Consider the following 72,089-nt stretch of genomic DNA (forward strand, 5'->3'; position numbering starts at 1 on the left):
GGGGATGAGGGGTGCCATACATAGCAGGATTGGGGGATGAGGAGGCCATACATACCAGGATTGGGGGATGAGGGGTGCCATACATACCAGGATGGGGAAATTTATCAGTAGCTTCTGCATTTCCCACCCCAGGCTTATACTCGAGTCAATACGCTTTCCCAGTTTTCTGTGGTAAAATTAGGGGCCTCGTCTTATACTTGGGTTTGCTTATTTAAAATATATGGTATTTTAAAATCAGTGAGTACGTGGTACACATAATACTGCAGGACTGTGGGGTGCATTATACTATATGGGGGCTGCATTTTACCCTATGGGGTGTGTAATATACTGTATGGAGGACTATGGGGAGTGCATTATATTCTATGGAGGACCATGGGAAGTTCATTATACTATATGGAGGATTATGGGGGCGCATTATACTATATGGAGGATTATGGGGGCGCATTATACTATATGGTGGATTATTGGTGGCGTATTATACTATATGGGGGTTTATCAGTGGCGTATTATACTATATGGAAGGCTATGTGGGGCAATTATAATATTTTGAAGGCTATGTGGGGAGCCATTATACTGTATGAAAGCAATTATACGGCGTGAAGGTTTGTGTGGGGTCCATCATACTGTTTGGAGTGTGGACCATTATACTGTATGGAGGGCTGTGTGGGAGTCACAGTTGGGGGATCATACTGTGTTAGGATCACCATACTTTGCCTTGGGAGTTGAAGTGGGGTACAATAGGGTCATTATACTGTGAATGTGGAGACTAATGTGGAGGAATGCACCATGGGGGCATCATAGCGTGTTTGGGGGGCACTTTTGTTGGCATCATACTTTATGGGGCAATGAAAGTACTTTCTAAAGTACTATGTAAAGGCTGGAAAGTTGTGAGATCTGCTCTTCTGTGACACATACAAATATATTTTTTTTTTTGGAGGGGGGGCCCAATTAGAGCTTCTGCTATTGGGCCCCATGATTTCTATGTACGCCCCTGCACCAGACTGCTACTAATATGATTTGTGAAAGAATGCACACAAAATGAATTATTTGCAGTGCACTTCTAATCTTTGTGGGGTGGCAGTTTTAATAATTTGGCCATTACCTGGCCATCATTAGGATGTCATTTGTAGGATTTGAATATTTTAATGTGGGATTGGAATTTTAGGGTTTGCTCTGGCATCTGAATATTTGGGACTGGGGTACGGTATAAGGTCTGAATGTTGGGGTTTGTTCTGGAGTCTGTATTATGAGCTTTAAATGATGGGATCTGGGGTCTGAATTATGGAGTAATAATTATAGAATAATGGAAAAAAGTTAAAATCAAGCTCTAGGATAAAATTCTAAATGCTTTATTCAAAAACACTAAAATAGCATGGCACTAGGCTTGTAACAGCAAAATGAGAGAGAAAAAGCAATGCGTTTCAACCGCAATTGTGTTTTTTTTCCTGAAACGCATCCCTTTTCCCTTCTCATCTTGCTGTTACAAGTCTAGTGCCATGCAATTTTAGTGTTTTGAATAAAGCATTTGGAATTTGACTCTGGAACTGGAAATTAACTTTTTTCTATTAAAAGTATATGTTCAATCAGGACGGAGTTCCATGCACCTGGAGGATTAAAGTTGGTGAGCTGACCTTTCCTAATTCCATTATTTATAATAATTATATGGTCTGAATTATGGAATTTAGTAGTGGTGTTTATTATAGGGTCTGAATTATGTGGTCTGGTGTCAGTTATGCAGTCTATACAATTGATGTTGGGCCTGAATTTTGTGGTCTGGTCTAATGTTCAGAATATCGCAGACCCTGAATATCAAGGACTGCTCTGAAGTCCATATTATACAGTTTGATTTTGTCTGTGGTCTAAACGGTGGAGTCTGATCTCGAATCTGTATGATAGGGTGTGAATTATGGGTTCTGGGGCCTGGTCTAGAATTTGATATAAGGGCTTATCATTGGAGTCTGAATTATGGAGTCTGGTCTGGGATCTGAACATTGGGGAATGGGGTTTTGGTCTGAGATCTAAATATTGGGGACTGCTCTGGAGTCTACCATGAGGTTTGATTTATGGGGTCTGAGGTTTGAATAATAAGATTTGGCCTGGGGTTTGGTCTAGATTTTAGACATTTTATTATGGTGTCTGGTTTCTAAATTTTTTTGTCCGATTCTGAATTATAGGGATGGGTCTGAATTACCGTATGTGGACTGGTTTAAGATATTGTCCAAGGTCTGACTGAAGTCTGATCCAGTGTCTGAATATTAGATTTGGTGTGGGATTTTGAAACATCAGATCAGAATTTTAGGGTTTGGTCTGTGGTTCCTGTCCAATCATCTGGATAACATATCTGAAGAACTAGAGGTATTTTTTTTGCTGTACTTTGACTATAATTATTTTTGTAAATTGCAGATTGTAAATACAAGAGCTTTACAAAAAGAAAAAAGAACTTTTCTAGTGATTGTTTCCTTACAGCTCTTCATGTGCAGCTGTTGCTCATGCCTACCAAACCTCCCCCATAACAAGTCAAACCCCATTAAAACACTTATTGTAAAAGCTAAAATGTCTCTAGAAAAAAAATGTTCAAATGATGACAACTATGCGTATGGCAGATTTGTTCTATGTTTTTAATGTGAATTTCCTACCATAATAACAGTATAATAATGTAAAGGATAATGCAAGTGACTAGAGACTCCTCTATGATGTATTGGGATTGCTCAGTTGAGAAAACACTAGGCATAGTGGCTCAGTGGTTAGCACTGATGCTTTGCAGTGCTGGGATCCTGGGTTCAAATCTCACCAAGGAAACACCTGCAAGGAGTTTGTATGTTCTCCCTGTGTCTCACTGGTTTACCGCGACAAAGAGGGGCCAGAAGACCGCTGTGTCTGATTTCACTTACTCCTGCACTGATTAGAAGCACTTCACCATCATATTAAACAGGGAAGGTTTCTGCTAGCAGTGCAGGGGTTAATCTGTTCAGTTGAGAGCTTCTGGAGGTTTCCTGCTTTGATTGTCCCAGCTATTCAGGGTTGACCACTCCCCTCTGCTACACATGCTCACCTTTGGCAATCAGGGATTGCCAATGTTAGTTGTGTTAGTTTCATACTGTCTGGTTCTGGAGTTGGAGGTGTTGGTTATTTAAGGAGGCATTTTGGAGTGTTGTTCTGAAGACTTGCTTGGTGATTTATCTGTGTGCATATCCTCATCCTCTCCTATTTGTTTTTTCCTTCTCTTTATTTCCTGGTGTTCCACTCTGTTGTTTGTGACTGCATATTTGTATTATTGATATTTTCATTTATCCCTGTATATTTTCTCTTGTTAGTCTAGTTTGTGTATTCTTATAAACTACAGCTCCCCACTTCCCTGGGTGGGGGAGGGAACAAATAAGGGCTGATTTAGCAGGAAGGCACGTGGCCCCGACGTCTTCACCATCAGAAATAATCCGGGGAGCAAGGACAGCTAGGGCACCCCTAGCTTTAGGGATAGGGAAGGAACCACTAGCCCCAAGATATCAAACAACAGTGTTGTGACACTGTGTTTGCATGGGTTTACTCCCACACAAGACATACTGATAAGGAATTGAACCTCAATGGAAAAGGCAATGGTGATGTCTGTAAAGCACCGTGGAGCATGATGGTGCTATATAATGGAGTAAAATAAACTAAAATTGTACTCTTATTATCTTGTACATTTATGAATATGCCTTAAAAATATTTTAGATATTGATCTCACTAATGCAACCTGCTTCTGTCTCAAGATTGGGGCCTCGATGCTCATTGCTTTTAGTAAAGAGGGGGTCGGAATTCCCATTAATTTGTATGGGAATTCTAACCACTTTTGCACTCACAGCCCTGTTCTAGAGATAGGTGAAGGTCGTGTTGGTGGGATCCGCATCTACTATTTATTTATGCCATTTCTTATGGCTATACCATATATGTATGAGATGGGGATACACTTTTAAGAAGGTTGCATGAGTTTACAAGGACACGTCAGCTATTATTTCCCCAAGAAATAGCATTATGCTTGTACATGAACTGTGTCTAGTATTGCAACTAATGAAGATACCAGATGCAGGTGATGAACAAGAATAGCGTCGCTTCTGGGGAAGAATAGCTAGGCTGACCCTTTTTACTAAACTTATACAATCCCTTTACATTTTATGGGGCAGGTTCGTGACTCCATACATTATTCTCACAGACTTACTAAACTTCTTGCAAAGTTTGTGAACAGCACGACTTTCACACCGCTAAACCTTCTGAATTTCAGAAAATACTAGGAAGCTGCCTAGATATGATGTACTGTTCTAATTATTATACATGCGACTGTGGAGATCCTAAAATTTCCAATAGCTTCCCTGCAGATGTGTCAGTAATCAATATTATTTATTACCGTCTGAATGCATGAAATCATCAAATGATAAAAGGTAATTGTATATTAGTAATTTACAGTATAAGCCCCCTAAGGTGTTCGAGTCTTGTTTTTGTTCCAAGGGATATACATTGTTTACTGGCTTTTTTTCTGTATGTTTTACCTAGAGTTTGACAATCCTAGTACATTGGTTAATAGGTTATTTTTATGTTTGGTCATGGAACTTGCCCTATAACAACCATTAAGTGTTGCACTTTATCCCTAATTGAGAAGTAACTTCTCAAGAAGAAGTTAATGCGTCTACATATCAGTAAACGTTTAACACACGGTTACTTGGTCACCATGAGCCTTTACACCTACAAAGTGTAATGCACTGCGCTCTTATATAGGGCTGCAGCCAAGTTTTTTAATGCACCATTCGCTGACTTTGGAAATGCCGTTTGCACCCAAGCTTCAATGTCCTTAGCTGTTTATGTGGAGATTGGGAACTGTGTGAATAACCATGGCATTTCAGGAAATCTTAGAGAGGTTGGGTGGAATGGGACGATATCAGATCATACATGTCCTTCTGCTGTCCTTGCCAGTTTTCATGTTAGCTAGCCACAACCTCATGCAGAACTTTACTGCTGCTATTCCAAAGCATCGATGTAAACTTAACGAATCCTGGGAAGAAGGAAATTTTACCGGATTTTGGCTACATGCTCATATACCATTGGCTTCTAATGGAAAATTCTCCAGCTGCTTAAGATATACGAGTCCCCAATTCAGTTTGCTTAATTATAGTTCCACAACCAATACTAGCAACTTGGAGACTGAGACGTGTGCCAATGGCTACATGTATGACAACAGCGAATATTCTTCAACTATCATAAACAAGGTGAGAACTTCTTAATTAATTCTTAACATCATCGTCCTGTCCTGTTCTTCCTTTTGCTCAATTGATGGTTGAACAGTTTCACCTTAAAATATTCAAGAGTTAATGTCTTTTTAAGAAGGGGCAAAAAAACGAGACCTCAATAGAAAAAAAAAAGCTAAAATCCAACATGCCAGATTCTATCTACCCCCCCACATTTTGCACTTGCAATAGATGAGTCCCGTGCACCACTCTGTTGTCCGTGCATACTTGGTGCAACACTCCACTAGGTAGTAGCAATACAATCCAAGATCTGGGGCACCAGATATCCTCCTTTTGGTAATTTTATTAGTACAGAAAAATCACAACGTTTCTGCCATGCAGGGCATTTATCAAGCCATATCTCTCTTTTTTATGGTTTGATAAAGACCCTGAGCAGCCGAAACATTGTGATTTTTCTGTACTAATAAAGTTTCCGAAAGGAGAACATCCGGTGCCCTGCTTTCTGGATTTCCCTAACCTCCAACATCTTCCAAATTAATTTCTACATACCTTTATTTTCCAAATCACAATTGTTTTGTTTAGGAAGGTAATCATGTGTTTTTGGGCATGCACCTTTTTTTTTCCTTACTCCCTTTAGTATGGGATCAGTTGCAGAGTTTACAGAGCAATTCCGCTGTCTGTGTCTAGAGGTGAATGACCTCCACTGTGAGGTTCAGCAGCGGTTACAGGCCGCCAATGTGGGGGTCTCTGCAGGTAGGCCCGTCCAGCCTGAATCCAAGGTTGCCCTCCTGGACAGGTTTTCAGAAGGTAGGGACAAGTTTTTTTGTGTTTAAGGAGGCATGCAAATTGTACTTCAAACTTCATCCCTACTCCTCCGGTAATGAGGAGCAACGGGTTGGTATTGTGATCTCTCTATTTCAGGACGATTCTCAGCCATGGGCGTTTTCGTTACCGCAGGATTCGGTTTGTCTCCAATCTGTGGAGGTTTTTTTTGGAGCTCTTGCCCTCATCTATGATGACCCTGACCGAGTCGCCTTGGCTGAGTCTAAGCTATGTCGCCTTCAGCAGGGGATTCAGTCAGTGGAAACATACAGTTCGGAATTCCGTAGATGGGCAGCGCATTCCAAATGGAATGACTCAGCCCTTAAAAGTCAATTTTGTGAGGGGCTAATGGAAAGGTTGAAAGATGCCTTGGCTGTATATGATACCCCTCAGTCCTTGGAGGCTGCCATGTCTTTGGCCATACGTCTGGATAGGCGCCTTCGGCATAGACGGGTGCGACCGCCTTCTCCGGGGCCTTCTTGTCAGTGTTGTGTACCTTTGCAAAGGGAGCGGTCTGGGGGTGAACCAGTACTGGGGGAGGTGGAGGAACCTATGCAGTTAGGGGGTGTCTCTACATCATACATCTCCCCGGAGATTCGCAAGAAAAAAGGTGTATGGTTTTTTTTTCGTGGGAAAAAGGGACACTTTGTTGGGACCTGTCCTTCAATTCCTTAACAAAAAGAGACTCAATTAACTCTTGGTAGTCTGGAATTGGATAAACAAGGGGTGCATTTGTGGCCAAACTGTAGTTCCCGCTTTGTCCTGACTGCAGAGGTGGTGCTAGAGAGCAAAATCGAAAAAATTTCTGTGTTTGTTGGCAGTGGAGCCGGAGTCAGCATGGTTGATGCTGAGTTTGTGAAAACTCATGGTCTCGCTTGCTGTGCTTTAGCTGAACCTATTCCCATCTTTGCCATTGACTCGGCGCCACTTGCACAGAAAGCATTTACTCAGATTGTACATAATGTAAAACTGAGGGTGGGGTCGGTTCATTGTGAAATAATCCCTTGTTATGTTTTGGAGAATCTCCCTACTCCCATTGTTTGAGGCATCCCCTGGCTTGTTAAACATAATCCATTGGTGGATTGGCAAACCGGGGAGATTATTGAATGGGGAGATTACTGCCATGAGAACTGTCTGAATGTTTCCATTGCTGCTATCTCTACGGAGTTTCTGCCTGCTTTTCTGTCTGGTTTTGAGGACGTTTTTTCTGAGAAGGGGTGTCAGGATTTGCCTCCTCATCGTGCTTATGACTGTCCTATTAACCTAGAGCTAAACTACCCAAGTCCAGACTGTATAATCTTTCTGGCCCTGAGAGACAAGCCATGAAGGATTTCATTGCGGAAAATCTGGAGAAGGGACATATCAGACCCATCTTCGCTCGTGGCGGCAGGGTTCTTCTTTGTGAAGAAAAAAGATGGCGGTCTACGTCCCTGTTTAGATTTCCGGTAATTAAATCAAATTACCATCCGTGATCCATACCCTCTTCCTCTGATTCCTGATTTGTTCAGCCAGGTTGTGGGAGTTAAGGTATTCTCCAAGTTGGATTTAAGGGGAGCCTACAATCTGGTTAGAATAAGAGAAGGGGAATGGAAGACAGTGTTTAATAACCCGGAAGGTCATTTCGAGAGTCTGGTTATGCCTTTTGGTTTGACCAATGCACCTGGGGTATTCCAGCATTTCATAAATGATATTTTTCATCATTTGGTGGGGAGGTTTGTGGTGGTCTATCTGGACGATATTTTGGTTTATTCACCTGATTTTGAGACCCATCGGGGGCATGTTAAGCAGGTGCTCCAGATATTAAGGGATAACAAATGTGTCTTTTCTGTTCAGGAAGTGCAGTTTTTGGGGTACTTGTTGTCATCTTGAAGTTTTCGGATAGATACGGAGAAGATCCGTGCAGTCCTTGACTGGGAACGTCCTGAGAACCTGAAGGCCCTACAACGTTTTCTAGGCTTTACTAATTTTTACAGGAAATTCGTCCAAATTGACTCTGTTGTAGTGAAACCCCTTACTGACATAACTAAGAAGGGGTCTGATTTTTCCAAAGGTCGGATGTTTCCCTCCAGGCTTTTTCTTCCTTAAAGATTCATTTTGCCACTGCACCTATACTCAGTCAACCCTATGTTTCTCAACCCTTTATTGTGGAGATCGATGTTTCGAATGTTGGGGTTGGGGCTGTGTTGTCTCAGAGTTCGTCCCCTGGTAAATGGTGTCCATGCGCCTTCTTTTCTAAAAAAATTGTCTTCAGCTGAGAGAAATGATGACGTGGCCAATAGGGAACTTTGGGCGATCAAATTGGCGTTCGAGGAATGGCAACACTGGTTGGAGGGGGCTGTCCGTCCTATTACTGTTATTACTGACCATAAGAACCTGTCATATCTCCAGTCAGCTAAACGTCTCAACCCTAGGCAAGCCAGATGGTCCCTGTTTTTTACTAGGTTCAATTTTGTTATCACTTTTCGTCCAGGGGTCAAAAACGGCTGATGCTTTGTCCCGGAGCTTCCCTGGGGGTGGTGACCATGAGAACCCTGCCCCGATATTACTGAAAGGGGTAGTTATTTCGGCTCTTTTTCCTGAACTAGAGGGTGAGGTGCTGGAGGCTCAGGGGGACGCCCCTGCCTCCTGCCCTTCAGGAAAATTATTTGTACCACCTGATCTGTGCCGTAAAGTAATCAAGGAACAATATAACTCTGTGCTTGCTGGGCATCCAGGTGGTAAGGCAACCGCAGACCTCCTCTCTCGTCGTTTTTTGTGGCCGAGGTTGCATCGGGATGTAATTGCACCCGTAGCTGCATGTAGTATTTGCGCGTGTTCTAAGGTTTCACACACCCGTCCATCTGGTACTCCTCTTCCGCTACCTATCCCTAGCAGGCCATGGACACACTTGTCCATGGATTTTATAACTGACCTACCGGTTTCTGCAGGCAAAACGGTGGTTTTGGTAGTAGTAGATAGGTTCAATAAAATGGTTCACTTCGTTGCTTTACCTGCACTTCCCAATGCTAAGACATTTGCTCAGGTGTTCATAAATGAGATTGTGAAGCTACATGGGGTTCCCTCTGATGTGGTGTCAGATCGGGGGACCCAGTTTGTTTCCAAGTTCTGGAAGGCATTCTGTTCTCGACTGGGGGTGCAGCTGTCCTTTTCCTCTGCCTTCCACCCTCAGTCAAATGGTCAGATCGAGCGGGTCAATCAGAACTTGGAGACATACCTCAGATGTTTTGTCTCAGAAAATCAGGAGGATTGGGCATCCTACTTACCACTGGCAGAATTTGCCATCAATAATCATCGTCAAGAATCCACTGGCAGGTCACCGTTTTTCGGTGCATACGGTTATCATCCACAGTTTGGTACTTTCAGTGGGGGAGGAGCTTCAGGAGTTCCTGAAGAGGAACGGTTTGCTTCGTCGCTCACCTTGGTGTGGCAGGGTGTTCTGTGTAATTTGAATATCATGGGTGACAGGTATAAACGTATGGCTGACAGAAAACGCTAGCCAGGTCCAGACCTGAATGTGAATGACTTTGTGTGGTTGTCTACCAAGAATATAAGATTGAAATTTCCTTCTTGGAAGCTGGGACCTAGGTTGATTGGTCCCTACAAAATTACCGCCGTCATTAACCCAGCAGTGTTTCGTCTTGAACTTCCTCGGGCCCTTAAGGTTCACAATGTGTTTCACAGGTCCTTACTCAAAAGGTACATAGATCTCCTTGAGCCCTCACCTCTACCACTGCCCCCAGTAATGGTTGATGGTAATTTGGAGTTCGAGATTTTGAGGATAGTAGATTCTCGCCTCCAACGCCGTTCTCTGTAATACTTGGTGCACTGGAAAGGCTATGGTCCGGAGGAAAGGACGTGGGTTTCAGCGTCAGAGGTGAACGCTCCCAGATTGGTTCACTCTTTTCACACCTTTTTTCCTGAGAAACCCGGTCCTAAGTGTCGGGAGGCCACTCCTAGAGGGGGGGTACTGTCACGGGTGTGTCAGAGGTGACAGACAGTCGCCCTGCAGTGGTTTACAGAAAGTCTCCATGTGTGGCAATGCAGACAGCTACCTAGATAGGAGGCTGTGTCTAGAACCCAGCGACTACCTCCCTTTAGTCTGGGTGTATATATACCTGGTGTGTCTAGGTGAGCGTCGTCGGTTATACTCATTCCTACTTGGAACTTGGCTGAAGTAGCATCACGTCCTCTTTGGAGTCTTGAGGCCGTGTGTCCTGTTGGAGTTTCTTCTAAAGCTAAGTTGTAATTTCCCTGTGTTGTCTTCCCCTTTTGTCTTTAGAGTGTTAGCGGAGGTTGACCAGTGCTCATCTCCTTCCACCCCCAGCTATAGCCTTACGCCAGGGATAGTAGGATGAGGCACGTGATCGGCGACAGCTGCAGAGGCTGTATAGGGACATTAGGGGGAGACAGAGTGATGCTAGTCCAGATTAGGAGGTCACCTCTTCCCCCTTTCCCTAGTGCCTGGGCTCCTTTTCCCTTTTCCCTCTGTGTTTCCCTCACACCTGGCGTAACAACTAGAGATACCAGGGGTGCTGAGGTAAGATAAGGCCGCTCACATTGTTGCCCACCATCTTTCTGAATGACAATATATGGTATAGGTATCTGGTATGGTATAGGTATAGGCAGTACAGCTTCCTTTTGCACATGCTCACAGGTACCTGGCCGAACAGTCTAGGAAAGGTTTCTGTCATTGCATCAGGATGGCAGACATTTTACTTTTACCTTGACAAATCTATTGGGACTTAGTGATTAAAATTATTTAGAATAGTAATAATATTATAGTATTATTAATATTTATGCTTTTTTTTGTACTCCCAGAAAACTTTTTAAAGGAGTTGTCCCAGACTAACATTTTGATGAGATACCCTTATGACATGTCATCAATGTGAGATTGATGGTGGTTCAACACCTGTTTCCACCAAATATCAGCTGATATCTGCTTCAAAAATGGCCAGATATAAGCAATGTACAGAGCTGAACACTTTAATATTCGGCAGCAGACAATGAACAATGTATGAAGCTGTGGTGTTCTACTCTGAACATTGCTAATATCCAGCAGCTGCCCGAGCAAATATCAACTGATCTATGGGGGTGTCAGGCAATTCCTTTATGGGGGAGTATGACATGTACTGTATATAACAAGAGCTGGAAGCAATATCTTATGTCATTAAATTCTTCTATTTCTTACAGTGGGATTTGGTCTGTAATCAGAGGAGAATGAGGCAGCTTGCTCAGTCCATTTACATGGCGGGAGTGTTGGCTGGATCCATTGTATTTGGTGGTTTATCAGACAAGTAAGATTCACTTTACTAATTTTTTGATTTCCCATTGTCTGATCCTACATTTCAATTCAGCAATATATCTTCAAATATGTTCTTTACAATGGAAGACAATTCATAAAAGTAACCTTTAATGTTGAGTTATGATTCCCAGGATGTTGTCCCACACAATTCCTCCGGTATTCATCAATAACATTCCCTGGATTTGTGTTTAGTTCTATCCATCTTGGCTCCTCTCAGGGCTGACGTCTCTTACAGCCCCAGCAGACTCGTCAAAACTGACCGTTTTCCAAAAATGCAATTCTTTTTAAACCACTAATTTCTTAATAATAGTTGGTCTTTCACTAGATTTCACAATAGAAACTGCATAAATTATTAAATAGACCATTTAAGCCCGATGAGGCTGGTGTACTTATTTTGTAAATAAAGAGTGTGATAGCTCATGAGTCCAAATGTATTCAGTTTCCGCCCACCCAGCTTGAATGACAGCTGCAGCTTGTTCTGAGCAGTGTGAGATCTCAGCAGCAAGATGGAGGAGGGACACTGAGGAGCTATCAATCAGAGTAGATGGACAGTGTTTGAGTTCAAACCTTTATGATGAATTATACAGCCATTCATTTATGTTACTAGTGAATAAAGAGAAATTGAAAGTGATTAGAGCATTTCTGGGGAAAAAAATAACAACAATTTTCAAAAAGAAATTGCAAAAAAAAAAAAAAAAGATATTACACAAAATAAAATGTTACAATTCTTTAGGACTTTTTTTCTGTAAAGTGGATGATTGTAAGACTGGAGAGGCAATTTAACTTCACTTTGGAGCCGTTCTCAACATTGCGATTACTTATTCATAATGCGTCTACAATATCCACAGAACTATCAGGAAATAAAAAAGTTCAATCTAAATAAAAGATATTTTAGGTGATGTTTTCCTAATCACCTGCAGCAAAGGAAGTAGACAACAGATCTGTGAATGAAAACAGATGACATTTTATTTTAGTACAGCCAACTTTTCCACATAAGTGAATGGATCACTTAAAAATAGAAAAATTAGTTTTATTTGGTATTAAATCAGTTCTTGACCTTCACAGAGATGGTAATTTTTGATTTTCATTTATCAGTTTGAAAGAGAGTTGAAACCGCCAACCTCTTACCAACAAAAAATTCTGACATTACATGAAGCCCATTGTTATTTTTTTGGACTCCTGGACTGCTAAATCCTTTATTAGTTATTATTGACTACCATTGACCCTGTTGCAGTGCAAATACCAAGTGGTTACCAAAGTTAGCTCTTTGCTATGCAACACTGTCAAATGTGTAGTTGCCACTACCAGATGCTGCAGATCTGCCCCTATTAGAAAGCTCTGCAGTACCTGTCAACTGCTACCTGAGGATAGGTCATTAATAGAAAAGTAGCGGAACAACCATATAATATTACTTAGGTGTTCTGCGATGCAGCAGATTTCAAATGGATGTGTGACTCATGAACTTTGGCACACATGAGAGACGCGAGTGACTGATTTCTGTGTGAGAGGGACTGTGACATGGTAAGTGAGAAAGGTAAGCCACAATAATGGGGAAAGTACCAGACAAGCTACTGCAGGATATTGCTGCCATTGACAGTTAATCATCAGGGATTGAGTTACTGAGTGATCAAGGGAAAGTCTTAGAGTGATGGAGGTGCAGCTGATGAAAGTGCCAGCAAACTGTTGCAAGCATTAGTAAATTTTCAGAATTGTCACAAGTTTAGACCTAAAGTCTCTGTGTTGCCACTACACTGTATAATATATAAAGTGGTGTACCATCCTACATATCTTCTTATAAAAATATTCTGCTCTGCCCACACAAAACCTATCCAAAACAACCCCTTTACAAGCACTCAAGACTTTCTCCCCTGGTTAGACAAATTTTTGTTATACAAGTATCTAAACTACTACGACTACTACGACTACTACTACTACTACTACTACTACTACTATCTGTGATGTTGGTCAGCAGTAGGTAATGAGCAGCCCTGTTAGCACCTATAAGTCATAAACTTGGGTTCGCATGTTGTGGCGAGGTTTCTTTTATGATGTGGCTCAAAACCTGTGACAACATGTAAGTTTGTGCGATTTACAAACAGAGTGCAGCTATAAGCTGTTTTACTTATAATGGCCATGCGATAAAACGCCAGATCTCCTTGAAGCCACACAGCTACAGTATCACCAATGGAATAGATTTTAGTACTGTCAAACTGAAACAAGTGAGCCCTGCTTTAGAGACTCTTTTAGTCCCCATGTACATGAGTGTGGTATGAGTCTGTAGTTTGGAGTTGTAGAGATCTATACTATAACATATATAGAAATTTGAGGCATATAGAGTATCTGAAGGACTTAAAAAGACATCAATTTACCTTTTTTGTGCAAGATACCACAGAACACTTTCAGTGGTCTTGTGGAATTTGTGCCTTGATGGGTCATTGCTTTTGCATAGGAGGGAGGGCTATATAATATTAGTTATCTAATTTTAATGTTATGTTTATGGTTCACTGGTGCTGTCATGTGGCTGCAAATGAGAAATAACACTATTATTGGTCATTATATGATTTGTATCCTACATTTTTCACCCTCTGTAGGATATGTTTCTAATTTTCAGTTGAGCTAGTGGGTGAAAACTATGATGTGGGTGCTATGATGTCTCCTATTTAGTGATGGGCATATTCATTTCATTTACGGGACTCCGGTCCATTGGCCAGATCAGTTGTCTCTGGCTGTTGGATAGGAGCATTTCCAATCTCTTATTTTCTGAGATTCCTGGCGCTGCTTTTGACTAGGTAATCTGGCACTATGTCATCATTGCAGCGATTTCCTCCCAGCCTAGCTAATCAAAGTTGTATCAAAGATCTAAGATTATCAAAAAATCCAGTAGGTACTGTACATTTTAATAGCAAATTACAAAATCATATGCAAATGGCAAGAAAAACAACACATTAGCCACTCTAATATAACGGCACAAAAAGAACAAGCGAGTTCATTGGCTAAAAGTAGTAAATTATATTCAATTGCATGCAAAATAAATACATATAAGTGTGAAGTATATAGAATGAGACAAACAACACATTGGCAACCAGATAACAATATCATAGGGTGACATGGGCATAATTTTCACATATAGTATACTAAGTAATTATGAAACCAGACTCTCATTGTAGAAATAACTAGATCCAAATTTAAAGGGAAAAATACCCCCTATATTAAATAAAGACCATTATAGTAATGCTTCACAAAAAAAGCCAATTTCATATGCAAAATACTAAGCAGTCCATCTGACCCATCATAAAGTATACCAGATCTAGTGACCAAACATAAAACAGACCCCAACGCGCGTTTCGCATATTTGTGATGTTGCTTCCTCAGGGGCATGGTGCATAATGCTAAACTGCAGGACCTTAAGTATCACACCATCACAGGTCACATGACCTCAGTTCCTCTAATAATGCCCCATTAAAATGCGGCTACTTGACTGCAATTCCACTAATGAAGTCCGGGGGTTGGAACATATGCACCTCACCGCGCGCTCCAACCACTCCAGCCCCAGCCATCAAGGTTGTCTGTGCACAGCTTGGAAGCCAAGATCACAGAAGGTAAGAAATTCACAAAGCACCCATCCAGTGGCCAGAGACTACTGACCTGGATGGTTGACCAGATTCCAGAAAATTGATACATAAATTCCTTTTCCTATATACAAAGCATAAAGAGGTGGATTTCTGCTCTTTTTTTCTCCGACGCACACATACATAAGCAGCAGCAGCACGGAGGACATTATCCAGCAGTAATGAGCTGTGTAGCTGTGAATCCAGCAAACAAAATTTGCTGAAAGCTGCAATTGCTCCTTCCTTCTACACTCTTGATAGAGTTTCATAAAAGGTTGTAAATTAACACCTCCCTGTGCTGGTAGTCTGATTTGCTTTAACCAAGAAAGATCTGAGCTGTTTTTTCAGACTGAATGATGACGTTCAGTGCTCAAAAGGGAACAAGAGGGTAATAAGTGGAAAGTAGACAAATTAGAAAATTTCTTATGTTCACTTGGACTAGTGATTTATGCAAAGTTTGTTGAAATGACAGTGACAATTTAAGAATTTTATAGTCTTATACATATAAGGATATGATCATCCAAATGTACATATTCTAAAATATTATCCTCATTTGTTATCCAAGGTTTGGACGCAGACCACTGAATATTTGGTCAAACCTTCAGATGTTTGTGACTGGAATTGGTGCAGCTTTTGCTCCTAACTACATTGTGTACTGTGTCTTTCGCTTCCTGACTGGTGCATCTCTCTCTGGGATTGTTCTCAATTCCTACTCTCTAAGCAAGTATAAAATCCAACAATCCCTGATTAAAATTAAATTTACACAAAAAATGAAGATTAAAACATATATGAACTTGTGATTCAATTAATTTTGAATCGGTGAATAAATAGCAATGTGTGATCTGGGCGTCAGATAAAGTATTTTTTTCAATCTAATGTTTGCTATCACACTCAAGTAGCATTTAAAGTATCTATAACCTTAGATTTTTGTAGATTATGTCTCAAAGTGATTTCTGGGTCATTATAATTGGATAGGACATCTTTTGTGATTCCAAAAATGATATTATGCTGATAATATCCTGATGCAATATCTAAAGATTACTTTTAAGGGTGTTGAATATCTTAGGAAATTCAAGATATGAATTAGCTTTTATTAATATTATTTAAAATGATCTTCTCTTAACTATAAGCTCTTTCCTAGTTGTGGAATGGATTCCCACCGAATGTCGGGCTTTTACCAGTACAGCCTCTGGGTACTGTTATACAATTGGCCAGCTGGTGCTGGTGGGTCTGGCCTTTCTGATTGAAGACTGGCGTATGCTGCAGCTGGCTGCATCCCTTCCTTTCTTTATTTCCTTTTTATATTCTTGGTAATGTATATATATTTTTTTAGTTACCTATAAACCCATACACACCTATTCTTTCAGACCCTCCTTGATCCCCCTATATGTTGTGTGTACTCCCAAAATACTGTAAGTAGCCATTTTCAATTTAGCATTAGGTTTTAAAGGGGTAGTCCCATGAACAAAGTTTAATTTAATCATTAGATCTTGGAATAGCAATAAATTCCACTATTGGATGTGTTAAAAAATGTTCCTTTGCTGAGATAATCTTATGAATGTGTCTCTGCTATGTACTGTGTAATAGCTGTGTCTGACCATGCAGAACTGCTCCAGTTTATGGTCGGCACATCTCACAGCTTCTGGCCAAGGAGGTAAGCATAAATCACTTATAAGTGAGTATACAGACTAAACCACAGGGGCTCACAGTTACTGCTTTCTGAAGTAACACATTTTTCTGGCTGAGGTAAAACTTTTCTCTGCCTCGAGATAACATTCTCTGACTTATGTTACACAATTCTCTGGCTGAGGTAACATTTTTCCCTGCCTGAGGTAAAACATTTATCTGGCTGAGGTAACAGATTTCTATGGCTTAATTAACACATCTCCCTGCCTGAGGTAACACATCTTTCTAGCTGAGGTAACACATTTCTCTGGCTGAGGTAACACATCTCTCTGCCTGATGTAACACATCTCTCTGCCTGATGTAACACATCTCTCTGGCTGAGGTAACACATCTCTCTGGCTGAGGTAACACATCTCTCTGCCTGATGTAACACATCTCCCTGCCTGATGTAACACATCTCCCTGCCTGATGTAACACATCTCTCAGCCTGATGTAACACATCTCTCAGCCTGATGTAACACATCTCCCTGCCTGATGTAACACATCTTTCTGCCTGATGTAACACATCTCTCTGGCTGAGGTAACACATCTCTCTGGCTGAGGTAACACATCTCTCTGCCTGATGTAACACATCTCCCTGCCTGATGTAACACATCTCTCTGCCTGATGTAACACATCTCTCTGCCTGATGTAACACATCTTTCTGCCTGATGTAACACATCTCGCTGCCTGATGCAACACATCTCTCTGCCTGATGTAACACATCTCCCTGCCTGATGTAACACATCTCGCTGCCTGATGCAACACATCTCTCTGCCTGATGTAACACATCTCTCTGCCTGATGTAACACATCTCTCAGCCTGATGTAACACATCTCCCTGCCTGATGTAACACATCTCTCTGGCTGAGGTAACACATCTCTCTGCCTGATGTAACACATCTCTCTGCCTGATGTAACACATCTCCCTGCCTGATGTAACACATCTCTCTGCCTGATGTAACACATCTCCCTGCCTGATGTAACACATCTCTCTGCCTGATGTAACACATCTCCCTGCCTGATGTAACACATCTCCCTGCCTGATGTAACACATCTCTCTGCCTAAGGTAACACATCTCTCTGGCTGATGTAACACATCTCTCTGCCTGATGTAACACATCTCTCAGCCTGATGTAACACATCTCTCAGCCTGAGGTAACACATCTCTCAGCCTGAGGTAACACATCTCTCAGCCTGATCTAACACATCTTTCTGCCTGATGTAACACATCTCGCTGCCTGATGCAACACATCTCTCTGCCTGATGTAACACATCTCTCTGCCTGATGTAACACATCTCTCTGCCTGATGTAACACATCTCTCAGCCTGATGTAACACATCTCCCTGCCTGAGGTAACACATCTCTCTGGCTGAGGTAACACATCTCTCTGCCTGATGTAACACATCTCTCTGCCTGATGTAACACATCTCCCTGCCTGATGTAACACATCTCTATGCCTGATGTAACACATCTCTCTGCCTGATGTAACACATCTCCCTGCCTGATGTAACACATCTCCCTGCCTGATGTAACACATCTCTCTGCCTGATGTAACACATCTCCCTGCCTGATGTAACACATCTCTCTGGCTGAGGTAACACATCTCTCTGCCTGATGTAACACATCTCTCTGCCTGATGTAACACATCTCTCTGCCTGATGTAACACATCTCCCTGCCTGATGTAACACATCTCTCTGGCTGAGGTAACACATCTCTCTGGCTGAGGTAACACATCTCTCTGCCTGATGTAACACATCTCTCTGCCTAAGGTAACACATCTCTCTGCCTGATGTAACACATCTCTCTGCCTGATGTAACACATCTCCCTGCCTGATGTAACACATCTCTCAGCCTGATGTAACACATCTCTCTGGCTGAGGTAACACATCTCTCTGGCTGAGGTAACACATCTCTCTGCCTGATGTAACACATCTTTCTGCCTGATGTAACACATCTCTCTGCCTGATGCAACACATCTCTCAGCCTGATGTAACACATCTCCCTGCCTGATGTAACACATCTCCCTGCCTGATGTAACACATCTCCCTGCCTGATGTAACACATCTCTCTGGCTGAGGTAACACATGTCTCTGCCTGATGTAACACATCTCTCTGCCTGATGTAACACATCTCTCTGCCTAAGGTAACACATCTCTCTGCCTGATGTAACACATCTCTCTGCCTGATGTAACACATCTCCCTGCCTGATGTAACACATCTCTCAGCCTGATGTAACACATCTCTCAGCCTGATGTAACACATCTCCCTGCCTGATGTAACACATCTCTCTGCCTGATGTAACACATCTCCCTGCCTGATGTAACACATCTCTCTGCCTGATGTAACACATCTCTCTGCCTAAGGTAACACATCTCTCTGCCTGATGTAACACATCTCTCTGCTTGATGTAACACATCTCTCTGCCTGATGTAACACATCTCTCGGCCTAAGGTAACACATCTCTCTGCCTGATGTAACACATCTCTCTGCCTGATGTAACACATCTCTCTGCCTGATGTAACACATCTCCCTGCCTGATGTAACACATCTCTCTGGCTGAGGTAACACATCTCTCTGCCTGATGTAACACATCTCTCTGCCTGATGTAACACATCTCTCTGCCTGATGTAACACATCTCTCTGCCTAAGGTAACACATCTCTCTGCCTGATGTAACACATCTCTCTGCCTGATGTAACACATCTCTCTGCCTGATGTAACACATCTCCCTGCCTGATGTAACACATCTCTCTGGCTGAGGTAACACATCTCTCTGGCTGAGGTAACACATCTCTCTGCCTGATGTAACACATCTCTCTGCCTAAGGTAACACATCTCTCTGCCTGATGTAACACATCTCTCTGCCTGATGTAACACATCTCCCTGCCTGATGTAACACATCTCTCAGCCTGATGTAACACATCTCTCTGGCTGAGGTAACACATCTCTCTGGCTGAGGTAACACATCTCTCTGCCTGATGTAACACATCTTTCTGCCTGATGTAACACATCTCTCTGCCTGATGTAACACATCTCTCAGCCTGATGTAACACATCTCCCTGCCTGATGTAACACATCTCCCTGCCTGATGTAACACATCTCCCTGCCTGATGTAACACATCTCTCTGGCTGAGGTAACACATGTCTCTGCCTGATGTAACACATCTCTCTGCCTAAGGTAACACATCTCTCTGCCTGATGTAACACATCTCTCTGCCTGATGTAACACATCTCCCTGCCTGATGTAACACATCTCTCAGCCTGATGTAACACATCTCTCAGCCTGATGTAACACATCTCTCAGCCTGATGTAACACATCTCCCTGCCTGATGTAACACATCTCTCTGCCTGATGTAACACATCTCTCTGCCTGATGTAACACATCTCCCTGCCTGATGTAACACATCTCTCTGCCTGATGTAACACATCTCTCTGCCTAAGGCAACACATCTCTCAGCCTGATGTAACACATCTCTCAGCCTGATGTAACACATCTCCCTGCCTGATGTAACACATCTCTCTGCCTGATGTAACACTTCTCTCTGCCTAAGGTAACACATCTCTCTGCCTAAGGTAACACATCTCTCTGCCTGATGTAACACATCTCTCTGCCTGATGTAACACATCTCTCTGCCTAAGGTAACACATCTCTCTGCCTGATGTAACACATCTCGCTGCCTGATGTAACACATCTCGCTGCCTGATGTAACACATCTCCCTGCCTGATGTAACACATCTCTCTGGCTGAGGTAACACATCTCTCTGGCTGAGGTAACACATCTCTCTGGCTGATGTAACACATCTCTCTGCCTGATGTAACACATCTCCCTGCCTGATGTAACACATCTCCCTGCCTGATGTAACACATCTCCCTGCCTGATGTAACACATCTCCCTGCCTGATGTAACACATCTCGCTGCCTGATGTAACACATCTCGCTGCCTGATGTAACACATCTCGCTGCCTGATGTAACACATCTCTCTGCCTGATGTAACACATCTCCCTGCCTGATGTAACACATCTCTCTGGCTGAGGTAACACATCTCTCTGGCTGAGGTAACACATCTCTCAGCCTGATGTAACACATCTCTCTGCCTAAGGTAACACATCTCTCTGCCTGATGTAACACATCTCTCTGCATGATGTAACACATCTCCCTGCCTGATGTAACACATCTCTCAGCCTGATGTAACACATCTCTCTGGCTGAGGTAACACATCTCTCTGGCTGAGGTAACACATCTCTCTGCCTGATGTAACACATCTTTCTGCCTGATGTAACACATCTCTCTGCCTGATGCAACACATCTCTCAGCCTGATGTAACACATCTCCCTGCCTGATGTAACACATCTCCCTGCCTGATGTAACACATCTCCCTGCCTGATGTAACACATCTCTCTGGCTGAGGTAACACATGTCTCTGCCTGATGTAACACATCTCTCTGCCTAAGGTAACACATCTCTCTGCCTAAGGTAACACATCTCTCTGCCTGATGTAACACATCTCTCTGCCTGATGTAACACATCTCCCTGCCTGATGTAACACATCTCTCAGCCTGATGTAACACATCTCTCAGCCTGATGTAACACATCTCCCTGCCTGATGTAACACATCTCTCTGCCTGATGTAACACATCTCCCTGCCTGATGTAACACATCTCTCTGCCTGATGTAACACATCTCTCTGCCTAAGGTAACACATCTCTCTGCCTGATGTAACACATCTCTCTGCCTGATGTAACACATCTCCCTGCCTGATGTAACACATCTCTCAGCCTGATGTAACACATCTCTCAGCCTGATGTAACACATCTCTCAGCCTGATGTAACACATCTCCCTGCCTGATGTAACACATCTCTCTGCCTGATGTAACACATCTCTCTGCCTGATGTAACACATCTCCCTGCCTGATGTAACACATCTCTCTGCCTGATGTAACACATCTCTCTGCCTAAGGCAACACATCTCTCAGCCTGATGTAACACATCTCTCAGCCTGATGTAACACATCTCCCTGCCTGATGTAACACTTCTCTCTGCCTAAGGTAACACATCTCTCTGCCTAAGGTAACACATCTCTCTGCCTGATGTAACACATCTCTCTGCCTGATGTAACACATCTCTCTGCCTAAGGTAACACATCTCTCTGCCTGATGTAACACATCTCGCTGCCTGATGTAACACATCTCGCTGCCTGATGTAACACATCTCCCTGCCTGATGTAACACATCTCTCTGGCTGAGGTAACACATCTCTCTGGCTGAGGTAACACATCTCTCTGGCTGATGTAACACATCTCTCTGCCTGATGTAACACATCTCCCTGCCTGATGTAACACATCTCCCTGCCTGATGTAACACATCTCCCTGCCTGATGTAACACATCTCCCTGCCTGATGTAACACATCTCCCTGCCTGATGTAACACATCTCGCTGCCTGATGTAACACATCTCGCTGCCTGATGTAACACATCTCGCTGCCTGATGTAACACATCTCTCTGCCTGATGTAACACATCTCCCTGCCTGATGTAACACATCTCTCTGGCTGAGGTAACACATCTCTCTGGCTGAGGTAACACATCTCTCTGCCTGATGTAACACATCTTTCTGCCTGATGTAACACATCTCGCTGCCTGATGCAACACATCTCTCAGCCTGATGTAACACATCTCCCTGCCTGATGTAACACATCTCCCTGCCTGATGTAACACATCTCCCTGCCTGATGTAACACATCTCTCTGGCTGAGGTAACACATCTCCCTGCCTGATGTAACACATCTCTCTGCCTGATGTAACACATCTCTCTGCCTAAGGTAACACATCTCTCTGCCTGATGTAACACATCTCGCTGCCTGATGTAACACATCTCGCTGCCTGATGTAACACATCTCCCTGCCTGATGTAACACATCTCTCTGCCTGATGTAACACATCTCTCTGCCTAAGGCAACACATCTCTCAGCCTGATGTAACACATCTCTCAGCCTGATGTAACACATCTCCCTGCCTGATGTAACACATCTCTCTGCCTGATGTAACACTTCTCTCTGCCTAAGGTAACACATCTCTCTGCCTAAGGTAACACATCTCTCTGCCTGATGTAACACATCTCTCTGCCTGATGTAACACATCTCTCTGCCTAAGGTAACACATCTCTCTGCCTGATGTAACACATCTCGCTGCCTGATGTAACACATCTCGCTGCCTGATGTAACACATCTCTCAGCCTGATGTAACACATCTCCCTGCCTGATGTAACACATCTCTCTGCCTGATGTAACACATCTCTCTGCCTGATGTAACACATCTCTCTGCCTGATGTAACACATCTCCCTGCCTGATGTAACACATCTCTCTGCCTGATGTAACACATCTCTCTGCCTGATGTAACACATCTCTCAGCCTGATGTAACACATCTCTCTGGCTGAGGTAACACATCTCTCTGCCTAAGGTAACACATCTCTCTGCCTGATGTAACACATCTTTCTGCCTGATGTAACACATCTCTCTGCCTGATGTAACACATCTTTCTGCCTGATGTAACACATCTCTCTGCCTGATGTAACACATCTCCCTGCCTGATGTAACACATCTCCCTGCCTGATGTAACACATTTCTCTGGCTGAGGTAACACATCTCTCTGGCTGAGGTAACACATATCTCTGGCTGAGGTAACACATCTCTCTGCCTGATGTAACACATCTCTCTGCCTAAGGTAACACATCTCTCTGCCTGATGTAACACATCTCTCTGCCTGATGTAACACATCTCCCTGCCTGATGTAACACATCTCCCTGCCTGATGTAACACATCTCTCAGCCTGATGTAACACATCTCTAAGCCTGATGTAACACATCTCCCTGCCTGATGTAACACATCTCTCTGCCTGATGTAACACATCTCCCTGCCTGATGTAACACATCTCTCTGACTGATGTAACACATCTCTCTGCCTAAGGTAACACATCTCTCTGCCTGATGTAACACATCTCTCTGCCTGATGTAACACATCTCCCTGCCTGATGTAACACATCTCTCAGCCTGATGTAACACATCTCTCAGCCTGATGTAACACATCTCTCAGCCTGATGTAACACATCTCCCTGCCTGATGTAACACATCTCTCTGCCTGATGTAACACATCTCTCTGCCTGATGTAACACATCTCCCTGCCTGATGTAACACATCTCTCTGCCTGATGTAACACATCTCTCTGCCTAAGGCAACACATCTCTCAGCCTGATGTAACACATCTCTCAGCCTGATGTAACACATCTCCCTGCCTGATGTAACACATCTCTCTGCCTGATGTAACACATCTCTCTGCCTGATGTAACACATCTCCCTGCCTGATGTAACACATCTCCCTGCCTGATGTAACACATCTCTCTGCCTGATGTAACACTTCTCTCTGCCTAAGGTAACACATCTCTCTGCCTAAGGTAACACATCTCTCTGCCTGATGTAACACATCTCTCTGCCTGATGTAACACATCTCTCTGCCTGATGTAACACATCTCTCTGCCTAAGGTAACACATCTCGCTGCCTGATGTAACACATCTCGCTGCCTGATGTAACACATCTCTCTGCCTGATGTAACACATCTCTCTGCCTGATGTAACACATCTCCCTGCCTGATGTAACACATCTCTCTGCCTGATGTAACACATCTCTCTGCCTAAGGCAACACATCTCTCAGCCTGATGTAACACATCTCTCTGCCTGATGTAACACATCTCCCTGCCTGATGTAACACATCTCTCTGGCTGAGGTAACACATCTCTCTGGCTGAGGTAACACATCTCTCTGCCTGATGTAACACATCTCTCTGCCTAAGGTAACACATCTCTCTGCCTGATGTAACACATCTCTCTGCCTGATGTAACACATCTCCCTGCCTGATGTAACACATCTCTCTGCCTGATGTAACACATCTCTCTGGCTGAGGTAACACATCTCTCTGGCTGAGGTAACACATCTCTCTGCCTGATGTAACACATCTTTCTGCCTGATGTAACACATCTCTCTGCCTGATGCAACACATCTCTCAGCCTGATGTAACACATCTCCCTGCCTGATGTAACACATCTCCCTGCCTGATGTAACACATCTCTCTGCCTGATGCAACACATCTCTCAGCCTGATGTAACACATCTCTCTGCCTGATGTAACACATCTCCCTGCCTGATGTAACACATCTCCCTGCCTGATGTAACACATCTCTCTGGCTGAGGTAACACATGTCTCTGCCTGATGTAACACATCTCTCTGCCTGATGTAACACATCTCTCTGCCTGATGTAACACATCTCTCAGCCTGATGTAACACATCTCCCTGCCTGATGTAACACATCTCTCAGCCTGATGTAACACATCTCCCTGCCTGATGTAACACATCTCTCTGCCTGATGTAACACATCTCCCTGCCTGATGTAACACATCTCTCTGCCTGATGTAACACATCTCTCTGCCTGATGTAACACATCTCTCTGCCTGATGTAACACATCTCTCTGCCTGATGTAACACATCTCCCTGCCTGATGTAAGACATCTCCCTGCCTGATGTAACACATCTCTCTGCCTGATGTAACACTTCTCTCTGCCTAAGGTAACACATCTCTCTGCCTAAGGTAACACATCTCTCTGCCTGATGTAACACATCTCTCTGCCTGATGTAACACATCTCTCTGCCTAAGGTAACACATCTCGCTGCCTGATGTAACACATCTCGCTGCCTGATGTAACACATCTCTCTGCCTGATGTAACACATCTCCCTGCCTGATGTAACACATCTCTCTGGCTGAGGTAACACATCTCTCTGCCTGATGTAACACATCTCCCTGCCTGATGTAACACATCTCTCTGCCTGATGTAACACATCTCCCTGCCTGATGTAACACATCTCTCTGCCTGATGTAACACATCTCCCTGCCTGATGTAACACATCTCCCTGCCTGATGTAACACATCTCTCTGCCTAAGGTAACACATCTCTCTGGCTGATGTAACACATCTCTCTGCCTGATGTAACACATCTCTCAGCCTGATGTAACACATCTCTCAGCCTGAGGTAACACATCTCTCAGCCTGAGGTAACACATCTCTCTGCCTGATGTAACACATCTTTCTGCCTGATGTAACACATCTCGCTGCCTGATGCAACACATCTCTCTGCCTGATGTAACACATCTCTCTGCCTGATGTAACACATCTCTCAGCCTGATGTAACACATCTCTCAGCCTGATGTAACACATCTCCCTGCCTGAGGTAACACATCTCTCTGGCTGAGGTAACACATCTCTCTGCCTGATGTAACACATCTCTCTGCCTGATGTAACACATCTCCCTGCCTGATGTAACACATCTCTCTGCCTGATGTAACACATCTCTCTGCCTGATGTAACACATCTCCCTGCCTGATGTAACACATCTCCCTGCCTGATGTAACACATCTCTCTGCCTGATGTAACACATCTCCCTGCCTGATGTAACACATCTCTCTGGCTGAGGTAACACATCTCTCTGCCTGATGTAACACATCTCTCTGCCTGATGTAACACATCTCTCTGCCTGATGTAACACATCTCTCTGCCTGATGTAACACATCTCTCTGCCTAAGGTAACACATCTCTCTGCCTGATGTAACACATCTCTCTGCCTGATGTAACACATCTTTCTGCCTGATGTAACACATCTCCCTGCCTGATGTAACACATCTCTCTGGCTGAGGTAACACATCTCTCTGGCTGAGGTAACACATCTCTCTGCCTGATGTAACACATCTCTCTGCCTGATGTAACACATCTCCCTGCCTGATGTAACACATCTCTCTGCCTGATGTAACACATCTCTCTGCCTGATGTAATACATCTCCCTGCCTGATGTAACACATCTCCCTGCCTGATGTAACACATCTCTCTGCCTGATGTAACACATCTCCCTGCCTGATGTAACACATCTCTCTGGCTGAGGTAACACATCTCTCTGCCTGATGTAACACATCTCTCTGCCTGATGTAACACATCTCTCTGCCTGATGTAACACATCTCTCTGCCTGATGTAACACATCTCTCTGCCTAAGGTAACACATCTCTCTGCCTGATGTAACACATCTCTCTGCCTGATGTAACACATCTCTCTGCCTGATGTAACACATCTCCCTGCCTGATGTAACACATCTCTCTGGCTGAGGTAACACATCTCTCTGCCTGATGTAACACATCTCTCTGCCTAAGGTAACACATCTCTCTGCCTGATGTAACACATCTCTCTGCCTGATGTAACACATCTCCCTGCCTGATGTAACACATCTCTCAGCCTGATGTAACACATCTCTCTGGCTGAGGTAACACATCTCTCTGGCTGAGGTAACACATCTCTCTGCCTGATGTAACACATCTTTCTGCCTGATGTAACACATCTCGCTGCCTGATGCAACACATCTCTCAGCCTGATGTAACACATCTCTCAGCCTGATGTAACACATCTCCCTGCCTGATGTAACACATCTCTCTGCCTGATGTAACACATCTCTCTGCCTGATGTAACACATCTCTCTGCCTAAGGTAACACATCTCTCTGCCTGATGTAACACATCTCTCTGCCTGATGTAACACATCTCTCTGCCTGATGTAACACATCTCCCTGCCTGATGTAACACATCTCTCTGCCTGATGTAACACATCTCTCTGCCTGATGTAACACATCTCTCAGCCTGATGTAACACATCTCTCTGGCTGAGGTAACACATCTCTCTGCCTGATGTAACACATCTTTCTGCCTGATGTAACACATCTCTCTGCCTGATGTAACACATCTCCCTGCCTGATGTAACACATCTCCCTGCCTGATGTAACACATTTCTCTGGCTGAGGTAACACATCTCTCTGGCTGAGGTAACACATATCTCTGGCTGAGGTAACACATCTCTCTGCCTGATGTAACACATCTCTCTGCCTAAGGTAACACATCTCTCTGCCTGATGTAACACATCTCTCTGCCTGATGTAACACATCTCCCTGCCTGATGTAACACATCTCCCTGCCTGATGTAACACATCTCTCAGCCTGATGTAACACATCTCTCAGCCTGATGTAACACATCTCCCTGCCTGATGTAACACATCTCTCTGCCTGATGTAACACATCTCCCTGCCTGATGTAACACATCTCTCTGCCTGATGTAACACATCTCTCTGCCTAAGGTAACACATCTCTCTGCCTGATGTAACACATCTCCCTGCCTGATGTAACACATCTCTCTGCCTGATGTAACACATCTCTCTGCCTGATGTAACACATCTCCCTGCCTGATGTAACACATCTCTCTGCCTGATGTAACACATCTCTCTGCCTAAGGCAACACATCTCTCAGCCTGATGTAACACATCTCTCAGCCTGATGTAACACATCTCCCTGCCTGATGTAACACATCTCTCTGCCTGATGTAACACATCTCTCTGCCTGATGTAACACATCTCCCTGCCTGATGTAACACATCTCCCTGCCTGATGTAACACATCTCTCTGCCTGATGTAACACTTCTCTCTGCCTAAGGTAACACATCTCTCTGCCTAAGGTAACACATCTCTCTGCCTGATGTAACACATCTCTCTGCCTGATGTAACACATCTCTCTGCCTAAGGTAACACATCTCGCTGCCTGATGTAACACATCTCGCTGCCTGATGTAACACATCTCTCTGCCTGATGTAACACATCTCTCTGCCTGATGTAACACATCTCCCTGCCTGATGTAACACATCTCTCTGCCTGATGTAACACATCTCTCTGCCTAAGGCAACACATCTCTCAGCCTGATGTAACACATCTCTCAGCCTGATGTAACACATCTCCCTGCCTGATGTAACACATCTCTCTGGCTGAGGTAACACATCTCTCTGCCTAAGGTAACACATCTCTCTGCCTGATGTAACACATCTCTCTGCCTGATGTAACACATCTCCCTGCCTGATGTAACACATCTCTCTGCCTGATGTAACACATCTCTCTGGCTGAGGTAACACATCTCTCTGGCTGAGGTAACACATCTCTCTGCCTGATGTAACACATCTTTCTGCCTGATGTAACACATCTCTCTGCCTGATGCAACACATCTCTCAGCCTGATGTAACACATCTCCCTGCCTGATGTAACACATCTCCCTGCCTGATGTAACACATCTCCCTGCCTGATGTAACACATCTCTCTGGCTGAGGTAACACATGTCTCTGCCTGATGTAACACATCTCTCTGCCTGATGTAACACATCTCTCTGCCTGATGTAACACATCTCTCAGCCTGATGTAACACATCTCCCTGCCTGATGTAACACATCTCTCAGCCTGATGTAACACATCTCCCTGCCTGATGTAACACATCTCTCTGCCTGATGTAACACATCTCCCTGCCTGATGTAACACATCTCTCTGCCTGATGTAACACATCTCTCTGCCTGATGTAACACATCTCTCTGCCTGATGTAACACATCTCTCTGCCTGATGTAACACATCTCCCTGCCTGATGTAAGACATCTCCCTGCCTGATGTAACACATCTCTCTGCCTGATGTAACACTTCTCTCTGCCTAAGGTAACACATCTCTCTGCCTAAGGTAACACATCTCTCTGCCTGATGTAACACATCTCTCTGCCTGATGTAACACATCTCTCTGCCTAAGGTAACACATCTCGCTGCCTGATGTAACACATCTCGCTGCCTGATGTAACACATCTCTCTGCCTGATGTAACACATCTCCCTGCCTGATGTAACACATCTCTCTGGCTGAGGTAACACATCTCTCTGGCTGAGGTAACACATCTCTCTGCCTGATGTAACACATCTCTCTGCCTGATGTAACACATCTCGCTGCCTGATGTAACACATCTCCCTGCCTGATGTAACACATCTCCCTGCCTGATGTAACACATCTCTCTGCCTGATGTAACACTTCTCTCTGCCTAAGGTAACACATCTCTCTGCCTAAGGTAACACATCTCTCTGCCTGATGTAACACATCTCTCTGCCTGATGTAACACATCTCTCTGCCTAAGGTAACACATCTCTCTGCCTGATGTAACACATCTCGCTGCCTGATGTAACACATCTCTCTGCCTGATGTAACACATCTCTCTGCCTGATGTAACACATCTCGCTGCCTGATGTAACACATCTCGCTGCCTGATGTAACACATCTCTCTGCCTGATGTAACACATCTCCCTGCCTGATGTAACACATCTCCCTGCCTGATGTAACACATCTCTCTGGCTGAGGTAACACATCTCTCTGGCTGAGGTAACACATCTCTCTGCCTGATGTAACACATCTTTCTGCCTGATGTAACACATCTCGCTGCCTGATGCAACACATCTCTCAGCCTGATGTAACACATCTCTCAGCCTGATGTAACACATCTCCCTGCCTGATGTAACACATTTCTCTGCCTGATGTAACACATTTCTCTGGCTGATGTAACACATGTCTCTGGCTGAGGTAACACATCTCTCTGCCTGATGTAACACATCTCTCTGCCTAAGGTAACACATCTCTCAGCCTGATGTAACACATCTCTCTGCCTGATGTAACACATCTCTCTGGCTGATGTAACACATTTCTCTGGCTGATGTAACACATTTCTCTGGCTGAGGTAACACATCTCTCTGGCTGAGGTAACACATCTCTCTGGCTGAGGTAACACATTTCTCTGGCTGAGGTAACACATCTCTCTGGCTGAGGTAACACATTTCTCTGGCTGATGTAACACATCTCTCTGCCTAAGGTAACACATCTCTCAGCCTGATGTAACACATCTCTCTGCCTGATGTAACACATCTCTCTGCCTGATGTAACACATCTCTCTGCCTGATGTAACACATCTCTCTGGCTGAGGTAACACATTTCTCTGGCTGAGGTAACACATCTCTCTGGCTGAGGTAACACATTTCTCTGGCTGAGGTAACACATCTCTCTGGCTGATGTAACACATTTCTCTGGCTGATGTAACACATTTCTCTGGCTGATGTAACACATCTCGCTGCCTGATGTAACACATCTCGCTGCCTGATGTAACACATCTCTCTGCCTGATGTAACACATCTCCCTGCCTGATGTAACACATCTCTCTGGCTGAGGTAACACATCTCTCTGGCTGAGGTAACACATCTCTCTGCCTGATGTAACACATCTTTCTGCCTGATGTAACACATCTCGCTGCCTGATGCAACACATCTCTCAGCCTGATGTAACACATCTCTCAGCCTGATGTAACACATCTCCCTGCCTGATGTAACACATTTCTCTGCCTGATGTAACACATTTCTCTGCCTGATGTAACACATGTCTCTGGCTGAGGTAACACATCTCTCTGCCTGATGTAACACATCTCTCTGCCTAAGGTAACACATCTCTCAGCCTGATGTAACACATCTCTCTGCCTGATGTAACACATCTCTCTGGCTGATGTAACACATTTCTCTGGCTGATGTAACACATTTCTCTGGCTGATGTAACACATTTCTCTGGCTGAGGTAACACATCTCTCTGGCTGAGGTAACACATCTCTCTGGCTGAGGTAACACATTTCTCTGGCTGAGGTAACACATCTCTCTGGCTGAGGTAACACATTTCTCTGGCTGATGTAACACATCTCTCTGCCTAAGGTAACACATCTCTCAGCCTGATGTAACACATCTCTCTGCCTGATGTAACACATCTCTCTGCCTGATGTAACACATCTCTCTGCCTGATGTAACACATCTCTCTGGCTGAGGTAACACATTTCTCTGGCTGAGGTAACACATCTCTCTGGCTGAGGTAACACATTTCTCTGCCTGAGGTAACACATCTCTCTGGCTGATGTAACACATTTCTCTGGCTGATGTAACACATTTCTCTGGCTGATGTAACACATCTCGCTGCCTGATGTAACATATCTCGCTGCCTGATGTAACACATCTCTCTGCCTGATGTAACACATCTCCCTGCCTGATGTAACACATCTCTCTGGCTGAGGTAACACATCTCTCTGGCTGAGGTAACACATCTCTCTGCCTGATGTAACACATCTTTCTGCCTGATGTAACACATCTTTCTGCCTGATGTAACACATCTCGCTGCCTGATGCAACACATCTCTCAGCCTGATGTAACACATCTCTCAGCCTGATGTAACACATCTCCCTGCCTGATGTAACACATTTCTCTGCCTGATGTAACACATTTCTCTGCCTGATGTAACACATGTCTCTGGCTGAGGTAACACATGTCTCTGGCTGAGGTAACACATCTCTCTGCCTGATGTAACACATCTCTCTGCCTAAGGTAACACATCTCTCAGCCTGATGTAACACATCTCTCTGCCTGATGTAACACATCTCTCTGGCTGATGTAACACATTTCTCTGGCTGATGTAACACATTTCTCTGGCTGATGTAACACATTTCTCTGGCTGAGGTAACACATCTCTCTGGCTGAGGTAACACATCTCTCTGGCTGAGGTAACACATTTCTCTGGCTGAGGTAACACATCTCTCTGGCTGAGGTAACACATTTCTCTGGCTGAGGTAACACATCTCTCTGGCTGAGGTAACACATCTCTCTGGCTGAGGTAACACATTTCTCTGGCTGAGGTAACACATCTCTCTGGCTGAGGTAACACATTTCTCTGGCTGATGTAACACATCTCTCTGCCTAAGGTAACACATCTCTCAGCCTGATGTAACACATCTCTCTGCCTGATGTAACACATCTCTCTGCCTGATGTAACACATCTCTCTGCCTGATGTAACACATCTCTCTGGCTGAGGTAACACATTTCTCTGGCTGAGGTAACACATCTCTCTGGCTGAGGTAACACATTTCTCTGGCTGAGGTAACACATCTCTCTGGCTGAGGTAACACATTTCTCTGGCTGATGTAACACATGTCTCTGGCTGAGGTAACACATCTCTCTGCCTGATGTAACACATCTCTCTGCCTAAGGTAACACATCTCTCAGCCTGATGTAACACATCTCTCTGCCTGATGTAACACATCTCTCTGCCTGATGTAACACATCTCTCTGCCTGATGTAACACATCTCTCAGCCTGATGTAACACATCTCCCTGCCTGATGTAACACATCTCTCTGGCTGAGGTAACACATTTCTCTGGCTGAGATAACACATTTCTCTGGCTGAGGTAACACAACTCTCTGGCTGAGGTAACACAGCTCTCTGGCTGAGGTAACACAATTCTCTGGCTGAGGTAACACAACTCTCTGGCTGAGGTAACACAGCTCTCTGGCTGAGGTAACACAATTCTCTGGCTGAGGTAACACATCTCTCTGGCTGAGGTAACACAGCTCTCTGGCTGAGGTAACACAACTCTCTGGCTGAGGTAACACAACTCTCTGGCTGAGGTAACACAGCTCTCTGGCTGAGGTAACACAATTCTCTGGCTGAGGTAACACAATTCTCTGGCTATGGTAACATATCTCTCTGGCTGAGGTAACACAGCTCTCTGGCTGAGGTAAAACAACTCTCTGGCTGAGGTAACACAATTCTCTGGCTGTGGTAACATATCTCTCTGGCTGAGGTAACACATCTCTCTGGCTGAGGTAAAACAACTCTCTGGCTGAGGTAACACATCTTTCTGGCTGAGGTAACACAATTCTCTGGCTGAGGTAACACAGCTCTCTGGCTGAGGTAACACAACTCTCTGGCTGAGGTAACACATCTCTCTGCCTAAGGTAACACATCTCTCAGCCTGATGTAACACATCTCTCTGCCTGATGTAACACATCTCTCTGCCTGATGTAACACATCTCTCTGCCTGATGTAACACATCTCTCTGGCTGAGGTAACACATTTCTCTGGCTGAGGTAACACATCTCTCTGGCTGAGGTAACACATTTCTCTGGCTGAGGTAACACATCTCTCTGGCTGATGTAACACATTTCTCTGGCTGATGTAACACATTTCTCTGGCTGATGTAACACATCTCGCTGCCTGATGTAACACATCTCGCTGCCTGATGTAACACATCTCTCTGCCTGATGTAACACATCTCTCTGCCTGATGTAACACATCTCCCTGCCTGATGTAACACATCTCTCTGGCTGAGGTAACACATCTCTCTGGCTGAGGTAACACATCTCTCTGCCTGATGTAACACATCTTTCTGCCTGATGTAACACATCTCGCTGCCTGATGCAACACATCTCTCAGCCTGATGTAACACATCTCTCAGCCTGATGTAACACATCTCCCTGCCTGATGTAACACATTTCTCTGCCTGATGTAACACATTTCTCTGCCTGATGTAACACATGTCTCTGGCTGAGGTAACACATCTCTCTGCCTGATGTAACACATCTCTCTGCCTAAGGTAACACATCTCTCAGCCTGATGTAACACATCTCTCTGCCTGATGTAACACATCTCTCTGGCTGATGTAACACATTTCTCTGGCTGATGTAACACATTTCTCTGGCTGATGTAACACATTTCTCTGGCTGATGTAACACATTTCTCTGGCTGAGGTAACACATCTCTCTGGCTGAGGTAACACATCTCTCTGGCTGAGGTAACACATTTCTCTGGCTGAGGTAACACATCTCTCTGGCTGAGGTAACACATTTCTCTGGCTGATGTAACACATCTCTCTGCCTAAGGTAACACATCTCTCAGCCTGATGTAACACATCTCTCTTCCTGATGTAACACATCTCTCTGCCTGATGTAACACATCTCTCTGCCTGATGTAACACATCTCTCTGCCTGATGTAACACATCTCTCTGGCTGAGGTAACACATTTCTCTGGCTGAGGTAACACATCTCTCTGGCTGAGGTAACACATTTCTCTGGCTGAGGTAACACATCTCTCTGGCTGATGTAACACATTTCTCTGGCTGATGTAACACATTTCTCTGGCTGATGTAACACATCTCGCTGCCTGATGTAACACATCTCGCTGCCTGATGTAACACATCTCTCTGCCTGATGTAACACATCTCCCTGCCTGATGTAACACATCTCTCTGGCTGAGGTAACACATCTCTCTGGCTGAGGTAACACATCTCTCTGCCTGATGTAACACATCTTTCTGCCTGATGTAACACATCTCGCTGCCTGATGCAACACATCTCTCAGCCTGATGTAACACATCTCTCAGCCTGATGTAACACATCTCCCTGCCTGATGTAACACATTTCTCTGCCTGATGTAACACATTTCTCTGCCTGATGTAACACATGTCTCTGGCTGAGGTAACACATCTCTCTGCCTGATGTAACACATCTCTCTGCCTAAGGTAACACATCTCTCAGCCTGATGTAACACATCTCTCTGCCTGATGTAACACATCTCTCTGGCTGATGTAACACATTTCTCTGGCTGATGTAACACATTTCTCTGGCTGATGTAACACATTTCTCTGGCTGAGGTAACACATCTCTCTGGCTGAGGTAACACATCTCTCTGGCTGAGGTAACACATTTCTCTGGCTGAGGTAACACATCTCTCTGCCTAAGGTAACACATCTCTCAGCCTGATGTAACACATCTCTCTGCCTGATGTAACACATCTCTCTGCCTGATGTAACACATCTCTCTGGCTGATGTAACACATTTCTCTGGCTGATGTAACACATTTCTCTGGCTGATGTAACACATTTCTCTGGCTGAGGTAACACATCTCTCTGGCTGATGTAACACATCTCTCTGGCTGAGGTAACACATTTCTCTGGCTGATGTAACACATCTCTCTGCCTAAGGTAACACATCTCTCAGCCTGATGTAACACATCTCTCTGCCTGATGTAACACATCTCTCTGCCTGATGTAACACATCTCTCTGGCTGAGGTAACACATCTCTCTGGCTGAGGTAACACATTTCTCTGGCTGAGGTAACACATCTCTCTGGCTGAGGTAACACATTTCTCTGGCTGAGGTAACACATCTCTCTGGCTGAGGTAACACATTTCTCTGGCTGATGTAACACATGTCTCTGGCTGAGGTAACACATCTCTCTGCCTGATGTAACACATCTCTCTGCCTAAGGTAACACATCTCTCAGCCTGATGTAACACATCTCTCTGCCTGATGTAACACATCTCTCTGCCTGATGTAACACATCTCTCTGCCTGATGTAACACATCTCTCAGCCTGATGTAACACATCTCCCTGCCTGATGTAACACATCTCTCTGGCTGAGGTAACACATTTCTCTGGCTGAGATAACACATTTCTCTGGCTGAGGTAACACAACTCTCTGGCTGAGGTAACACAGCTCTCTGGCTGAGGTAACACAATTCTCTGGCTGAGGTAACACAACTCTCTGGCTGAGGTAACACAGCTCTCTGGCTGAGGTAACACAATTCTCTGGCTGAGGTAACACATCTCTCTGGCTGAGGTAACACAGCTCTCTGGCTGAGGTAACACAACTCTCTGGCTGAGGTAACACAACTCTCTGGCTGAGGTAACACAGCTCTCTGGCTGAGGTAACACAATTCTCTGGCTGAGGTAACACAATTCTCTGGCTATGGTAACATATCTCTCTGGCTGAGGTAACACAGCTCTCTGGCTGAGGTAAAACAACTCTCTGGCTGAGGTAACACAATTCTCTGGCTGTGGTAACATATCTCTCTGGCTGAGGTAACACATCTCTCTGGCTGAGGTAAAACAACTCTCTGGCTGAGGTAACACATCTTTCTGGCTGAGGTAACACAATTCTCTGGCTGAGGTAACACAGCTCTCTGGCTGAGGTAACACAACTCTCTGGCTGAGGTAACACAGCTCTCTGGCTGAGGTAACACAATTCTCTGGCTGTGGTAACACAACTCTCTGGCTGAGGTAAAACAACTCTCTGGCTGAAGTAAAACAACTCTCTGGCTGAGGTAACACATCTTTCTGGCTGAGGTAACACAATTCTCTGGCTGAGGTAACACATCTCTCTGCCTGATGTAACACATCTCTCTGGCTGAGGTAACACAACTCTCTGGCTGAGGTAACACAATTCTCTGGCTGAGGTAACACAATTCTCTGGCTGAGGTAACACAATTCTCTGGCTCAGGTAACACTTTTCTCTGCCTGAGGTAAACAATTCTGTAGCTGAGGTAACACATTTCCCTGCCTGTATTTAATGCAGGTCACCAGCCCTTTGAGTTTATCAAACATGTCAGTGACTTAGTAGCTCCAGCAGCCACTGAGCTTATATGTCACTGACTTAATTCATAACGAGCTCACATGATTGGTGACTTTCCAGAAACACTACTGTCTTAGCTGAATGCTCACTTATCATTAGTGACTTATGCTCTCTCCTGTTCCCTGAACAAGAGCTTTGGTATGTGCTGACCATGAACTGGAGCAGCTGTGCATGGTCGAACGCAGCCATTACACAGTACATAGCAGAGGCACATTTATAAGATTATCTCATCCAATTGTGGAACTTATTACAATTCCAAAATTTATTAGTTAAAATATATTTTGCTTGTGGGCCAAACTCTTTAAAGTTGCCATACACATTAGATAAATGCTGGCTGAACCCATATCAGATGGAAAAAAAAGGACCAGGCATGTTGAATGTTCAATGTGCCTGATCCTTTTTTGTCTCAGGTGAGATAAACTTTTGCCATAGATGTCTGGCAGCAGAATATTTTCCTCTCCCTTTTGAGAACATTATTTGGGAGGAAAACAAAGCAGTTGACATATTTAACTGACAACTATCTAAGGCTTATGGCTACTTTTTACTTAACATGACCCATTTTCAACTTCAGACGTCTGTTATCTTGGAAGCCTTGCAGATAAATGCATACCCTTGGTAGAAAGATTTTGTCCCTTTCTCTGAAATATTTGCCTGTCTTGATAATCTCATGGTTAATAAGAAACTTATCAGTAAGATCACATATTACTGTAACAAACTCCTCAGGGTCTGGAGACCATAAATTAAGCTTGAGCAAGTTGCTTGCACTTTTAGACCCTTCTTGTTTTCCTTGTACACCCTATATCTTCATAATTTATGCTTTTATGATAAGACATGTATAGGGCACTATCTTATGCAAATTACTTGGATCTTAACTTTGGTTTTATTGCCTTTAATTCATTGACACGTGGTAAAAAGTTATCTATGGTAATTAGGACTTTTTTTTAACAAAGTATCAATGAATTTTTTTTGCATTACAGATTGTTTTCCGGTTATATTTCAATTGTATAGATGATTTTTTTCATTCAGATCTTTTGGTCTAATTTCCTTTTTATGCAGTCATATGAATTGTACAGTACAGACCATAAGTTTGGACACACCTTCTCATTTAAAGATTTTTCTGTATTTTCATGACTATGAAAATTGTACATTCACACTGAAGGCATCAAAACTATGAATTAACACATGTGGAATTATATACTTAACAAAAAAGTGTGAAACAACTGAAAATATGTCTTATATTCTAGGTTCTTCAAAGTAGCCACCTTTTGCTTTGATGACTGCTTTGCACACTCTTGCCATTCTCTTCATGAGCTTCAAGAGGTAGTCACCGGAAATGGTCTTCCAACAATCTTGAAGGAGTTCCCAGAGATGCTCAGCACTTATTGGCCCTTTTACCTTCACTCTGCGGTCCAGCTCACCCCAAACCATCTCGATTGGGTTCAGGTCTGGTGACTGTGGAGGCCAGGTCATCTGGCGTAGCACCCCATCACTCTCCTTCTTGGTCAAATAGCACTTACACAGCCTGGAGGTATGTTTGGGGTCATTGTCCTGTTGAAAAATAAATGATGGTCCAACTAAACGCATACCGGATGGAATAGCATGCAAGATGCTGTGGTAGCCATGCTGATTCAGTATGCCTTCAATTTTGAATAAATCCCCAACAGATTCACCAGCAAAGCATCCCCACACCATCACACCTCCTCCTCCATGCTTCACGGTGGGAACCAGGCATGTAGAGTCTATCCGTTCACCTTTTCTGTGTCACACAAAGACACGGTGGTTGGAACCAAAGATCTCAAATTTGGACTCATCAGACCAAAGCACAGATTTCTACTGGTCCAATGTCCATTCCATGTGTTCTTTAGCCCAAACAAGTCTCTTCTGCTTGTTGCCTGTCCTTAGCAGTGGTTTCCTAGCAGCTATTTTACCATGAAGGCCTGCTGCACAAAGTCTCCTCTTAACAGTTGTTGTAGAGATGTGTCTGCTGCTAGAACTCTGTGTGGCATTGACCTGGTCTCTAATCTGAGCTGCTGTTAACCTGCGATTTCTGAGGCTGGTGACTTGGATAAACTTATCCTCAGAAGCAGAGGTGACTCTTGGTCTTCCTTTCCTGGGGCGGTCCTCATGTGAGCCAGTTTCTTTGTAGCGCTTGATGGTTTTTGCAACAGCACTTGGGGACACTTTCAAAGTTTTCCCAATTTTTCGCACTGACTGACCTTCATTTCTTAAAGTAATGATGGCCACTCGTTTTTCTTTACTTAGCTGCTTTTTTCTTGCCATAATACAAATTCTAACAGTCTATTCAGTAGGACTACCAGATGTGTATCCACCAGACTTCTGCACAACACTACTGATGGTCCCAACGCCATTTATAAGGCAAGAAATCCCACTTATTAAACCTGACAGGGCACACCTGTGAAGTGAAAAACATTTCCGGTTACTACCTCTTGAAGCTCATCAAGAGAATGCCAAGAGTGTGCAAAGCAGTCATCAAAGCAAAAGGTGGCTACTTTGAAGAACCTAGAATCTAAGACATATTTTGTTAAGTATATAATTCCACATGTGTTAATTCATAGTTTTGATGCCTTCAGTGTGAATGTACAATTTTCATAGTCATGAAAATACAGAAAAATCTTTAAATGAGAAGGTGTGTCCAACCATTTGGTCTGTACTGTATATCAGATAACTGTATAGTAAGTTTATGATGCTGTATAAAAGCTTATATTATATGTTGCACTGTTTGTGGACTATAGGTGGCTTCCTGAGTCTAGTCGTTGGCTCGTTCTAGGTGGGAAATATGAACAAGCAATCAAAGACCTGAAGAAAGTAGCCAGAATTAATGGGAGGATGGAAGAAGGGGAAAAACTTTCAGTAGAGGTAAATTGTCCACATAGTTTAGGATATTATTAGTAAAATTTTGAGTGATACTAATCATCTATGAACATACAGTGCTGAAGGAAAAGTCATAGAGAATCTATATGAAAATCATGTCATTCAATTAAAAAAAACAAAGAAAAATAGGAAAAAATATTATCAGAGAATCAAACAAAAGTTCTTTGCAGAATGGCTTTCTATTTTGGCACATAAAGGAGATGCTATAAAGCAGACCTGGGTAAACTGTGGTCTGCGGGCCACATCCAGTCCTCTGGCTTTTCCAGTGTGGCCAAGGGCCACACCTGCCCTCCCCCGTCCGCCATCCGTCCACTACCGCCATACATCTGCTGCCACCGCCCGCTCGCATCGCTATCTGCATCCTCAGACTGAATGTAGGAGGCTATGTGGGGGCTCATACTGTATTTGAGTCCGTGGGGGCTCATATTGTAGATAGGAGGTAATGTGAAGGCTCATACTGAATGTAGGAGGCTATGAGGGGGCTCACACTGTATATAGGAGGCAATGTGGGGGCTCATAATCAATGTAGGAGGTTATGTGGGGGATCACTGTATATAAGAGGCTATGTGTGGGCTCATACTGTATATAGGGGGTTATGTGGGGCTCATACTATATATAGGAGGCTATGTGGGGGCTTATACTGAATGTATGAGGCTATGTGGGTGCTCAAATTGTATATTGGAGGCTATGTGTGGGCTCATACTGTATATAGGAAACTATGTGAGGGCTCATATTGTAAATAGGAGGCTATGTGGGGGCTTATACTTTGGATAGGGGGCTGTGTGGTGGCTCTTATGGTGTGTAGGGGAAACAGCATAAAGTGGGTGTCCTGTAGCAAGAGAGACACAACTGGATCCTACAGAGAAGTGAATCACAGTCCAGTTTCAGTCCAGAGTGAAAGAGAGGAAAGTAAAAAGTATGGGGCCATGGGGCAGGAAGCCTCGCGGGATGGTGCAGCATTGTCTGTCAGTCGGGTAATGGTACGAAGAAGGAAGAATAAGCAAGACAAAGAGGAAATGCCCCATGTGGTGGTCAATAAAGAAGAAAACTAAGTAGCGGCTATACTGGCATAGAAAACTCCCCTAAGGGGAGAAAGACACAGAACCGCTGGTGGAAGTATAGGACTCTTGCTTGCTGGACTTTAGTGCCGTTATTGGGAACGAGGAGGTTCCCGGGATAGTGTGCTGGGCTGTGTTGAGGCAGAGGAACTAAATGAAGTGGAAAGCAAGGGTGACTCCAGGGAAGAGAGGAAGGAGAAGTGTATGATAACGTTCCATGTAATAACAGAAACGTCCATGAAGATGAAAGCCTACTATCTGCTGTACATAGTTCCTCAAAAGTTATTGTTCAGTAAAAATACGTTTATTTATGAACTATGGCCTCCCTGTTAGAACCTTGCTCTTAGGTTTTTTTTCCTTTGCTGGTCACATGACCTTGTTGGCCTATTTAAACCTGCTCCGCCCTTCTGGCTTTGCTGGACTTCATTGTATAACTACTTTCTAGCTAGCCTGTGCTCTGTATCTATCTCTGTTAGTTTGCTTGGTCTACGGACCTCTTTGTTCTATATATTTTGTTTGTTCGTCTGTCTGCTACTATTTCTGTTAGGAGGTGTCCCATTTTCCTCCCAGTCCTTAGTACTTGTAGGGATTCCTTCCCCACATCTATAGGTCTCCGTACAGACTAGCTTAGGACTTTAGCAGGTCTGATCGCAGGATCAGGTTCCCTGTTACATCGTAGGGATTCAGCTGAGTTCTATCGTAGGGACAGATCTCCTCTCTTTCCTTAGCTCTGGTAGCAGAACATAACACTCCCTCATTGAACTCTGCAAGATCTGGTCCTGGCCGGCCAAAGACAACGGCACCATACGGTCTGCAAGGGCGTATCACCATCACAGCTAAAGTCCACACACCCAGCCAAGGACACCCATTTTCTTGTAGTGTGCTGGGATGTGAAGCACAAGTACCTCGCCCACCACGTTACAATGTAACAATGAATTGTGGATCCTTATAGCACAGTTGGGGTTTTCTTTACCAAAGCCACCAACTGTATCAAGTTGGGGTTATGAAAGTAAATGATGGCCATGTTCTCCTCTTCGTCTTTATTGGATTGTGTTGTCTCCCAACAATCAGCATTCAGTGTTCCTCTATTTCTCTGCTCCTTCTCCTGAACATTGTCATATAACATCATTCACTGTGACGGATAAACTTTTAAGTAGACGTGGTTCCCATTTACTTTGGTGTACCCCAACCAGTTACTGTGTCTGCTATCATCATAGTTAGGTCCATGAAACTGTACATAATGGCCAATATGTTTGGAATTTAAATTAATGAACGATTAACAGTGATTTTGGAACAGTACTAAATCAGTGAACCAAGGTGTGCAATGGCACAGTGGAGGAGAACTGGTAACTTTATGCTTTCACTCTTGGTAAAGGTTGAATAACAAGGGCTCGTGCCGACGGCGGTAGATTCTCTCATCTGAGAGAATTGGGTGAATTATGCAACAGAGTTTGATCAGAGTGTCAGCATAGTGTCATCTTTCTACGCACTAATTGACTTGCATGGCCGAGTGCAATATGAATATCAGATCAAACTTGGACATGCAGTGATTCTTTTCCTCAGATAGACTTTATCTGAGGAAAATACTTGATACGTATGTAGCACCCTGAGGATTCGGCTGCTACAGGGGTATTACACCTCAAGCCAGAGGTGTGGTATTCCACTCCCGGGTAAGGATGGAGTGTGGAACTGAGCTCAGTAGGCTGCATGCACTACACACATCCCATTTCCGGGGGACAGACCAATGGTACTCCCACTAGAGAAATGTGCAGGTACGACAGTGTCTGTCCCTGGCTGGAGTGGGAGGGGGGTGGAACATCCCAGTAGTGTAGGGGCAGATAGGGGGAGCAGTCTGGGTAATGCTAGGAGCTCATTGGGTGCTGGTCACCTGAGCTCACACATAGAGGGAGTATATAAGGTGGGAACCATCTTAGATCAGGGTCAGTCTGTCAGAGTTGAGTCAGAGAAGCAGAGCAGCTCAGCCAGCTCCAAGGCCAAGAGAGAGAGAGAGGAGAAAGAAGGACCCAGAGGGGGAGAAGAGGGGACTCCAAGAACCCAAAATTAGACCAGAGGGTGAAGAGTTGGCACAAGGGTACCGGATCCCAAGCTGGTGGAGGGCCCTAATCCTTAGCCAGAGACCGGAGGTCGTGGGCAGGATCTGCCACGACCACCCACTAAATCCACCCGGAAGGCAAACCAAGAATAGGGTCAGGGAACCCAGAGACAAGGGTTTTACCAACAAGAGGCCCGAGGGAGCCGGACTTAGGTGGATCCCTGGTGGGGAAGGCCAGAGAGAAGGACAAGTCAGAAAGGGAGCTCAGGACCACGCTCCAGAATCACCTGGGGGTTGGCCGAGTCCAGGACCTGGTGGACGCAGCACGGCTCGGGTGGTCACTCAAGGCCGGAGTGACCAACACAAAAGCAGTAAGTAAAACCCTGAACTGCACAGCCCGACTCGGAGTCTTATTACCACTCTCACTGCACCACCACAACCACCACCCTCTACAACTGACCCCCTGAGGCTATACCCCTCCCGTTGGGGGTTATACTACCTGAGCTGCACACACACCACCAGCCTCAGCGGACCCTGCTGCAGCGGCGGCCGTAGTGACCGCAAATCAACGGGTGGCGTAGTCGACACTAAAGAACATCCAGTAACATCTGTAGGACTGCCACACACTGAGCTTGACACCCTGGGCACGGACCGGGTCACCGCCACTCGGAGACTACAACCCCCATCTGATCCGGCTCCGGGTATCCCCCAAACAACACTGGCCCAGGGGGCGCGTCACGTACAAGGCCCCATAGACTAACATTGGTCCGAGTGTGATCCGATATTTTGTCGAATCGCACTTGAACCGATAATACAGCCATTTGCACCTGCCCTTAGATGGAACAATACTTCTGCCCACTGAGTTTTAAATAATGTTGTGTGGTGTGCACCGTTCAGTGTACTTGGGCTATGGGGTCTTAAAATAAAGAGAGAACTAATGAACACATTTTTTTTCGAACTTTAATATCAGTAAACTGGCCCGACCAAGAAAAGTTGATTTTGAAAATGCCCTTGGAAATGAGATATAGAGTCATCTCATTTTTCTTTTCTTTGTTTTTAATAAACAGGGAATAGGAAGGCAACTCAATCCAATAACATTGTTTCAGATGTAAAAGTGCACCTTAAGGCAGCAAACCTTCCCACATTTTTACTTCCATTGTATATCCAAAATTAACTCTATTTCCCAAAAATTTTAAAGGGGTCATCCAGCTAAAATAAAAATTATATGTAAATGTGTTTAAAATAGCAATATAAAAAACACATATATATATATATGTATATATAGATAGATAGATAGATAGATAGATAGATAGATAGATAGATAGATAGATAGATAAAAAATAAGGTATCCTGATCTGGACACATTAATCTGATGTCTGCACTGGTTCTGGCACCCACCTACTCTTCTTCCAACTTGTACTCAACACAGGAGAGAGATTCCCGTGGTGACATCATGTGTTTTATTTTTGAGCGGGTTGGTTGATTGCTCAATATCTAGACCTAGACCAATCCACGTCTCTGTGTTTACATCAGTTGTGACAGAGAAGGGGACTGGCTTAGCTACTGAAATGAGGCAGTGTTGTGTCTGTTTTGTGTGCTTATGGTACTGTTTTGTGGACTCAGGGCTGGCATTAGGGGAGTAGTCAACTGGGCAATTGCCCAGGGTCCCCATGCCCTTGGAGGTCCCCAGCATCTACAGAAGGGGCTACACTGAAAATAGCATTAAAACAATTTAAAAAAATTATAAATACATATATTTGGTATTGCTGCCTTTGCAAAAGTCTGATCTATCAAGATATAAAGTAAATTAATCCAATCGGTAAGCAGCGTAATGAGAAAATAATCAAAATGCCAGAACTATGACCGCGGCAACATTGCAATAAAATACAATCAAAATATCATATCTGTTCCAAAATGGTATAAGTAAAAATGTCAACTCAGGGTGCAAAAAATAAGCCCTCACACAACCTCAAAAAATGAGAACATTATGGGTCTTGGAAAATGGTGACAAAAGCAAAATATTTTTTTTTCCACATTTCTTTTTTTTTTTGTTTTCACCATTTAAATAAAAAAAAAACTCTTGGTAGAAGGGGAGCAAAAAAAAAAAAGAAAATTGCCAGGGGGTGAAGGGATTCAAATCCTAGTAGCCATGTAATAGCAGCTTGAGATCTCCCCGCATGCTTCATTCTTCAGATGTTCATGATGGGTTTAATAACAAACTAAAAAATAATTTCAATAAAATGTAAATAGGGTTGGAGTACCTCCTTAATTGCTAAATGTACAGACAGTTATCAGGCAGAACTTACAAGGCATTAAGTTCAATATTTCCAATAGGGACCACCCTAGTGACTCCATAAGAACACAAGACAGGAAGTATTGTCATAGGGATTTTGGAACACCAGGATGGTGCTTAATAATTCAAATGTAACTTTTTTTTGTGTAAAATAGACTTTAGTATATAGGAGTGTCATTAGTATATTGCATGGGATGCTATACGCTAATGTGACCCCGGCCTTAGTGGAATAAAGCTTCTCAAAAATTCCCTTTAAAACCCCTTCACAATCTATGATGTATAGGTACATAATAGGTTGCCTCCCTCTCTTTGACGCGGGCCCCGGCACTGAGCCCGCACCTTTTCAGTTAATCTGACCAACTGTCATGTGTGGAATCACAATCCATCCGCGGCTGTTAACATGTTAACTTCCGCTGTCAATCTCTGACTGCGTCACTAACCACGCCCATCGGCGCGCCCCTCACATGATTGCGAGGGTCCGAGGGGTTGGTATGACAACAGGGGTCTGCCGAAGACCACCGCGCTTGTCATTGCCTATCTGCTATAAGCGCCTCCCAGTGGCTGGAGTTCATAGCAGATGATCATAGCCCTGCTATGTGTAGCAAAAGCGATCAGAGGATCACAGCTTCTCGTCTCCTATAGAGACTATTGAAGCATGTAAAAAGTAGAAAAAAGAATGTTTTTAAAAGTATTAATTTTTAAAAAAAAAAAAAAAATATATATATATATATATATATATATATATATATATATATATATATATATAAGTTCAAATCACCCCCCTTTTGCCGCATTCAAGATAAAACAATAAAAAAAATCAAAGATACACATATTTGGTATCGCCGAGTTCAGAATCGCCCGTCTATCAATGTATAAAAGAATTAATCCGATCGGTAAACGGCGTAACGGGAAAAAAATCAAAACGCCAGAATTACATTTTTCTGGTCGCCGCAGCATTGCAATAAAATACAATAATGGGCAATCAAAACATTGGATCTACTTCAAAATGGTATCAATAAAAACATCAGCTCGGCGAGCAAAAAATAAGCCCTCACTCGGCCCCAGATCCGGAAAAATGGAGACCCTATAGGTCTTTTTTTTTTTCATACAAACTTTGGATTTTTTTTCACTGCTTAAATAAAAAAAAACCTATACATGTTTGGTATCTGCCAACTCGTAATGACCTGGAGAATCGAAATGGGAGGTTAGTTTTAGCATTTAATGAACAGTGTGAAGAAAAAAAAACAATTGTGGAATTGCATTTTTTTTGCAATTTCACCGCATATTAACGGAAAAATAAAAAAGTTATGTCTCTGGGTTGAAGGGGAGCAAAACACGAAAACACAAAAATGGAAAATCCCAAGGTTGTGAAGGGGTTAAACATAAAAAGCTTAAGAATAAAGGGGTTTTCCATTAAATTTTTAAAGTTTACGCAGGGTAGGCATGCTAAAAAAAAAAACAAAAAAAAAAACAAATTTACCTTAAGCGTATGTGCACATGTTCAGTATTTGAAGCAGAAAAATGTGCAGCAAATCTGCTATAAATACTGATGTGTTGGCAGGAAAAATGCAGCATAAAATTTGTGCGTTTTTGATGCATTTTTGACAAGTTTTTTTACATGCGTTTTTTATCTGTTTTTCACATCCATTAGTATGAGTGAAATCTGCAGTAAAAAACACTGAAAGAATTGACTTGCTGCAGATTTAAATCTGCTGCAAATCTGCAAGGAACAAAAGAGCAACGTGTGCATGAGACTTCAGGAATTTTTTGTGACAAATTTGTGCAGGAAAAATGCAGAAAGAAAAGGGGCAAATCCACAAATTGCGCACAGACCCTTACAAGCCCGTGCCCATCTCCAGTGCTGCCTCGCCGACAGTTTCCATCTGGATTCTGACCATCAGTGTGGGCAGGGTGAGGTGATTGGACATTGGAAGACCATCGGAGCGACAGAGCTGGTGCAGCAGGCAGATTTCACTGGGAAGTATTGCTTCTTTCTTTTATACAGGTCCTTACCATCTGTGAACTTTTGAGAGCTTGGTAGAATGATAGAAATGAAATCTTACATACATGTACATTACTTTTCTTAATTGTTGAAAAGCTTTAATTTTAAACTGAACAGGGCACATTCCATTCTTAGCCTTCGGATATTAAATAATTACTCTTTTCTATTGTATTATTCCATCAACTTTCTCTTCTTTCTAGACTATTAAATATGACATGCAAAGAGAAATAAATGCTGCTCGTGGAAGCAAATATTCTGTGTTAGATCTGATAAAGACACCTGTGGTGCGTCGGATATCTTTTTGTATATGTTGCACTTGGTAAGTTTGAGGATTAATTTTAACCTTACCTTATGATTAAGTACTGTAAGGTTGTGTGCCCACGATGCGTTTTCTAAGCGTTTCCGCAGGGACAATTCCGCTGAAGAACCGCTTAAAAAATGCATGGTAGAAGGCCTGCCATGTTCCCCAATGATAATCCGCATGTGCTGTGCACATGCTGCGGAAATTTTCGCTGCGGATTATCATTGCTGAAAAATCCGCAGCACTACCAATTATTTTGCGGAAGCGCTGCGTTTTCGCCGCCATTGACTTGCATTGGAACGCATGGAATCCGCATCACTGCATCTGTACATGCGGAATCCATGCGTTTCAATGTGCGGATGATACCCGGGTGTGGAGGAGAGGAGACTCTCCTCCGGATCCGGGTACCATAGAACCTGTAAAAAAAAAGAATAAAATAAAAAATAAATATTATATTTACCTTCTGATGGCCCCCGGTTTCCTTGTCTTCGCTTGCCGGCAGATCGCGGTGGACTGAAGGACCTGCACTGATGTCATTTAGTCATGTGACGGCAGGTTCTTCAGTATAGTGTACCGCGATCTGCCGGCAGCCAGGACGGATCGAATAAAGACTCCGGGGGCCATCGGAAGGTAAGTATAAATTTTTTTTTTTTTTATTTTTTACCATTCTTTTACGGTCACACTATATAAATCCATGCCGGTTGCTTGGATTTATATAGTGTGACCAAGTTGTCAAGCACTTTCCAAGTGATGCTAAAATCGCTTGGAAAGTGCTTGATAACCCGCATGGGGAAATGCATGTGAAGAACGCTTCATATCCGCATGTCCCTGGCAGGAAAAACGCATGTACAATCCATATGTACAATTTGCATGTACAATCCGCATGCGTTTTTTCTGCCAGGGAGATGCAGGATGCTCAGGAAAATATCCGGAGCATTTCTGCATCGTGGGCACATAGCCTAATAGATGCTACTGTTACATTGTTCAGCATGGATAATGTGATACTAGAAGGGATGTTCCTAATTTATTAAATAGTGTTAATTAGATTGCATGAAAATAAGCAAGTTTGCAATTGACTTGATTTTTTTTGTCTGCTGTCATTCTCCTGCAATGACCGCTTTTATCTTTCATAGTGTACAGCTGGTTTCCATGGAGCTGGGCTACGAAAACCTGGCCAGGCTTTGGCTCAGAGTGCCAATAGTTAAATTCCAGGAGAGGAGTTAACTCCTAATATCCCGGCCACCTCTCCAGCCAGTTGATTTCTATATAGCTATTAGCTACTCACCTCCCTACTCCTCTCTCTCACATACTGTTATTTAATTATGTAAATATACTGAAAGTGATGTACACACTCCAGAAAAAATGACTGATGGCTGAATGTGCTACAGCAGAACTTGTGCTGAGCTTTACACTGTAGTTCTACTTGGGCCCGGCCTGGCAATCTGCCCTACTGGCTAGTTTCCTGCTGGGCTGCCGGTACACTAGGGCACTTGGGCCATTCATGTATAAACCGGGTACAGTCCCATGGGCCGCATGCTGCCCGCCAAGAGATTTGCTGCGGCCTGTGGAGCTGTCCAGGAGATGCTGGGTTTCTTCTTCCTATATTAAAATGTATTCGCGTCTTTCAGACACTAATACATTTGAACACTTTGGCACCCGGACTGTGGCAGATAGAACAGCGCTTGTCAGCCCCTGCCCCGATGTGCAGCAGAGTGATGATGTCAGCACACTGCTGACATCATCACTCTGCTGCCGATGCAGAGGAGCAGAAATAATGTGGGTAGTGGTAAGCGCTCCAAGAGGAGCCAAAGATTTTAAATGCTTTATCATTGTGGATGGGGAGGACAATTGTATGAAAAAAGGGGCATTGTTTTGCTAGAGGCAGTGTGGGCAGATTGGAGCTACTGCACTCAGAGGGGCAGTGTGTGTGGAGGGGATATTTTGCAGATGGGCAGTATGTATATGTGGCGGGATATTTTGCAGAGGGGTAGTGTGTGGTAGGGATAATTTGCAGAGCAGCAGCAATGTGTGTGTATGTGGAGGATATTTTGTAGAGGGGCAGTGTGTGTAGGGGTTATATCTTGCAGAGGGGCAGTGCGTGTGTGTGTGGGGGGATATTTTGCAGAGGGACAGTGTTTGTGTGGGGGGATATTTTTCAAAGGGGCAGTGTGTGGGGGGATATTTTACAGAGGGGCAGTGTGTGGGTGGAATATTTTACAGAGGGGTAGTGTGTGGGTGGGATATTTTGCAGAGGGGCAGTATGTGTGGGGAATATTTTGCAGAAGGGCAGCTTAGGGAGGATATTTTGCAGAGGGGTAGTGTGGGGGGATATTATGGAGTGGGCTGTGTAGGGAGAATATTTTGTGCAGCTAGCAATTATTTATTCAGGAGCCAGAAGAAGATATTAATATTTATGTGGCTGTATAATGATACTTTCATTTTTAAAGGCACTGTGACTGGAAGTGCTGCTGAAGACAGAGATGAGGGAAGTCTGTAAAGACAAGCATTGGGCATGAAATTTCATCATACTGTCTCTGCTACATGGAGACTAAAAGGATGGGAATGTCTTCAGAGAAGATGTCACCTACAGGGTACCTGGATGTAAATTATGTGTGATCCTGCCTGTGTCTCATCAGTACTTGGGCTCCTGTATGGTCTACAGTCTGATGATGGCTCGCAACAGCAACTCCCAGCATCTTTTTACCCAAGTTAAAGACATACTGGCAGTTGTTGGTTCATGTGATACAATTGTATATGGGGCTGACCTGACATTGCAATTGATCACTGTACTAAGCTTGGTGATTTATTCATGTACTGACGGTGGGTCTAGCGCTGCATTCATGTACTGATGGTAGTTCTGGCGCTGCATACATGTACCGATGGTGGTTCTGGTGCTGCATTTATGTGCCGACAATGGTTCTGGGGCTGCATTCATGCATTGATAGTGGTTTTGGTGCTGCATTCATGTGCTGATGGTGGGTCTGTCACTGCATTCATGTGCTGATGGTTATTCTGGCTCTGCAATCAATTGTAGACGGTGGTTCTGGCGCTGAATTCATGTGCTGATGGTGGGTTTGTTGCTGCATTCTTGTACTGATGATTGTTCTGGCGCTGCAATCATGTGCTGACAGTGGTTCTGGGGCTGAATTTATGTGCAGATGGTGGCTCTGGTGCTGCATTCATGTGCTGGCAGTGCTTCTGATATTGTACACATGCAGCAATCCAAAATGTGCTTCATGGCTATGTTAAAACTTAAAAATCCTCAAAACTTAGAATTTTGACATTTGTTTTTTGCTGCACGAAGCAGCACAAAAATGTGCAACTTATGGTGTTCTCACACTATTTTCGCCCAGTTCTGACAAAGAGGATGGAGCTGGGGCAGGACGAGGTAGGGCAGCCCTCGCTCGTAAAATTCATGATGAGTGGCAGTGTTCCTTATGCCACAAATTTTACTCCAGTACCTGTCCCCTTGTACATCTCTTAATACATCAGGAGCATCCTCATCAAGACTGCCATGAACAATGCCGGTCTAGATGAATTGGGGCCTATGCTTTACTCTTAAATGACGCAACATAGTTTAAAGAACAAGCCGAGCATTGGAAGAAGAGTTCCCACTAGACTCTGTCCATCCAGTTCAACTTAATTAAGAGTCAATTAAGAATAACCAGGAGGGAAGAGGACAGAGGAAATTTCATAATAGACACTTCTGCTCATAGCACGCTCCTTTCTATCTTCTCGGCTCATTTGAGAATAGGTTTTTGTATGGAGAGAATTTGTCTTGTGTTCTTCATTCTGGTCTGTATGGGGTCACAATGCCTGACTGATGCCCTTTAAAACCCATCAGTCTTACACATGTAATGGTCTTTTTCTTTAGGTTCTCCACCAGCTTTGCTTATTATGGCCTGGCCATGGACCTTCAGAAGTTTGGGTTGAGCATCTATATTGTTCAGATTATCTTTGGAACAGTTGATATCCCCGCAAAGTTTTTTTCCTATTTTGTGATGACATACATAGGACGTCGTGTTCTGCAAGCTGTTAGCTTAATCTTAGCTGGGATTGCAATTTTAGTGAACATTTTTGTTCCTGAAGGTAATTCATTTTCCATACTTCTGATCTTTCTGTTCTTTAAACTGCTTAAAGACAAGAAGGTGTCTCAATCCTTTTTCTATGACTGGGAAGGGTCATATTCATTGCATTGAAATTTTCCAGGCAGCTCAGCAGCCAACATTCATTCTGCATCTCCTGACAATTTCGAAGGCTTTGGAAAAAAGTCTTCGGGGACAGGAAAAAGTCACTGTACATTTTAAGGGTGAATCTGGAGTTTGCATATATCAATCTCTCAATGTCTGACAGGGGCATTTAGTTTGTGCAAAACAGGTGGCGATATATTCCACACGCCCATCGCTCCACCCCCCCACCATGCCAATAAGTTACCATGCTTGCCACGGTCTGATGAAGACTCAAATATCTGCCATTACAGTGCTCTGTTGAAACCAAGCCTGAGACTAAGCTTCAAAGGCGACCATAATTTTTACTATATACAGCAATACAATTGTATTGCATCATATGGTATAAGCGATAAGACGATCGTCGTTCCCTAATGAACAAAATTTAGAAAAGAATTAAAAAAAATGACATTTAAAAAACATTAAAGTAATATAAAAATTTGAATCACCCATCTTTTCCCCCATTAAAAATAAATATATCAAAATATAAAAAAGTTAAACACGAAACCAAGTTATTTTTTACCACACAATGAACACTATAAAACAAAACACAAAAACCAATGACAAAATTGCATTTTTTTCACAATTTCGCCACATTTGAACTTTTATATGGTAAAATTAATGATGTTATTTAAAACTGCATCTTGTCCCAAGAAAAAGAAGACCTCATACAGGTATGCTGGCAGAAAAAATACAAAAAGTTATGGAAGAAGAGAAGGGAAAGAGAAAACAAAAATGCAAAATTGAAAACTGATTGTGTTGAGAAGGGGTTAAAATGCATAAAAAAATAAAAGGTGGGCTAATCTGGGACTGCAACACCACTTTGACCATTATACCATAATTGCCCAGCCTAACACATCAGTATCATGTTACTACATTACAACATAACGAACGTGGATGTGGTCGCATTACAACTCTCATGATGCAAGACTGTGATACACAAGTGGCAAGGTGTTGAAGATTTTGATTTCTTGTGACTTAAAGGAGTTGTCTACTATCTGGAGAAATTCTTCCTAAGTAAAGTTGTCCCCCTTGTACAATAAAAATAACATATACTCATATACTTCATCCTAGCGGGTCTCCTGGGGCTCGCATGATATTGTTACGTTAATTTAGCCCTGTTGCCAATCAGCAGCTATTATTGGGCAGATTCACTCTCACTTCCTTAGCCCAAACTTCGGCCACATAGAAGAGGTAAGAGTGCAGCAGCCTAATAGCAGCTGCTGAATGGCTGCAGGGCTTACATGGCATAAAAATGTCACGGGAGCCCTGGGAGACCCAGCACCGACACTACTGGAACGGTGCCAGTACAGGATGTGAGTAAAAGTTTTTTTGTTTTTTGTTTTTTTTACAAGGCGGACTACTTTATTTAAAAAGGGATTATCCAAGCAGTGAATAACTGCTTTAAGTCTCACAGTCATGGCAATTTGTGACCACATACATTTTTATTATGTTGTAATGAAGCATTGTGCACTGCAATCTTCAGCCATGCAACGACTGTCATATCCAAAGACGCCATGTCGCCCTGACTTAAATCTGACTAAATGGTTATTAGCAGCTGCAGGTAGTAAAACATAAAAATCTAAAACAATATATAAATGACTAAATTATGATATGTGCAAAAATTCTGTATTTGCAGCAGAAAAATCTGCTACAAATACTGAAGGGTTGGCAGAAAGAACGTGTACAATATGCACATTTTGCTGCATTTTTTTATTCATTTTTTTACCATTCATTTGAATGGGCGAAAAATGCTGCAAAACAGCTGAAAGAATTGACAAGCTGCAGATTTGAAACTGCTTCAAATCTGCAATCTGCAAGGAAAAATTAGTTGGCAACCCTGCCATGTGGGCCAATAAACCTTTAAGGATCACCTAACCTCCAGGGTCCAGATGTGACTGTAACCTCTACACCCACTATGGTTATGCCCCTTACTGCTACCGAACATGACCTCTACCTTGACTTGATGCATTACTAATTATCTTCTACTTGAGTTTATGTTTTAGTCTACATTAGGATTATTATTTGGTAACTTATGTTGTTTCCTGGTCCTGGTCTTGGTAACTTATGTTGTTTCCTGGTCCTGGTAACTTATGTTGTTTCCTGGTCAAAAGTTGGACTAACATGTAATCTTTTTAGACTTTCAGACAGTCAGAACCGCAATGGCTGTTTTTGGTAAAGGATGTCTCGCAGCATCTTTCAACTGTGTATATCTATATACTGGTGAATTGTACCCAACCGTCATCAGGTAAGCAAACAGCGACGGGAGAAGGAAACACTAAGAGATCTATCAATCCCACCGACTGGTGATTTTCTATGACTTTTATTGCAGGCAGTCTGGTATGGGACTTGGTACCATGATGGCTCGGCTCGGGGGAATAGTTGCTCCACTTATTCAGATGACAGCTGATTATTATATTCATCTACCACTCATTATTTATAGCCTTTGTCCAATACTTTCTGGCATTACGTCATGTTTCCTTCCAGAGACACTAGGTGTGCCGCTGCCTGAGACAATACAAGATGTTGAGAGGTTGGTACAATAGAACTTTATATTATATAAAGTCATATAAAGACTTTCTTTTATTTTCATACCTACCTATCAATATTATCCTATTTTTTATCATTTGTCGCTGTACATGAAAATGGGTCTATATTCACTAATTTCATGTAGTAAAGAGTTGCATTTTATGTATCCAAAGCATCTCCAATGTAGCTTTAGATTTAGCCCTCATTAAAAATGTCATTTTATGTTTGCAGCTCCTATGCTTCTCAATGCTTACAAATAGAGATGAGTGAACCTCCGAAATTTGTTTTTGCAGATTCGCTCAATTTAATTAGCAGATTCAATTTGGTGTGAATCAAAAGTGCCCATATTTCATTAATTATTCTCTGAGGTCTCTTAAGATTGCAAATCATAATTAAAAAGGACCTTTCACCGGTATTAGCAAGTTAAACTGGACACATCATGGAATAGAGGCTGCAGAGCTGAACAAAACATACTTTTTTTTAATTTCTCCGTTGCAGCGATATTAGCTTGTAAAGTTTAGGTTCTATTTTATGAGAAGCCCTAGCTGAGATTTCTCTCAGGCGGCATTTACTTTTTCCCCTCCATGACATTCCCCAAGTAGGAAGAGTCATGCAAGCGAAAAAATAACATGGTCAGAAAATGATCTGAAGATCATTCTTTCTCCTTGGAGATGCTATGACACACAGCCCTGATCTCTGCAGCTACTGATGTAGTAAAGAGCAGAACTGAGTGTCATTACAAACACCTCCAGCTTTCATTTCATGGCAGTCAGTCTGGGGGAAGACAGAGAAGAGCTGAGATAAGTGTCATTGCAAACACCTCCAGCTTCCATTTCATGGTAGTCAGTTTGGGGGGAGGAATAGTAAAGCTGAGATAAGTGTCATTACAAACAGCATCAGCTTTCATCTCATGGCTGTCAGTGTGGAGGAAAGGGTTCACTCAGCTCAGTTGTACTCCACCTACCCACACACTGACTACTGTGAGATGAAAGCTGGAGGTATTTGTAATCACACTCAACTCTGCCATGTAATGTGATAACTGCAAGGCATTATGGGAAATCCAACAGGTCACACCCGAGGTCATGTGATTTTTCTCTGGCTTATACAATCTTCTGCAATGTGTAAAATGGTGAGATCCAAAGTCAATTGCATCTTATTAAAAATTTTTCAAAATTCCTAAAAATTCAACATGAATAAGATTCGAATAATTGTCTCTGGCCTAACTTCCTCCCTGAAGTTGCTTTCTGTTTTGAGAATATGTTGTGCCAAGGAAATCACTGGTCCTTCCTGCTGGACACCTTGCCTCTCAATCAAGCACCCATCAGAAAGTATTAACTTCGATTTTTGGCTATGCCGCCACATACTTTAATTATAATTTTTTACTAATTCAAAGTAGGAAAAAATACAAAAATGTCATCTAAAAAAAGAGTTTTAATCCACCTTAGAATAATGCAAGAACAGTTCATAGAATTTCTTTAAAAAATTATTGCAAAGCCACTTGCAGCAAAACAATTTGTACCAACACAATTTTTGCATCATGTTTTGAAATGCAATAGTATTGTGAGAATTTTTTATGCTTTCCTACATCATTACAGCTGTTCACATAAGAAGAAGGTTTCTAAGTACAGCGAAGAAATATCTTTAAAAGATGGAATTTAATCTCAGGAAAACAAAATGATAGTGCAACTACATTTTCCATCAATTCTACAAGTCGCAAGAACAGTTACAGAAGAAAAGAAGTCCACTGTGGCCATCATTTTATACTGGAAGCAATTTCTGCTGTCGTATTATATAAAAATCTGGTTAACAGCAATAGACATTTATTTTTGTTTCCATAAAACGATATTACATTATCAGAAATAAAATTTAGTAGTCTTAAATGAAAATGTGGCTTTACAGTCTTCGATCCTCAAGTCTTCACCAGTCTTGGTCAAATAAGTAGATTGTGATCTACTGGTGGACACAGATAGAAAATGACCCCTATGCAAGAACAATGTATGGGCTTTTTGTAGTCAAAACGCTCATCATAATGCAAAATTACACCTGCTTTTTGGGTGGAAATGGGTCCCTTACCCCTTGGGTCACTGTGTGGCTGCACATGTTGCACCAATGATATGTCCGCCACTGGGTGGACCTCAGAGAGAGGAGTAGATCTAGCTGTTAAAGGTGGTTATCTTTCTGCAACACAATAGTGGGAAAATTGTTTTATGACAGGTTTATGTTTCAGATACCTCTGGGAAATGGGGAGATGGGGCATTATCAAGCATGAAAAAGACATGACTGTATAGCAAAAGCAATAAGCAACCATAAAAAACAACACGTTCATCTTGAACTGTCCTCCCACCTCTCCTCCTGCTCCTTCTTTGACTGCTTACAATCTGGCTTCCGACCGCAACATTCCACTGAAACTGCCCTGACTAAAGTCACCAACCATGCCCGCCATCAGCACTCGGCGCACCCGGGCAAATGCCGGGGCACTGAGCAGGCGGGGGGCCCACTCACGCTATGGGACCCGTGAGCGGAGCGGTGCTGGTGCCCGCCCCCCCGCTTGCTCAGGGCCTCGGCAGCCGGCACAATACTTACCTCTCCTTGTGCCTCCGCAGCAGCTCCGGTCTCTTCCGCGTCCTCTGACGCTGGCAATGACGTTTTACACCGCGCGCTCTCCTGAGCCGTCATAGGCAGTGCAGAGTGGGAAGACGCCGGCGATGCTGAGGAGTCCGGAGCAGCGGCAGCAGGTGAAAAGTGAGGTGAGTATTCGATTTTTTTTTATATATGTATGGAGGCATGGGGCATTATATGGGGCGGGGAGCAAGTGACATCCTGCATGGGGCATTATATGAGGGGGGAAACAAGTGTCATCCTGCATGGGGCATTATATGGGGGGGGGACAAGTGACATCCTGCATGGGGCATTATATGGGGGGGGAACAAGTGACATCCTGCATGGGGCATTATATGGGGGGGGGGAACAAGTGACATCCTGCATGGGGCATTATATGGGGGGGACAAGTGACATCCTGCATGGGGCATTATATGGGGGGGAACAAGTGTCATCCTGCATGGGGCATTATATGGGGAGGAAACAAGTGACATTCTGCATGGGGCATTATACGGGGGGGGGGTGACATCCTGAATAGGGTATTATATGGGGGAGAGAGGTGACATCCTGCATGGGGCATTATATGAGGGGAGAGGTGACATCCTGCATGGGGCAATATATGGGGGGGAACAAGTGTCATCCTGCATGGGGCATTGTATGGTAGGGGGGAACAAGTGACATCCTGCATGGGGCATTATATGGGGGAACAGGAGACATCCTGCATGGGGCATTATATGGGGGGAGAGGTGACATCCTGCATGGGGCATTATTTGGGGGGGGAAGTGTCATCCTGCATGGGGCATTATATAGGGGGGGACAAGTGACAACCTGCATGGGGCATTATATGGGGGGGGAACAAGTGACATCCTGCATGGGGCATTATATGGGGGGGGACAAGTGACATCCTGCATGGGACATTATATGGGGGGGAACAAGTGTCATCCTGCATGAGGCATTATATGGGGGGGGAACAAGTGACATCCTGCATGGGGCATTATATGGGGGGGACAAGTGACATTCTGCATGGGGCATTATATGGGGGGGAGAAGTGACATCCTGCATAGGGCATTATATGGGGGGAAAGGTGACATCCTGCATGGGGCATTATATGAGAGGAGAGGTGACATCCTGCCTGGGGCATTATATGGGGGGAACAAGTGACATCCTGCATGGGGCATTATATGGGGGGAAACAATTGTCATCCTGCATGGGGCATTATATGGGGGGACCAGTAACATCCTGCATGGGGCATTATATGGGGGGGCACAAGTGACATTCTGCATGGGGCATTATACGGGGGAGGGGTGACATCCTGCATAGGGCATTATATGGGGGGGAGAGGTGACATCCTGCATGGGGCATTATATGGGGGGAGAGGTGACATCCTGCATGGGGCATTATATGAGGGGAGAGGTGACATCCTGCATGGGGCATTATATGAGGGGGGAACAAGTGTCATCCTGCATGGGGCATTATATATCGGGGAGAGGAGACATCCTGCATAGGGCATTATCTGGGGGGAGAGGTGACATCCTGTATGGGGCATTATATGGGTGAGAGGTGACATCCTGCATGGGGCATTATATGGGGGGGACAAGTGTCATCCTGCATGGGGCATTATATGAGGGGAGAGGTGACATCCTGCATGGGGCATTATATGGGGGGGAACAAGTGTCATCGTGCATGGGGCATTATATGGTGGGGGGGAACAAGTGACATCCTGCATGGGGCATTATATGGGGGGAGAGGAGACATCCTGCATGGGGCATTATATGGGGGAGAGGTGACATCCTGCATGGGGCATTATTGGGGGGGGAAGTGTCATACTGCATGGGGCATTATATGGGGGGGACAAGTGACAACCTGCATGGGGCATTATATGGGGGGGACCAGTGACATACTGCATGGGGCATTATATGGGGGGAAACAAGTGACATCCTGCATGGGGCATTATATGGGGGGGAAACAAGTGACATCCTGCATGAGGCATTATATGGGGGGGAACAAGTGACATCCTGCATGGGGCATTATATGGGGGGGACAAGTGACATTCTGCATGGGGCATTATACGGGGGGGGGAGAAGTGACATCCTGCATAGGGCATTATATGGGGGGGAAAGGTGACATCCTGCATGGGGCATTATATGGGGGGAACAAGTGTCATCCTGCATGGGGCATTATATGGGGGGAACAAGTGACATCCTGCATGGGGCATTATATGGGGGGAGAGGTGACATCCTGCATGGGACATTATATGGGGGGAGAGGTGACATCCTGCATGGGGCATTATATGGGGGGGAAACAAGTGACATCCTGCATGGGGCATTATATGGGGGAGGGAACAAGTGACATCCTGCATGGGGCATTATATTGGGGGGGGGACAAGTGTCATTCTGCATGGGGCATTATATGGGGGGGGGCAGTGACATCCTGCATGGGGCATTATATGGGGGGGAAACAAATGTCATCCTGCATGGGGCATTATATGGGGGGGGGAACAAGTGACATTCTTCATGGGGCATTATACGGGGGGAGAGGTGACATCCTGCATAGGGCATTATATGGGGGGGAGAGGTGACATCCTGCATGGGGCATTATATGGGGGGAGAGGTGACATCCTGCATGGGGCATTATATGAGGGGAGAGGTGACATCCTGCATGGGGCATTATATGGGGGGGGGAACAAGTGTCATCCTGCATGGGGCATTATATATCGGGGAGAGGTGACATCCTGCATAGGGCATTATATGGGGGGAGAGGTGACATCCTGTATGGGGCATTATATGGGGGAGAGGTGACATCCTGCATGGGACATTATATGGGGGGGAACAAGTGTCATCCTGCATGAGGCATTATATGGGGGGGGAACAAGTGACATCCTGCATGGGGCATTATATGGGGGGGACAAGTGACATTCTGCATGGGGCATTATATGGGGGGGAGAAGTGACATCCTGCATAGGGCATTATATGGGGGGGAAAGGTGACATCCTGCATGGGGCATTATATGAGAGGAGAGGTGACATCCTGCCTGGGGCATTATATGGGGGGAACAAGTGACATCCTGCATGGGGCATTATATGGGGGGAAACAATTGTCATCCTGCATGGGGCATTATATGGGGGGACCAGTAACATCCTGCATGGGGCATTATATGGGGGGGCACAAGTGACATTCTGCATGGGGCATTATACGGGGGAGGGGTGACATCCTGCATAGGGCATTATATGGGGGGGAGAGGTGACATCCTGCATGGGGCATTATATGGGGGGAGAGGTGACATCCTGCATGGGGCATTATATGAGGGGAGAGGTGACATCCTGCATGGGGCATTATATGAGGGGGGAACAAGTGTCATCCTGCATGGGGCATTATATATCGGGGAGAGGAGACATCCTGCATAGGGCATTATCTGGGGGGAGAGGTGACATCCTGTATGGGGCATTATATGGGTGAGAGGTGACATCCTGCATGGGGCATTATATGGGGGGGACAAGTGTCATCCTGCATGGGGCATTATATGAGGGGAGAGGTGACATCCTGCATGGGGCATTATATGGGGGGGAACAAGTGTCATCGTGCATGGGGCATTATATGGTGGGGGGGAACAAGTGACATCCTGCATGGGGCATTATATGGGGGGAGAGGAGACATCCTGCATGGGGCATTATATGGGGGAGAGGTGACATCCTGCATGGGGCATTATTGGGGGGGGAAGTGTCATACTGCATGGGGCATTATATGGGGGGGACAAGTGACAACCTGCATGGGGCATTATATGGGGGGGACCAGTGACATACTGCATGGGGCATTATATGGGGGGAAACAAGTGACATCCTGCATGGGGCATTATATGGGGGGGAAACAAGTGACATCCTGCATGAGGCATTATATGGGGGGGAACAAGTGACATCCTGCATGGGGCATTATATGGGGGGGACAAGTGACATTCTGCATGGGGCATTATACGGGGGGGGGAGAAGTGACATCCTGCATAGGGCATTATATGGGGGGGAAAGGTGACATCCTGCATGGGGCATTATATGGGGGGAACAAGTGTCATCCTGCATGGGGCATTATATGGGGGGAACAAGTGACATCCTGCATGGGGCATTATATGGGGGGAGAGGTGACATCCTGCATGGGACATTATATGGGGGGAGAGGTGACATCCTGCATGGGGCATTATATGGGGGGGAAACAAGTGACATCCTGCATGGGGCATTATATGGGGGAGGGAACAAGTGACATCCTGCATGGGGCATTATATTGGGGGGGGACAAGTGTCATTCTGCATGGGGCATTATATGGGGGGGGGGCAGTGACATCCTGCATGGGGCATTATATGGGGGGGAAACAAATGTCATCCTGCATGGGGCATTATATGGGGGGGGGAACAAGTGACATTCTTCATGGGGCATTATACGGGGGGAGAGGTGACATCCTGCATAGGGCATTATATGGGGGGGAGAGGTGACATCCTGCATGGGGCATTATATGGGGGGAGAGGTGACATCCTGCATGGGGCATTATATGAGGGGAGAGGTGACATCCTGCATGGGGCATTATATGGGGGGGGGGAACAAGTGTCATCCTGCATGGGGCATTATATATCGGGGAGAGGTGACATCCTGCATAGGGCATTATATGGGGGGAGAGGTGACATCCTGTATGGGGCATTATATGGGGGAGAGGTGACATCCTGCATGGGGCATTATATGGGGGGGAACAAGTGTCATCCTACATGGGGCATTATATGGGGGGGAAACAAGTGACATCCTGCAAGGGGCATTATATGGGGGGGAACAAGAGACATCCTACATGGGGCATTATATGGGGGGGAACAAACAACATCCTGCATGGGGCATTATATGGGGGGGAACATGTGTCATCCTGCATAGGGCATTATATTGTGGGGAGAGGTGACATCCTGCATAGGGCATTATATGGGGGGAGATGTGACATCCTGCATAGGGCATTATATGGGGGGGATAGGTGACATCCTGCATGGGGCATTATATGGGGGGAACAACTGACATCCTGCATTGGGCATTATATGGTGGGGGAACAAGTGTCATCCTGTATGGGGCATTATATATCGGGGAGAGGTGACATCCTGCATAGGGCATTATATGGGGGGACAGGTGACATCCAGTATGGGGCATTATATGGGGGAGAGGTGACATCCTGCATGGGGCATTATATGGGGGGGAACAAGTGTCATCCTGCATAGGGCATTATATGGGGGGGAAACAAGTGACATCCTGCATGGGGCATTATATGGGGGGGGAAACAAGTGTCATCCTGCATGGGATATTATATGGGGGGAAACAAGAGACATCCTACATGGGGCATTATATGGGGGGGGGACAAGCGACATCCTGCATGGGGCATTATATGGGGGGGAACAAGTGTCATCCTGCATAGGGCATTATATGGGGGGGCAAGTGACATCCTGCATGGGGCATTATACAGGGGGGAGAGGTGACATCCTGCATAGGGCATTATATGGGGGGGAGATGTGACATCCTGCATAGGGCATTATATGGGGGGGAGAGGTGACATCCTGCATGGGGCATTATATGGGGGGAACAACTGACATCCTGCATAGGGCATTATATGGTGGGGGGGAGAGATGACATCCTGCTTGGGGCATTATATGGGGGTGGGGACAAGTGACATCCTGCATGGGGCATTATATGGGGTGGAACAAGTGACATCCTGCATGGGATATTATATGGGGGGGAACAAGTGACATCCTGCATGGGGCATTATATGGGGGGGAAACAAGTGACATCCTGCATGAGGCATTATATGGGGGGGAACAAGTGACATCCTGCAAGGGGTATTACATGGGGAGGGGGAACAAGTGACATCCTGCATGAGGCATTATATGGGGGGAACAAGTGAAATTCTGCATGGGGCATTATATGGGGGAGAGGTGACCTCCTGCATAGGGCATTATATGGGGGAGAGAGGTGACATCCTGCTTGGGGCATTATATGGGGGTGGGGACGAGTGACATCCTGCATGGGGCATTATATGGGGGGAACAAGTGACATCCTGCATGGGACATTATATGGGGGGGAAACAAGTGACATCCTGCATGGGGCATTATATGGGGGGGAAACAAGTGACATCCTGCATGAGGCATTATATGGGGGGAAAAAAGTGACATCCTGCATGGGGTATTACATGGGGAGCGGGAACAAGTGACATCCTGCATGAGGCATTATATGGGGGGAACAAGTGACATTCTGCATAGGGCATTATATGGGGGAGAGGTGACATCCTGCATAGGGCATTATATGGGAGAGAGAGGTGACATTCAGCAGGGGCATTATATGGGGGGGAGAGGTGACAATCTGTATGGGGCATTATATGGGGGGGAGGTCACATCCTGCATGGGGCATTATATGGGGGGATAGGTGACATTCTGCATGGGACATTATATGGGGGGGAACAAGTGACATCCTGCATAGGGCATTATATGGGGGGGAAAGGTGACATCCTGCATGGGCATTATATGGGGGGGAGAGGTGACATCCTGCATGGGGCATTATATGAGGGGAGAGGCGACATCCTGCATGGGGCATTATATGGGGCGGAACAAGTGTCATCCTGCATGGGGCATTATATGGGGGGAACAAATGACATCCTGCATGGGGCATTATATGGGGGGAGAGGTGACATCCTGCTTTGGACATTATATGGGGGGAGAGGTGACATCCTGCATGGGGCATTATATGGGGGGTAACAAGTGACATCCTGCATGGGGCATTATATGGGGGAGGGAACAAGTGACATCCTGCATGGGGCATTATATGGGGGGGAACAAGTGACATCCTGCATGGGGCATTATATGGGGGGAACAAGTGACATCCTGCATGGGGCATTATATGGGGGGGAAACAAGTGACATCCTGCATGGGGCATTATATGGGGGGAAACAAGTGACATCCTGCATGGGGCATTATATGGGGGGGAAACAAGTAACATCCTGCATGCGGCATTATATGGGGGGGGAACAAGTGACATTCTGCATGGGGCATTATACGGGAGGAGAGGTGACATCCTGCATGGGGCATTATATGGGGGGAGAGGTGACATCCTGCATGGGGCATTATATGAGGGGAGAGGTGACATTCTGCATGGGGCATTATACGGGAGGAGAGGTGACAACCTGCATGGGGCATTATATGGGGGGAGAGGTGACATCCTGCATGGGGCATTATATGAGGGGAGAGGTGACATCCTGCATAGGGCATTATATGGGGGGAGAGGTCACATCCTGTATGGGGCATTATATGGGGGAGAGGTGACATCCTGCATGGGGCATTATATGGGGGGGGGACAAGTGTCATCCTGCATGGGGCATTATATGAGGGGAGAGGTGACATCCTGCATGGGGCATTATATGGGGGGGAACAAGTGACATTCTGCAAGGGGCATTATACGGGGGGAGAGGTGACATCCTGCATAGGGCATTATATGGGGGGAGAGGTGACATCCTGCATGGGGCATTATATGGGGGAGAGGTGACATCCTGCATGGGGCATTATATGATCGGAGAGGTGACATCCTGCATGGGGCATTATATGGGGGGGGAACAAGTGTCAACCTGCATGGGGCATTATATATCGGGGAGAGGTGACATCCTGCATAGGGCATTATATGGGGGGAGAGGTGACATCCTGTATGGGGCATTATATGGGGGAGGGGTGACATCCTGCATGGGGCATTATATGGGGGGGGACAAGTGTCATCCTGCATGGGGCATTATATGGGGGGGAAACAACTGTCATCCTGCATGGGGCATTATATGGGGGGGGGATAAGAGACATCCTGCATGGGGCATTATATGGGGGAGGGAACAAGTGACATCCTGCATGGGGCATTATATGGGGGGGAACAAGTGACATCCTGCATGGGGCATTATATGGGGGGGAACAAGTGACATCCTGCATGGGGCATTATATGGGGAGGAAACAAGTGACATCCTGCATGGGGCATTATATGAGGGGGACCAGTGACATCTTGCATGCGGCATTATATGGGGGGGGGAACAAGTGGCATTCTGCATGGGGCATTATACGGGAGTAGAGGTGACTTCCTGCATGGGGCATTATATGGGGGGAGAGGTGACATCCTGCATGGGGCATTATATGAGGGGAGAGGTGACATCCTGCATAGGGCATTATATGGGGGGAGAGGTCACATCCTGTATGGGGCATTATATGGGGGAGAGGTGACATCCTGCATGGGGCATTATATGTGGGGGGAACAAGTGTCATCCTGCATGGGGCATTATATGAGGGGAGAGGTGACATCCTGCATGGGGCATTATATGGGGGGGGACAAGTGACATTCTGCAAAGGGCATTATACGGGGGGAGAGGTGACATCCTGCATAGGGCATTATATGGGGGGGAGAGGTGACATCCTGCATGGGGCATTATATGAGGGGAGAGGTGACATCCTGCATGGGGCATTTTATGAGGGGAGAGGTGACATCCTGCATGGGGCATTATATGGGTTGGGGAACAAGTGTCAACCTGCATGGGACATTATATATCGGGGAGAGGTGACATCCTGCATAGGGCATTATATGGGGGGAGAGGTGACATCCTGTATGGGGCATTATATGGGGGAGAGGTGACATCCTGCATGGGGCATTATATGGGGGGGGAAAAGTGTCATCCTGCATGGGGCATAATATGGGGGGAAACAAGTGGCATCCTGCATGGGGCATTATATGGGGGGGAAACAAGTGTCATCCTGCATGGGGCATTATATGGGGGGGAATAAGAGACATCCTACATGGGGCATTATATGGAGGGGGGGGACAAGCGACATCCTGCATGGGGCATTATATGGGGGGGAACAAGTGTCATCCTGCATGGGGCATTATATGGGGGGACGACAAGTGACATCCTGCATGGGGCATTATACGGGGGGGAGAGGTGACATTCTGCATAGGGCATTATATGGGGGGGGAGATGTGACATCCTGCATAGGGCATTATATGGGGGGGAGAGGTGACATCCTGCATGGGGCATTATATGGGGGAACAACTGACATCCTGCATAGGGCATTATATGGTGGGGGGGAGAGATGACATCCTGCTTGGGGCATTATATGGGGGTGGGGACAAGTGACATCCTGCATTGGGCATTATATGGGGGGGACAAGTGACATCCTGCATGGGACATTATATGGGGGGAAACAAGTGACATCCTGCATGGGGCATTATATGGGGGGGAAACAAGTGACATCCTGCATGAGGCATTATATGGGGGGGAACAAGTGACATCCTGCATGGGGTATTACATGGGGAGGGGGAACAAGTGACATCCTGCATGGGGCATTATATGGGGGGAACAAGTGACATTCTGCATGGGGCATTATATGGGGGGAGAGGTGACATCCTGCATAGGTCATTATATGGGTGAGAGAGGTGACATCCTGCTTGGGTCATTATATGGGGGTGGGGACAAGTGACATCCTGCATGGGGCATTATATGGGGGGGGAACAAGTGACATCCGGCATGGGACATGATATGGGGGGGAAACAAGTGACATCCTGCATGGGGCATTATATGGGGGGGAAACAAGTGACATCCTGCATGAGGCATTATATGGGGGGGAACAAGTGAGATCCTGCATGGGGTATTACATGGGGAGGGGGAACAAGTGACATCCTGCATGGGGCATTATATGGGGGGAACAAGTGACATTCTACATGGGGCATTATATGGGGGAGAGGTGACATCCTGCATAGGGCATTATATGGGAAAGAGAGGTGACATTCTGCATGGGGCATTATATGGGGGGGAGATGTAACATCCTGCATAGGGCATTATATGGGGGGTGGAGGTGACATCCTCCATGGGTCATTATATGGGAGGGAGAGGTGACATCGTGCAAGGGGCATTATATGGGGGGGGGTGACATCCTGCACAGGGCATTATATGGGGGGAGAGGTGACATCCTGCATGGGGCATTTTATGGGGGGGGTGACATCCTTCATGGGACTTCATATGAGGGGGAGGAATGACATCCTGCATGGGGCATTATATGGGGGGGGCATCCTGCATGATGCATTATATGGGGGGGAGGTGACATCCTGCATGGGGCATTATATGGGAGGGAGAGGTGACATCCTGCATGGGGCATTATATGGGGGGAGAGGTGACATCCTGCATGGGGCATTATATGAGGGGAGAGGTGACATACTGATTGGGACATTATATGGGGGGAGAGGTGACATCCTGCATGGGGCATTATATGGGGGGGGAGGTGACATCCTGCACAGGGCATTATATGGGGGGAAATAGTGACATTCTGCATGGGGCATTATATGGGGGAGAGGTGACATCCTGCATAGGGCATTATTTGGGGGGTAGAGATGACATCCTGCATGGGGCATTATATGGGGGGGAGAAGTGACATCCTGCATGGGGCATTATATGGGTGGGAAAAAGTGACATCCTGCATGGGGCATTATATGGGGGGGGAGAGGTGACATCCTGCATAGGGCATTATATGGGGGAAATGACATCCGGCATGTACATTATATGGGGGGAGAGGTGATATCCTGCATGGGGCATTATATGGGGGGGAAGTGACATCCGGAATGGGGCATTATATGGGGGGGAGATGTGACATCCTGCATAGGGCATTATATGGGGGGGAGAGGTGACATCCTGCCTAGGGCATTATATGGCGGGGAGAGATGACATCCTGCATGGGGCATTATATGGGGGGAGAGGTGACATCTTTCATGGGGCATTATAAGGGGGAGAGGTGACATCCTGCATGGGGTATTATATGGGGGGAGAGGTGACATCCTGCATGGGGCATTATATGGGGGAGAGAGGTGACATCCTGCATGGGGCATTATATGGGGGGTGGAGGTGACATCCTGCATGGGGCATTATATGGGGGGAGAGGTGACATCCTGCATAGGGCATTATATGGGGGGGAGGTGACATCCTACATGGGGCATTATTTGGAGGGGGGAGGTGACATCCTGCATGGGGCATTATATGGGGTGGGAAGTGACATCCGGCATGGGGCATTATATGGGGGGAGAGGTGACATCCTGCATGGGGCATTATATGGGGGAGTGAGGTAACATCCTGCATAGGGCATTATATGGGGGGTGGAGGTGACATCCTGCATGGGGCATTATATGGGGGGGAGAGGTAACATCATGCATGGGGCATTATATGGGGGTAGAGGTAACATCCTGCATGGGGCATTATATGGGGGGAGAGGTGACATCCTGCATGGGGCATTATATGGGGGGGAGAGGTGACATCGTGCATGGGTCATTATATGGGAGGAGAGGTAACATCCTGCATGGGGCATTATATGGGTGGAGAGGTGACATCCTGCATGGGGCATTATATGGGGGGAGAGGTTACATCCTGCATGGGGCATTATATGAGGGGGAGAGATGACATCCTGCATGGGGCATTATTTGGGGGGACGACATCCTGCATGAGGCATTATATGGGGGGGAGGTGACATCCTGCATGGGGCATTATATGGGGGGGAGCGGTGACATCCTTCATGGGGCTTTATATGGGGGGGGTGACATCCTGCATGGGGCATTATATGGGGGGAGAGGTGACATCCTGCATGGGGCATTATATGAGGGGAGAGGTGACATACTGAATAGGACATTATATGGGGGGAGAGGTGACATCCTGCATGGGGCATTATATGGGGGGCGGAGGTGACATCCTGCACAGGGCATTATATGGGGGGGAGATGTGACATCCTGCATAGGGCATTATATGGGGGGAGAGGTGACATCCTGCATGGGGCATTATATGGGGGGGAGAGGTAACATCCTGCATAGGGCATTATATGGGGGGTGGAGGTGACATCGTGTATGGGGCATTATATGGGGGGGTAACATCCCGCATAGGGCATTATATGGGGGGAGAGGTGACATCCTGCATGGGGCATTATATGGGGGGAGAGGTGACATCCTGCATGGGGCATTATATGAGGGGGAGAGATGACATCCTGCATGGGGCATTATATGGGGGGGACATCCTGCATGAGGCATTATATGGGGGGAGGTGACATCCTGCATGGGGCATTATATGGGGGGAGAGGTGACATCCTTCATGGGGCATTATATGGGGGGGTGACATCCTGCATGGGGCATTATATGGGGGGAGAGGTGACATCCTGCATGGGGCATTATATGAGGGGAGAGGTGACATACTGAATGGGACATTATATGGGGGGAGAGGTGACATCCTGCATGGGGCATTATATGGGGGGAGAGGTGACATTCTGCACATGGCATTATATGGGGGGGGAAGGTGACATCCTGCATGGGACATTATATGGGGAGGGAACAAGTGACATCCTGCATGGGGCATTATATGGGGGGGAGAGGTGACATCCTGCATAGGGCATTATATGGGGGAAATGACATCCGGCATGGGCATTATATGGGGGGAGAGGTGATATCCTGCATGGGGCATTATATGGGGGGGTGACATCCTGCATGGGGCATTATATGGGGGGGAAGTGACATCCGGCATGGGGCATTATATGGGGGGGAGATGTGACATCCTGCATAGGGCATTATATGGGGGGGAGAGGTGACATCCTGCCTAGGGCATTATATGGGTGGGAGAGATGACATCCTGCATGGGGCATTATATGGGGGGAGAGGTGACATCCTTCATGGGGCGTTATGTGGGGGGAGAGGTGACATCCTGCACAGGGCATTATATGGGGGGGGTGACATCCTGCATAGGGCATTATATAGGGGGAGATATGACATCCTGCATGGGGCATTATATGGGGGGGAGAGGTAACATCCTGCATAGGGCATTATATGGGGGGTGGAGGTGACATCGTGTATGGGGCATTATATGGGGGGGAGCGGTAACATCCCACATAGGGCATTATATGGGGGGAGAGGTGACATCTTGCTTGGGGCATTATATGGGGGGAGAGGTGACATCCTGCATGGGGCAATATATGAGGGGAGAGATGACATCCTGCATGGGGCATTATATGGGGGGGACATCCTGCATGAGGCATTATATGGGGGGGAGGTGACATCCTGCATGGGGCATTATATGGGGGGGAGAGGTGACATCCTTCATGGGGCATTATATGGGGGGGGTGACATCCTGCATGGGGCATTATATGGGGGGAGAGGTGACATCCTGCATGGAGCATTATATGAGGGGAGAGGTGACATACTGAATGGGACATTATATGGGGGGAGAGGTGACATCCTGCATGGGGCATTATATGGGGGGGAGAGGTGACATCCTGCATAGGGCATTATTTGGGGGGTAGAGATGACATCCTGCTTGGGGCATTATATGGGGGGGCAAGTGACATCCTGCATAGGACATTATATGGGGAGGGAACAAGTAACATCCTGCATGGGGCATTATATGGGGGGAAGAGGTGACATCCTGCATAGGGCATTATATGGGGGGAAATGACATCCGGCATGGGCATTGTATGGGGGGAGAGGTGATATCCTGCATGGGGCATTATATGGGGAGGGAACAAGTGACATCCTGCATGGGGCATTATATGGGGGGGAAGTGACATCCGGCATGGGGCATTATATGGGGGGGAGATGTGACATCCTGCATAGGGCATTTTATGGGGGGGGAGAGGTGACATCCTTCCTAGGGCATTATATGGGTGGGAGAGGTGACATCCTGCATGGGGCATTATATGGGGGGAGAGGTGACATCCTGCATGGGGCGTTATGTGGGGGGAGAGGTGACATCCTGCATAGAGCATTATATTGGGGGGAGGTGACATCCTACATGGGGCATTATATGGAGGGGGGAGGTGACATCCTGCTTGGGGCATCATATGGGGCGGGAAGTGACATCCTTCATGGGGCATTATATGGGGGGGTGACATCCTGCATGGGGCATTATATGGGGGGAGAGGTGACATTCTGCATGGGGCATTATATGAGGGGAGAGGTGACATACTGAATGGGACATTATATGGGGGGAGAGGTGACATCCTGCATGGGGCATTATATGGGGGGAGAGGTGACATTCTGCACATGGCATTATATGGGGGGGGAAGGTGACATCCTGCATAGGGCATTATTTGTGGGGTAGAGATGACATCTTGCATGGGGCATTATATGGGGGGGGCAGGTGACATCCTGCATGGGACATTATATGGGGAGGGAACAAGTGACATCCTGCATGGGGCATTATATGGGGGGGAGAGGTGACATCCTGCATAGGGCATTATATGGGGGGAAATGACATCCGGCATGGGCATTATATGGGGGGAGAGGTGATATCCTGCATGGGGCATTATATGGGGGGGTGACATCCTGCATGGGGCATTATATGGGGGGGAAGTGACATCCGGCATGGGGCATTATATGGGGGGGAGATGTGACATCCTGCATAGGGCATTATATGGGGGGGGAGAGGTGACATCCTGCCTAGGGCATTATATGGGTGGGAGAGATGACATCCTGCATGGGGCATTATATGGGGGGAGAGGTGACATCCTTCATGGGGCGTTATGTGGGGGGAGAGGTGACATCCTGCACAGGGCATTATATGGGGGGGTGACATCCTGCATAGGGCATTATATAGGGGGAGATATGACATCCTGCATGGGGCATTATATGGGGGGGAGAGGTAACATCCTGCATAGGGCATTATATGGGGGGTGGAGGTGACATCGTGTATGGGGCATTATATGGGGGGGAGCGGTAACATCCCACATAGGGCATTATATGGGGGGAGAGGTGACATCTTGCTTGGGGCATTATATGGGGGGAGAGGTGACATCCTGCATGGGGCAATATATGAGGGGAGAGATGACATCCTGCATGGGGCATTATATGGGGGGACATCCTGCATGAGGCATTATATGGGGGGGAGGTGACATCCTGCATGGGGCATTATATGGGGGGGAGAGGTGACATCCTTCATGGGGCATTATATGGGGGGGTGACATCCTGCATGGGGCATTATATGGGGGGAGAGGTGACATCCTGCATGGAGCATTATATGAGGGGAGAGGTGACATACTGAATGGGACATTATATGGGGGGAGAGGTGACATCCTGCATGGGGCATTATATGGGGGGGAGAGGTGACATCCTGCATAGGGCATTATTTGGGGGGTAGAGATGACATCCTGCTTGGGGCATTATATGGGGGGGCAAGTGACATCCTGCATAGGACATTATATGGGGAGGGAACAAGTAACATCCTGCATGGGGCATTATATGGGGGGAAGAGGTGACATCCTGCATAGGGCATTATATGGGGGGAAATGACATCCGGCATGGGCA

General features: G+C 45.3%; 1 protein-coding gene across 1 annotated transcript; it reads left to right on the top strand.

Annotated features, from left to right (window-relative positions):
- The first annotated feature begins 4,862 nt into the window (after positions 1–4,862).
- On the top strand, positions 4,863–55,813 carry LOC141174580 (solute carrier family 22 member 6-B-like). The gene is made up of 10 exons (XM_073659518.1): positions 4,863–5,237; positions 11,229–11,332; positions 15,514–15,668; positions 16,090–16,258; positions 39,554–39,677; positions 47,299–47,417; positions 51,274–51,488; positions 53,765–53,873; positions 53,958–54,158; positions 55,750–55,813. Exons 1-10 carry the CDS (start codon positions 4,863–4,865, stop codon positions 55,811–55,813), a joined length of 1,635 nt encoding a protein of 544 aa, XP_073515619.1.
- The last annotated feature ends 16,276 nt before the right edge of the window (positions 55,814–72,089 follow it).

The sequence above is a fragment of the Phyllobates terribilis genome, unplaced genomic scaffold (genome assembly GCF_046119375.1).
Source record: "Phyllobates terribilis strain yellow unplaced genomic scaffold, ASM4611937v1 Scaffold_13__5_contigs__length_258822181, whole genome shotgun sequence".
Taxonomy (NCBI): domain Eukaryota; kingdom Metazoa; phylum Chordata; class Amphibia; order Anura; family Dendrobatidae; genus Phyllobates; species Phyllobates terribilis.

What these genes read in the sequence shown, in the direction of transcription:
- LOC141174580 (XM_073659518.1), top strand. Translation starts at nt 4,863, where the DNA reads ATGGCATTTCAGGAAATCTTAGAGAGGTTGGGTGGAATGGGACGATAT. An exon ending in GGGAAAAACTTTCAGTAGAG is followed by an intron (nt 39,678 to 47,298) that starts GTAAATTGTCCA and finishes TCTTCTTTCTAG; the next exon opens with ACTATTAAATATGACATGCA. An exon ending in TTTTGTATATGTTGCACTTG is followed by an intron (nt 47,418 to 51,273) that starts GTAAGTTTGAGG and finishes CTTTTTCTTTAG; the next exon opens with GTTCTCCACCAGCTTTGCTT.